The sequence below is a fragment of the Pseudophryne corroboree genome, chromosome 10 (genome assembly GCF_028390025.1).
Source record: "Pseudophryne corroboree isolate aPseCor3 chromosome 10, aPseCor3.hap2, whole genome shotgun sequence".
NCBI lineage: Eukaryota > Metazoa > Chordata > Amphibia > Anura > Myobatrachidae > Pseudophryne > Pseudophryne corroboree.
In genome coordinates, this window is record NC_086453.1 from 237966509 (window position 1) to 238038597 (window position 72089).

General features: G+C 44.2%; 1 long non-coding RNA gene across 1 annotated transcript; it reads left to right on the forward strand.

Moving 5' to 3' along the window:
* The first annotated feature begins 34297 nt into the window (after window positions 1–34297).
* Window positions 34298–35905, forward strand: LOC134965459 (uncharacterized). The gene is made up of 3 exons (XR_010188375.1): window positions 34298–34328; window positions 35591–35677; window positions 35871–35905. It is a non-coding gene; the product is annotated as an uncharacterized LOC134965459 (long non-coding RNA).
* The last annotated feature ends 36184 nt before the right edge of the window (window positions 35906–72089 follow it).

Sequence of the window (72089 nt, forward strand, 5' to 3'; positions counted from 1 at the left end):
CGTCTCCCCCCTACCCCCATCGCCCTTCCCCCCTGGGGGCCTGCACAGGGAGGAAATTCAGGTCCTGTGCAATGCACAAACGCTGAAGATCTACAGTACTGTTTTGCTCAGTTGGTAGCGTCAGAATACACTCATTTCATTCCCGCTGTTTAGGTGCATTTAGCGTAAAGAATCGCTCCTGCAGATGTACTTTGATTTATGTGAAACCTGTGTGCATCCTTCCATTGACTGTCTTACAATGTAAATAAAATAATACAGTGCATTATTACAGAAAAAAAAAAAAAAAAGAAAGAAAGCACATCAGGTCTCGAACCCTGGACTCCCAGCGAGGGAGGTGGGAGCCTTCACCCCTAGCCCACGACGCCTCATGAGAGATTTCCAATTTCATGTGTGAAAGTACTGCAAACAGCGCCCGGCCCCCGCCCCATTGCTGTTGGTTTATGCCTTAGAGGACTCGGACGCTCGCATTTGTAAAGCACGGTGTTTTCCTCCGCCTCCTGCTAGTCCTCCATTCCCATTATGCATTAGCGAACTCAGACGCTCATATATTTTAAAAGCACGGTGTTTATGCATTGTACTGTACATTCTTCCTTTTACACAATTACTGTAGTTGCGTCTCCATACACATACTGTACTGTACAATACTCCATACTTTTTCCACCGCCTACCGTTACGCCTACAGTATTGCCAGAGCTGTAGATCAATCCGCCGCTATACTGTACGATCGAAAGTACTGGATTAGTGGAGCATTAGCGACACAGTGGTGGAGATGTGTAATGCATGATGAGTATCTAGATCGTCTCAACGCGCCTGCCTGTGATGAAACTCAGCTATCGCATTAGCGTGGCTAGACGCCCGTCTCGGCGGAGAAACAGTCAAGATAAAGGTGGCTACATCTGTATATATGTTTTTATATGCCAAATTAGTGCCCCCCCCTCTCTTTTTTATCCTGTTTCTGTAGTGCAGGACTGCAGGGGAGAGTCAGGGAGACGTCCTTCCAGCGGAGCTGTGAGGGAAAATGGCGCTTGTGTGCTGAGGAGATAGGCTCCGCCCCCTTCACGGCGGCCTTTCTCCCGCTTTTTATGAGGTAAAATGGCAGGGGTTAAATACATCCATATAGCCCAGGAGCTATATGTGATGTATTTTTTACCATAAATAGTGTTTTCATTGCGTCTCAGGGCGCCCCCCCCCTGCGCCCTGCACCCTCAGTGACCGGAGTGTGAAGTGTGCTGAGAGCAATGGCGCACAGCTGCAGTGCTGTGCGCTACCTTTCTTGAAGACAAGATGCCTTCTGCCGCCGATTTCTGGACCTCTTCACTCTTCTGGCTCTGTAAGGGGGCCGGCGGCGCGGCTCCGGGACCCATCCATGGCTGGGCCTGTGATCGTCCCTCTGGAGCTAATGTCCAGTAGCCAAGAAGCCCAATCCACTCTGCACGCAGGTGAGTTCGCTTCTTCTCCCCTTAGTCCCTCGATGCAGTGAGCCTGTTGCCAGCAGGACTCACTGAAAATAAAAAAACCAAAGTCTATACTTTTATTCTAAGCAGCTCAGGAGAGCTACCTAGATTGCACCCTTCTCGGCCGGGCACAAAAACCTAACTGAGGCTTGGAGGAGGGTCATAGGGGGAGGAGCCAGTGCACACCACCTAGTCCTAAAGCTTTTACTTTTGTGCCCTGTCTCCTGCGGAGCCGCTAATCCCCATGGTCCTGACGGAGTCCCCAGCATCCACTTAGGACGTCAGAGAAAATACATTAAAAAAAAAGATAGAATTAGCTTTCTCTATGCATCCAGCTCTGCAACATTTGGAAATACAGTATGTACAGTGCAGAATAGTAAAAAAAAATATATAAAGGATTGTACTGCAAAATTTGTCACCACTTCGCAAATCAGCCTCAAATTTGATTTCCCAAAAATTCCTCTACAGCAGCATTCATTTCAACAAATGAACAAAGATTTAAATGACACAAAATCTTACCTTTTTATTACTTTTCACTCAAACATATTAAATAGCGTTCTTTGTCAATGTCACACATCACAGTGGTTTTACATTTTCTGCCAAGATGTTGTAACAATTGTTTTCCACATCCCCACAGTGTTAATAATAGTCTATTTCTGGAAGTATTGGGAAATTGATCAGAAATTGCTGTGCGTTTCATGGTAATCTAAAAGAAGTCAATCTGTAAGAGTTTGTGTGCATCTCAGTACCATTTTCTAACATAGTATTTTTTTGAACTGCAGGCATGGTTGGTTGAAGGGCACCTTGCTGTGACATCACAGTGTCTGTTGCATTGATTGCAGCAATAAACCATGATTCCCATTATCCATTACAGGATAGACGATCATTAGCAAAACTTTACTGTATATACAGTATTTTTATTAAATCATCACCATGTCATCTATAACCTGACCAGAGCAGCTAATATTATACCAATCAAACAGTGGTACATACAGCAACACAAAATGAAGCCTGTGGGATGCGGCTACTTTGCATGCTGTCGGGATCCCAACACCCGTCACAATGCCAATGCCGGAATCCCAAAATGGTCAGGACACCGATGTCAGAATCCCGACTGTCGGCATCCCAATCAATGTAAGTATATCATCTGCATTAGGTTTACGACCAGGGCGGGTGTTCATTTACCCGACCCCCGGTGAGATTACAGTTAGGTTGCGGTGGGGAGGAGGTTAGTGTTAGGTTGCAGGGAGCGGGGTTAGGCACCCATGGGGAAGGCTAGGGTGCTGGGGATAGCTTGCGGGGGAGGGAGGTTCAGTTTGCCAGGAGGGGAGGGTTAAAAACTGCTGCAGGAGGTTAGGGTTAGGTACAATAAGGGGAGGTAAGGGTTAGGCTGCGGGAAAGGAGGATTAGGGTTAGGTTGTAGGGGAGAGGGAAGAACAACCCCAACTCACCCCTGTCGGTATTGCAAGCTTCGGGATCTCAGGGTCGGTCTTCTGATCACCGGGATCCTAAGTGCCGGCATTTCATACTGAATCCAAGCCTACATGGCAGCACCTGTCACTTAGATTATCATGCAGTAAGTTGAGTAACTACGGTATAATGCAAATATGTCTCTAAACTGGGTAAAGCTTTGCTCTCTGGGCCTGATACAGAGATGGACCTATTGTCAATGTCGTACACAGTGTAGCATATTTTTTTGGCACTGCTCATGGGCATAAGTCAAAATGCAGTTGGGCCATGATGGTCTTGCGCCAATGGTCACAGTGAGGATTTATTCGCAAAGTGATTGACAGTTACCACTTGTGAGAGATAATCAAGGAGTGGTGATGTAAACTCAAGCATGTTGTGACCATTTCAGGGGCGTGTCACAGGGGACTCACAATTCCCCATGCAATTAAAGTGGCCCTGGCATCTTATTTCTGACAACCATGCTATGCTACCATGGTGTTACTCAGAAGATCAGTTATCGACTGATATGCAAAGTGGCAGATCTCAGACGCTTTCAGTGGGTGTCTCAATACAAATCCCGGTGGCTGTGACATTTGCATATTTTTGCAGAGCCGCTGCATACTAACTCCCAGCTGTAATGGTATTTCCATCCATCTCTGATTCAGGCCTTCTATACACAGACCATCCTCATTATGCTTAATTTTTAAAGCAATACATTTTAATACTGTACTACGCCAATATTTTATTTTTTTGGCCTTTCTCATTTATTCACCTTTTTGGGTTTTTCTTTTATTTTCTTTTTAAAATTTGCATTTTCTTTTTCAAATTAGCACTTTCATCCATCCTCTGACATATCACAAGAACAAGAACTTCCAAATTCTCACACTGCACAGACTGCACTACCTGCCTTGCTCTTTCCCAGGCAAATGGTGGGAGAGGAGAACATGCAGATGAAGTATCTATAGTACCCCTTTTACGCCAAGCTTTTGACATGGGTTATTGTGAGGTTAACTCGGGTCGTGGCTCGGTGTGAAACCATGTCCAGTTACCCGTGAAAAAAACCTCAGTAATTTGCAGTTTTGATCCTGGGAAGGACCCGGGTTAGGTGACATTGTCAATGGGTAATCTGGGTAATCTAACACAGCATCGGGAGACCCACATTTCCAGTGCAAGGAAATGTCATCTCATGTGTGGTGTGAACCTGGGGATATCCCAGGCCAGTGCAGCAATGTGATACCCTGGACTTAGGGGTAAAAGGGGTAGAACTATCTAACTGATTCCATTTCCAAGATTCCCTCATTACAGGTCCTGTCTGTGTTTATTTAAAATGGCCTAACCAGCAAAGAAAACGTTTGCTATTCAGTAAGTGTACTTCCTTCTATACGTTCCCCCAATAGATTGCTGCATTGTTTATAAAGCTGACTGCCTTTTGAGATATTTGTAGCCTTTATCTTTGAAAATGAAACAAAACAAAAAGTGAAAGCTTTTATAAAATGCAATCATCCATGATTCAGTTTAAGACATTAAAGGGTGAGTAACACTTTGCACAGTCATCCAGCTGTGAAGGGTTTAAGAAGGCCTCTCAAAGACATCAATTACATATATGTTGTGGGGGGGGGTTTACTGATAAAAGTTAATAGTGTGGTAGATAAAAAAATTTTTTTTGAAGAACAAATTTAAATAGCGTTGTCGGAAAGAAACTAGAGCTGAGCGCCGGAAATTTTTCGGGTTTTGTGTTTTGGTTTTGGGTTCGGTTCCGCGGCCGTGTTTTGGGTTCGACCGCGTTTTGGCAAAACCTCACCGAATTTTTTTTGTCGGATTCGGGTGTGTTTTGGATTCGGGTGTTTTTTTCAAAAAACCCTAAAAAACAGCTTAAATCATAGAATTTGGGGGTAATTTTGATCCCAAAGTATTATTAACCTCAAAAAACATAATTTACACTCATTTTCAGCCTATTCTGAACACATCACACCTCACAATATTATTTTTAGTCCTAAAATTTGCACCGAGGTCGCTGTGTGAGTAAGATAAGCGACCCTAGTGGCCGACACAAACACCGGGCCCATCTAGGAGTGGCACTGCAGTGTCACGCAGGATGTCCCTTCCAAAAAACCCTCCCCAAACAGCACATGACGCAAAGAAAAAAAGAGGCGCAATGAGGTAGCTGTGTGAGTAAGATTAGCGACCCTAGTGGCCGACACAAACACCGGGCCCATCTAGGAGTGGCACTGCAGTGTCACGCAGGATGTCCCTTCCAAAAAACCCTCCCCAAACAGCACATGACGCAAAGAAAAAAAGAGGCTTTTTACTGATATTTGGTGTTTTGGATTTGACATGCTCTGTACTATGACATTGGGCATCGGCCTTGGCAGACGACGTTGCTGGCATTTCATCGTCTCGGCCATGACTAGTGGCAGCAGCTTCAGCACGAGGTGGAAGTGGATCTTGATCTTTCCCTAATTTTGGAACCTCAACTTTTTTGTTCTCCATATTTTATAGGCAGAACTAAAAGGCACCTCAGGTAAACAATGGAGATGGATGGATTGGATACTAGTATACAATTATGGACGGACTGCCACGGTTAGGTGGTATAAAAAAACCACGGTTAGGTGGTATATATTATAATAATAATACAATTATGGATGGACGGACTGCCTGCCGACTGCCGACACAGAGGTAGCCACAGCCGTGAACTACCGCACTGTACACTGGTTGATAAAGAGATAGTAGTATACTCGTAACAACTAGTATGACACTATGACGACGGTATAAAGAATGAAAAAAAAACCACGGTTAGGTGGTATATATTATAATAATAATACAATTATGGATGGACGGACTGCCTGCCGACTGCCGACACAGAGGTAGCCACAGCCGTGAACTACCGCACTGTACACTGGTTGATAAAGAGATAGTAGTATACTCGTAACAACTAGTATGACACTATGACGACGGTATAAAGAATGAAAAAAAAACCACGGTTAGGTGGTATATATTATAATAATAATACAATTATGGATGGACGGACTGCCTGCCGACTGCCGACACAGAGGTAGCCACAGCCGTGAACTACCGCACTGTACACTGGTTGATAAAGAGATAGTAGTATACTCGTAACAACTAGTATGACACTATGACGACGGTATAAAGAATGCAAAAAAAACCACAGTTAGGTGGTATATATTATAATAATAATACAATTATGGATGGACGGACTGCCTGCCGACTGCCGACACAGAGGTAGCCACAGCCGTGAACTACCGCACTGTACACTGGTTGATAAAGAGATAGTAGTATACTCGTAACAATTAGGATGACACTATGACGGTATAAAGAATGAAAAAAAAACCACGGTTAGGTGGTAGGTATATAATAATAAATAATACAATTCTAGTCGGACGGACTGCCTGCCGTGTGCCGACACAGAGGTAGCCACAGCCGTGAACTACCGCACTGTACACTGGTTGATAAAGAGATAGTAGTATACTCGTAACAACTAGTATGACACTATGACGACGGTATAAAGAATGAAAAAAAAACCACGGTTAGGTGGTATATATTATAATAATAATACAATTATGGATGGACGGACTGCCTGCCGACTGCCGACACAGAGGTAGCCACAGCCGTGAACTACCGCACTGTACACTGGTTGATAAAGAGATAGTAGTATACTCGTAACAACTAGTATGACACTATGACGACGGTATAAAGAATGCAAAAAAAACCACAGTTAGGTGGTATATATTATAATAATAATACAATTATGGATGGACGGACTGCCTGCCGACTGCCGACACAGAGGTAGCCACAGCCGTGAACTACCGCACTGTACACTGGTTGATAAAGAGATAGTAGTATACTCGTAACAATTAGGATGACACTATGACGGTATAAAGAATGAAAAAAAAACCACGGTTAGGTGGTAGGTATATAATAATAAATAATACAATTCTGGTCGGACGGACTGCCTGCCGTGTGCCGACACAGAGGTAGCCACAGCCGTGAACTACCGCACTGTACACTGGTTGATAAAGAGATAGTAGTATACTCGTAACAATTAGGATGACACTATGACGGTATAAAGAATGAAAAAAAAACCACGGTTAGGTGGTAGGTATATAATAATAAATAATACAATTCTGGTCGGACGGACTGCCTGCCGTGTGCCGACACAGAGGTAGCCACAGCCGTGAACTACCGCACTGTACACTGGTTGATAAAGAGATAGTAGTATACTCGTAACAATTAGGATGACACTATGACGGTATAAAGAATGAAAAAAAAACCACGGTTAGGTGGTAGGTATATAATAATAAATAATACAATTCTGGTCGGACGGACTGCCTGCCGTGTGCCGATACAGAGGTAGCCACAGCCGTGAACTACCGCACTGTACACTGGTTGATAAAGAGATAGTAGTATACTCGTAACAATTAGGATGACACTATGACGGTATAAAGAATGAAAAAAAAACCACGGTTAGGTGGTAGGTATATAATAATAAATAATACAATTCTGGTCGGACGGACTGCCTGCCGTGTGCCGACACAGAGGTAGCCACAGCCGTGAACTACCGCACTGTACACTGGTTGATAAAGAGATAGTAGTATACTCGTAACAATTAGGATGACACTATGACGGTATAAAGAATGAAAAAAAAACCACGGTTAGGTGGTAGGTATATAATAATAAATAATACAATTCTGGTCGGACGGACTGCCTGCCGTGTGCCGACACAGAGGTAGCCACAGCCGTGAACTACCGCACTGTACTGTGTCTGCTGCTAATATAGACTGGTTGATATTTAAAGAGATATTAGTAGTATACAACAATACTATACTGGTGGTCAGGCACTGGTCACCACTCCTGCAGCAAAAGTGTGCACTGTTAATTAATATAATTGTACTCCTGGCTCCTGCTAACAACCTGCAGTGCTCCCCAGTCTCCCCCACAATTAATTATAAGCTTTTAATTTATACATTGATGACTGTGCAGCACACTGGGCTGAGCTGAGTGCACACAGACTGAGTCACACTGTGTGACTGACTGTGCTGTGTATCGTTTTTTTTTTCAGGCAGAGAACGGATATAGCAGAGAGAAGTGAACGGATATATTATATTAAATAAAAGTTAACTAGCAACTGCACTGGTCACTGACTGTGGTAAACTAACTCTGTCTGCGACTCTGCACAATCTCTCTCTATCTAATCTATCTATCTCTATTCTAATGGAGAGGACGCCAGACACGTCCTCTCCCTATCAATCTCAATGCACGAGTGAAAATGGCGGCGACGCGCGGCTCCTTATATAGAATCCGAGTCTCGCGATAGAATCCGAGCCTCGCGAGAATCCGACAGCGTCATGATGACGTTCGGGCGCGCTCGGGTTAACCGAGCAAGGCGGGAAGATCCGAGTCGCTCGGACCCGTGAAAAAAAACATGAAGTTCTGGCGGGTTCGGATTCAAAGAAACCGAACCCGCTCATCTCTAAAAGAAACTTGAACCATAATGATCACTTTTCTGCAGCAGTATTTGCATTCAATTATTGTAGGGTACACTAATTAACATCTAACCGAGAAAGCTTATTAACATATGCTAACTATAGATATGTCACTTCCTTAACTATTAATAAATGTATCTAGGAATTTTATTCCGAAGTTACCATTTTTCCATTTATGTTTTGATAGGCTATTAAATGAATGCATATCTTTTTGCAGCAGAATTGTTAATTTGATCATTTGAAGCACAGACAATAGCAGCATGCTGTTTTTTTAATGATACTGTACTTCCCATCCAAATTCAGAGCTGCATTCTATATGTAGATTTGAGTGCAAAAATTGAAAAATAAGTAGTTTACAAACAGTAGTTTATATCATTTGGATTTAATGTTATTTTCTAATTTGAAACTAAATTAATATACTGTAATGTTGTATTTTCTTGCTGCACAAATACATCTGTGTATCTAGACAAGTTCAAAGAATTTACCTCTGCCATCTCCACATTCCTAAAAAGACATGATTTCTATAGAGGCTCATAATACGCAGAGTATCAACAGATTTGCAATTGTTTTAGCAGTCTATGTACCTGCTACTGTATACTAGAGCCAAAGGAAATAATGAATCCCTTTGCTGTTGAGCCTACTCTTTCAGCTAGTCGCATTCTAATATAATTATCAGTAATTATTTTTGCAGTATCCACATATAACAGATGTACTGTACATTTAGCCTCAATAGACCATGCAGCATGAGGTGTCTGGTGTGAGCGGGCCACCAAACCCCATGCAACTCTGCTAAAGTCAGGCCAAAAATGTGTCTGAAGGGGCCCTTACACTTGGGATAAATTGGGGCAATCTGATGTTTTGCAAATTATTGTGTCAATAAATCTGCAATGTATGGGTTTCACAGGTCGTAGATTTTGGCCATATCGATTGGGAATATTATATCAGGTTTTTCAACTTGTTTAATTTTAAAGATAAACTGGGACTGTAGATTGCTAGTATATGGGTAACAATCAGCATATCTGCAGAGCGTTTCCAGTAAACTGATGAGTCTTTCAAGATTGGCAGCTCTGTTTAACTGAAAATGATCTGCAAATCACTGAAATAGATCTGTAATGTATGGAAAAGTCAGATAGATTGGGGAAACAATATAATCACTGGATCTGCAAAACAATAAATTGTGTTTGCTGATGTACAATATGAGGCCCTTTAGTCTCAACCAGGGCCTGCTCCGCCATTAGGCAGCTTTAGGCAGCTGCCTATGGGCACCGGCCACTTGAGGACAGTGCCGCACGCTGCCAGTGAATGCTTCCTGTAATATTTCCTTAGCTGTGCGGGTGCAGCAGGCATGCGAACGCCTAAAAGTTATCAGCCAGCACTGACAGTGTGAGTGTAACCCATCAGCTCTATGCACAAAAGCGTGCGTGCTGGTGATAAGCCAGCTCTTGTTATGTATAGCAGCACTGTCACTCCCTCTGCAATCCTCACCAAGTTCTCCCCCTCCACTTTCCGTGATAGCACCCGCTATATACCCGCCCCACACCACAAATGCACCATTGTATATTCAGCCTCCCCGCAATCTCACCTAAACACGCAATTCATCTGCCGACCCCTGCCCCTTCCTCCGCAATTGCACCCCTAACTGCTATCGCATTCCCCTGAATTCCCCCCCACGCTACACTTCATGATCACCCCTCCCCCCACCGAGTGACCCCCATCAGACTGCACCATCCGCAACAGATCGGATCTGTCATCTCCTTTTCTGATCTTTGGTAAATAACTCCCGGCTTCCCACTGAGCAACTGACAGCTGCCGTCTGCACAGAGCAGTGATGGGCTGTGGCTGCCGAGCAATGGACCAGCTATCCAATAGTGAGTTAAGCAGCCTGTGGCTCCATGACTGGCTGGGAGCGCAGGGAAGAAGGAGACGGGATCCCTATCAGCCTCATGAGTTTGTGGGTTCGGAGGACAGTCAGGGTGGAATGTGCAGGCTCTCTCTCTCTCCTGTTATGTGCCTGTGTCATCAGAGCCTGTCTTTGCCATCAGCAAACAAAAGTAAGATAGGCTGTATTTATTTATATGGTTTTTTTGTTACCAATAAATTTTAATCTTACGCTGTAAATTATTATGTATATATATTTATATATAATTTCCAAATGGTCGGCACTCACTTCTGTCCCAAGATGTACCTTGCCAAGGTGCTGCGTCGGCAGAAAGCATGCAGATATACCAAAAGACGGCACTCACTGGTCTCATACAGAATCAATAGACAGCGTCCTCTTGTCAACGTTTCGAGTTTATTTCAACCCGTCATCAGGATACACATAACGTTATGTGTATCCTGATGACGGGTTGAAATAAACTCGAAACGTTGACAAGAGGACGCTGTCTATTGATTCTGTATGAGACCAGTGAGTGCCGTCTTTTGGTATATCTATATTTATATATATATATATATATATATATATATATATATATATATATACACTGCTCAAAAAATAAAGGGAACACTTAAACAACACAATGTAACTCCAAGTCAATCACACTTCTGTGAAATCAAACTGTCCACTTAGAAAGCAACACTGATTGACAATCAATTTCACATGCTGTTGTGCAAATGGAATAGACAACAGGTGGAAGTTATAGGCAATTAGCAAGACACCCCCAATAAAGGAGTGGTTCTGCTGGTGGTGACCACAGACCACTTCTCAGCTCCTATGCTTTCTGGCTGATGTTTTGGTCACTTTTGAAAGCTGGCGGTGCTTTCACTCTAGTGGTAGCATGAGACGGAGTCTACAACCCACACAAGAGGCTCAGGTAGTGCAGCTCATCCAGGATGGCACATCAATGAGAGCTGTGGCAAGAAGGTTTGCTGTGTCTGTCAGCGTAGTGTCCAGAGCAGGAGACAGGCCAGTACATCGGGAGACATGGAGGAAGCCGTAGGAGGGCAACAACCCAGCAGCAGGACCGCTACCTCCGCCTTTATGCAAGGAGGAACAGGAGGAGCACTGCCAGAGCCCTGCAAAATGATCTCCAGCAAGCCACAAATGTGCATGTGTCTACTCAAACGATCAGAAACAGACTCCATGAGGGTGGTATGAGGGCCCGACGTCCACAGGTGGGGGTTGTGCTTACAGCCCAACACCGTGCAGGACGTTTGGCATTTGCCAGAGAACACCAAGATTGGCAAATGCGCCACTGGCGCCCTGTGCTCTTCACAGATAAAAGCAGGTTCTCACTGAGCACATGTGACAGACGTCACAGAGTCTGGAGATGCCAAGGAGAACATTCTTCTACCTGCAACATCCTCCAGCATGACCGGTTTGGCAGTGGTTCAGTAATGGTGTGGGGTGACATTTCTTTGGGGGGCCGCACAGCCCTCCATGTGCTCGCCAGAGGTAGCCTGATGCCATTAGGTACCGAGATGAGATCCTCAGACCCCTTGTGAGACCATATGCTGGTGCGGTTGGCTTTGGTTCCTCCTAATGCAAGACAATGCTAGACCTCATGTGGCTGGAGTGTGTCAGCAGTTCCTGCAAGACAAAGGCATTGATTCTATGGACTGGCCCGCCCGTTCCCCAGACCTGAATCCAATTGAGCACATCTGGGACATCATGTCTCGCTCCATCCACCAACGCACCACAGACTGTCCAGGAGTTGGCGGATGCTTTAGTCCAGGTCTGGGAGGATATCCCTCAGGAGACCATCCGCCACCTCATTGGGAGCATGCCCAGGCAGTGTAGGGAGGTCATACAGGCACGTGGAGGCCACACACACTACTGAGCCTCATTTTGACTTGTTTTAAGGACATTACATCAAAGTTGGATCAGCCTGTAGTGTGTTTTTCCACTTTAAGTTTTAGTGTGACTCCAAATCCAGACCTCCACGGGTTAATACATTTGATTTCCATTGATAATTTTTGTGTGATTTTGTTGTCAGCACATTCAACTATGTAAAGAACAAAGTATTTAATAAGAATATTTCATTCATTCAGATCTAGGATGTGTTATTTTAGTGTTCCATTTTCGTGTTTCGTGTTTTGTGTTTCGGTTTTGGATCTTGATCCTCGCTCATGTTTTGGATCTGGATTGGTTTTGCCAAAAACTCCCTTTCGTGTTTTGGTTTTGGTTCTGGATGATTTTTGAAAAAAACATGAAAATAGCTAAAATCACAGAATTTTGGGGTAATTTTGCTCCTATGGTATTATTAACCTCAATAATATTAATTTCCACTCATTTCCAGTCTATTATGAACACCTCACACCTTACAATATGGATTTTAGCCCTAAAAGTTGCACTGAGGTAGCTGTATGACTAAGCTAAGCGACACAAGTGTGCAGCACAAACAACTGGCCCATCTAGGAGTGGCACTGCAGTAGCAGACAGGATGGCAGATTTAAAAAATAGGCCCCAAACAGCACATCATGCAAAGAAGAAAAAGAGGTGCAATGAGGTAGCTGTATAACTAAGCTAAGTGACACAAGTGTGCGGCACAAACACCTGGCCCATCTAGGAGTGGCACTGCAGTGGCAGATAGGATGGCACTTATAAAAAAAACTAGTCCCCTAACAGCACATCATGCAAAGAAGTAAAAGAGGTGCAATGAGGTAGCTGTATGACTAAGCTAAGCGACACAAGTGTGCGGCACAAACACCTGGCCCATCTAGGAGTGGCACTGCAGTGGCAGACAGGATGGCAATTAAAAAAAAAATAGTCCCCAAACAGCACATCATGCAAAGAACTAAAAGAGGTTCAATGAGGTAGCTGTATGACTAAGCTAAACGATACAAGTGTGCGGCACAAACACCTGGCCCATCTAGAAGTGACACTGCAGTGGCAGACAGAATGGCACTTAAAAAAAACTAGTCCCCGAACAGCACATCATGCAAAGAAGAAAAAGAGATGCACTGAGGTAGCTGTATGACTAAGCTAATTGACACAAGTGTGCGGCACAAACACCTATCCCATCTAGGAGTGGCACTGCAGTTGCAGACAGAATGTCATTTAAAAAAACTAGTCCCCAAAAAACACATCATGCAAAGAACTAAAAGAGGTGCAATGAGGTAGCTGTATGACTAAGCTAAGCGACACAAGTGTGCGGCACAAACACCTGGCCCATCTAGGAGTGGTACTGTAGTCCCACTGCACTAATGGTGGATACCGGATGCACGTCTAAAACCAACATAGCTGTCAAGGCCTCAGTTATCCGCTTTGCAACAGGATGAATGCTGTCATATTACATCTTCCTCACAAAGGACTGTTGGACAGTCATTTACTTAGTTGAAGTAGTACAAGTGTATTCCGACTACCCCTCTGGGATGACGATCAACTCCCAGCAGCAACAAAAGCAGCAGCAGCAACGGCAGTAGAAGGAACTGGTTTTTGATCTTTCCCTATTTTATCCTCCAAATTTTTGTTCTCCATTATTTTTCTGGAGTTACATAACAAACACAGGAGAGCTTACCTCTACACCACACATGGCAAACCCTGTAAAAATTAGGTGGATTAAATACTAATAACCCCTTTTTTTTAGTAAATAATATACAGCACAGGACAGCACCACTGAACTTATATGGCAGCACCACTGGACTGGACTTAAACGGCAGTACCACTGGACTGGACTTATACAGCAGTAGCACTGGACTGGATTTATATGGCAGTATCACTGGATTTATACGTCAGTATCACTGGATTTATATGGCAGTATTACTGGACTTATACGGCAGTATCACTGGACATATACGGCAGTATCAATAGACTTATACGGCTTTACCACTGGACTGGATTTATATGGCAGTACCACTGGACTTATGGCAGTACCACTGGACTTATGGCAGTACCACTGGACATATACAGCAGTATCACTGGAATTATATGGCAGTACCACAGGACTTATACGACAGTACCTCTGGACTGGATTTATACAACATTATCACTGGACTTATACGGCAGTATCACTGGATTTATATGGCAGTATCACTAGACTTATATGGCAGTACCACTGGACAGGATTTATACGGCAGTGCCATGGACTTATACGGCAGTACCACGGGACATATATGGAATTATCAATGGAATTATATGGCAGCACCACTGGACTTAAATGGCAGTACCACTGGACTTATACGGCAGTATCACTGGACTTATATGGCAGTACCACTAGACTGGATTTATACGGCACTATTACTTGACATATATGGCCGTACCACTGAACATATATGGCAGCATCACTGGAATTATATGGCAGCACCACTGGACTTATACAGCAGTACCACTGGAATGGACTTATACGACAGTACCACTGGACTGGATTAATACTGAAGTACCACTGGACTTATACAGCAGTTCCACTGGTCATATATGGCAGTATCACTGGACTTATACTGCAGTACCACTGGACATTTATGGCAGTACCACTGGATTTATACAGCAGTACCACTGGACTTATACAGCAGTACCACTGGACTTATATGGCAGTACCACTGGACTTATATGGCAGTACCACTGGACTTATATGGCAGTACCACTGGACATATACGGCAGTACCACTGGATTTATATGGCAGTACCACTGGACATATATGGCATTATCACCGTACTTATACGGCAGTACCACTGGACATATACAGCAGTACCACTGGACATATATGGCAGTATCACTGGACTTATATGGCAGGATCACTGGACTGGATTTATTCAACAGTACCACTGGACATATATGGCAGTACCACTGGACTTATTCTGCAGTACCACTGGACTTATACGACATTATCACTGGACTTATACGGCAGTACCACTGGACTTTACCACTGGACATATACGGTAGTATCACTGGACTTATATAGCAGTATCACTGGAATTATATAGCAGTACCACTGGAATTATATGGCAGTACCACTGGACTGGATTTATACGGCAGTACCACTGGAATTATACTGCAGTACCACTGGACTTATACGGCAGTACCACTGGACTAGATTTATACGGCAGTACTACTGGACATATACGGCAGTATCACTGGACTTATACGGCAGTCCCACTGGAAATATACAGCAGTATCACTGGAATTGTACGGCAGTATCGCTGGAATTATATGGCAGTATTCCTAGACTTATACGGCAGTATCTCTGAACTTATACAGGTGCACCACTCTACTGGACTTATACGGCAGTAACACTGGACATATACGGCAGTATCACTGGAATTTTATGGCAGTACCCCTAGATTGGTACGGCAGTACCCCTGAACTTATACAGTTGCACCACTGTATTGGACTTATATGGCAGTACCCCAAGACTTATACGGCAATATCCCTGAACTTATACAGCTGCACCACTGTACTGGACTTTTTCGGCAGTACCCCAAGACTTATACAGCAATACCCCCGGGATTATACAGCAGCACAGGGACACCACCACTGGACTGATGCAGGACAACACAGCACCACTGCACTGGACTGGACATATACAGTAGCACTGGACATATGGCAGCAGAGGACACCACCACTGTGACTGGACTGATGCAGCACAGGGACACCACCACTGGACTGAGGCAGGACAACACAGCACCACTGCAATGGACTGGACTTATACAGCAGCACTGGACATATGGCATCAGAGGACACCACCACTGTGACTAGACTGATGCAGCACAAGACAATATGACTGGACTAATGCAGCACAAGACAATACGACTGGACTGATGCAGCACAACATAGCACCACTGCACTGGACTTATACAGCTACACCGGACATATTGCAGCAGAGGACACCACCACTGTGACTGGACTGATGCAGCATAAGACACTGCACTGGACTGAGCATGACAAGACAGCACTGGAATCGCCATCCCACTTTCCCGCACAGATCCTGAGGACAGAGACACGTCTTCTCGCTACACTCTCTGGGACTGGAGTGAAAATGGCGGTGACACTCGGCTCCTTATATGGAATCCAAAACCCGTGAGAATCCAACAGCGGTATGATGACATTTTGCCTCGTTCTGGTTTCCGAGCTGGCTTGAAAACCTGAGCCAGGCTCAGATCCGAGGCCACTGATAGCAGGTACCAACTTCTGATGCACAGACACTCCAGCTACTGCCCTCAATTAGAAACCCAGAGTCACCCAGCTCCACATACACAGCTGAATAGGGGTCAGATGAGAGAAAGAGAGAGAGCCAGAGAGAGAGAGAGAGAGAGAGAGAGAGAGAGAGAAGCACTTTTCCTTTTACTTGGCAGACACAGCTATTAAGAGTTCTGGACAGTATCAAATATTGTACCTTTCAACAAGGAAGCCCACTTAATGACCAGCACAACCCCTTTTGGATATAATTTACCTCAGGAAAGGCAGGAGCCAGATAGCAAAAGAAACTCTAAACTGCCTCAGTGAACAGTGTGACAGGAGAGAGAGCGGACCCTTGTGCATTTCAGACACTTCCCAGCTTGTATTAGCCAGCTTTATTATACCTTGCTTGCAATCTATCTGCACCTTTCATGTGATGCTGAAAGGTATTGTGAACACACTCTAGCTATTCAGAGCCTCGGGTACTAATATAACCTGCAACTGCCAGCTGTGTTTATAACCTTATTGCTTTGACCGGAAACTGCTTTAAATTCATTTGCACCCTCATTGTATGCTTTTCTTGTCTGCATGCTATTAGTCCTGGAACCTAAACCTCTGCAAAGCTTACCTGGGCCACTAGAGAGACACTGACTAGTAAAGGTTCTGGCTTAGGAATGAGTATCTATTGCATGCTGATGCTATCATCAAAACTGTTACTACCCCATCTTTTGCTTTTCATTACTGTGACTTTATTTATTGTTCCATCTAATAACTATTAGAGACTGTAATATATCACCCTCTGACAGATTGCAGATTGTCACCTAGTGGAGAAGCAAGGTGATTTCATAAGAGATTGTACTGACTTTCCAGTGAGGAACTCTGATTGAATTTCTACTCTAAACCTGCTTTCTAACTCCACAATTATTCTAGTGTCTGCATGTCTTAATCTGCTTAGTAACTATGGGGGTAATTCCAAGTTGATATCAGCAGGATTTTTGATAGCAATTGGGCAAAACCATGTGCACTGCAGGGGAGGCAGATATAACATGTGCAGAAAGAGTTAGATTTGGGTGGGTTATTTTATTTCTGTGCAGGGTAAATATTGGCTGCTTTATTTTTACACTGCAAATTAGATTGCATATTGAACACACCCCACCCAAATCTAACTCTCTCTGCACATGTTAGATCTGCCTCCCCTGCAGTGCACATGGTTTTGCCCAATTGCTATCAAAAATCCTGCTGCGATCAACTTGGAATTACCCCCTAAGTTGTGATTTGTGCTTTACTGTGCCTCTGTGACCGAATGCTTGAAACCAGTTTCTTCACCCTACTAAAGGGACCGCTAAGGATAGTCCTACTCTGCTACAGAATAGCAGTGTGAGAATCTTGTTTAGGAGGTTACACTTACAGTAAACTGGAAATATCACTTAGCTAGAACTGAGTTTGAATGCCTGTGGTGATATACTGCCGCCTACTGTAACATTTGGTTAATACTTTTAGATATTGCTTATTGCCTCAGACAACTGTATGCTGAAATTCTTCCATTGTATTATAAAAGCAAATATTATATTATTATCTAACTGGAAGTTAAAGTTACAGTGGTGATCACTTCTCTTTGTTCTCGAATAATAAATCTTTATGTCACCGTCCTAATGTGTGGTGACTTATATGTTGGGTCCTCCGGGGTTGGGGTTCCTCTTCCCTCGGCCTAGGGTTCCAGCAGTAAGACCCAATCCAAGAAGTGATTCCGGGTAAAGAATCCAGGTACGTCCACCGACACCTGCACCTACACCCACATTCCCACCGTACTTACCTGTTACATTTATACCCCTGACTTCTAGCTGATTGGAGGAAGGAATCACCTCACAGAAATCCAGCTGCCAATTGGATTCTGACAGAGATTGTCATTGCGACGTCCATAGCTGGCTTTTGGAGGGAACTCCAGCATGGTGTGTGCAGGCAGGCAGTAATGGCTGCAGGCTATGAGAGTGCAGGGAGTTGTATTTGGTGACCACTGGAGTCAAAGAGGCAAGTAGTACAATGACAGCATGGACAATCCTCAATGATGGCTGTGCAAGCACAGCATGAAGAGACTTGCTTAATTCAGCATTCACGCAGGAGGCTAATCAGCACAGAGTGCAGCTTGTTAGCAGCTCATACCTTCCATATAGTGAACTCAGTACACAGGGAACTCATGATATCACTACCCCTGACGAAGCCGCCCAGGTGAAATGTGCACGTCGGTTTAACGGCGTACGTGGATGTCACCCTACTGCCTCTGCTGTTTCCTTACACCGACCCGGCAACAATGACGAGCCGCACGCCGCCCGCAGCGGTCCCAGACACTTAACATCTGACCGGGACTAGGTATCTTGAGATGAGCCGCATAAACACCAATACAAAGTTGCGGGAAACATCTGACCGGGACTAGGTGTCTTGAGATGAGCCGCATAAACACCAATACAGAGTTGCGGTGAGCCGTGCGCCAGGATCAGTGTTTTCTATGCACTATCACTCGACCAAGACGTCCTTAGTCTAAGTTATCCTAAGGTGAGCCGCACGCTACCAACAACAGTCTCTATACTGCCCGGCAATACGGACTCTGTGATATGTGACTCATGATGAACCGCACATTGTCAGCAGCAGGGAGCGATTGAGAAGAGTTTACAGCAGATAAGTAATATTTCTTACTTCAATTAAATACCTACTAGCAATATTTGGCACATCAATTAAGGTATTTTATTTCCTAACTACATAATGCAAATTAAATTAGACAAGTAAGGTGGTTATAATCTCCCACTATAGATGTGCTGTTTGGGTGATATCCATATACATGATGCCGTTTTTGCAAACATGATGCAATTTTGTTATAAGTGCAAATATAATGCAAATTCGTTTATATTGGACGTAACTCTGATATTATCACTATGCTTGTACGAAATATATCACATAAATTGTGTTTCTAACTGATTAACCCATATCTTATTGGGAACATTTACCCTTTGCCTAATTATTTTGAAATGTAAATTACATGTGAAGGAGAAATTGGCTAGATATTGAGCGAATCTTTATACATCGGGATTTGCAGTGAATACACTCATGAGAATATACTTTATTAATAGTATCATTCAAAATGAAATTTTCCTCTTATCTTCCTTTCATTATTTCGGTGCTCTCTCATCGGCTTAACTCATTTATTGAGATAACGACAGCAGAAGCACACTATTTTCATATTGCACTGACACCTAATAGGACTCTCTCATCCTCAATTCGATGTCAATAGACAAGATTGGGGACAGTAGACATCCTGGTTGTCACTGCATATGAAAGCTGTATTTCATAGAAATTATTTCATTCAACAGTTATGTTACATACAGATACAAAAGCAATTTTGTTTCTTTCACTTTTGAGTGTTTCTTCACAAATGCCACACAATTTACTGTGAATATACACAACAAGGTGATACTTCAAGTAAACGTTGTATTTGATACTAATAAAGGGCTTGTAAGTAGTCAGCATTACAGGTATTATATACTGGCTAGGGACCTCTCCCCTGCACTCTCATTAACTTTGCCCTAGATTGGGCAGGTAAAGTTAACAGCAGATACAGGTCTTGGGAGTGGTGCATATGCTCCAGTTGGTTCTCTCATTGGAGATTCGATGCTTTTTAAGCAGTTCTCCAAAAGCAGAAACCAGGCATTTAGTCACCTATTCCTCCCCATCTTCCTTCTGACCTATTTCTTCTCTCCTACTCTCCCTCTCCCATATGTAAAAAAATCATTTACATAAATTGCTTATAAAGTTCATATATTGGACACATACCATCAATTGACCTTGAACTTTGACCACAGTATGTACTCTGAATAGGTGGTGGTTGTTTTCAAGGCTATTAGACATACTAAGGGAGTATTTAATTATCAACTGGGGACAGTTAAATTTATATAAAGAGAAATACGACATATGGAGATAAGCTTAGAGGCCCAGCCAGCTATACCACAAAATATTTTTATAGAATAAATGTTTTACAGATGTAGCCACCTTTATCTTGACTGTTTCTCCGCCGAGACGGGCGTCTAGCCACGCTAATGCGATAGCTGAGTTTCATCACAGGCAGGCGCGTTGAGACGATCTAGATACTCATCATGCATTACACATCTCCACCACTGTGTCGCTAATGCTCCACTAATCCAGTACTTTCGATCGTACAGTATAGCGGCGGATTGATCTACAGCTCTGGCAATACTGTAGGCGTAACGGGAGGCGGTGGAAAAAGTATGGAGTATTGTACAGTACAGTATGTGTATGGAGACGCAACTACAGTAATTGTGTAAAAGGAAGAATGTACAGTACAATGCATAAACACCGTGCTTTTAAAATATATGAGCGTCTGAGTTCGCTAATGCATAATGGGAATGGAGGACTAGCAGGAGGCGGAGGAAAACACCGTGCTTTACAAATGCGAGCGTCCGAGTCCTCTAAGGCATAAACCAACAGCAATGGGGCGGGGGCCGGGCGCTGTTTGCAGTACTTTCACACATGAAATTGGAAATCTCTCATGAGGCGTCGTGGGCTAGGGGTGAAGGCTCCCACCTCCCTCGCTGGGAGTCCAGGGTTCGAGACCTGATGTGCTTTCTTTCTTTTTTTTTTTTTTTTCTGTAATAATGCACTGTATTATTTTATTTACATTGTAAGACAGTCAATGGAAGGATGCACACAGGTTTCACATAAATCAAAGTACATCTGCAGGAGCGATTCTTTACGCTAAATGCACCTAAACAGCGGGAATGAAATGAGTGTATTCTGACGCTACCAACTGAGCAAAACAGTACTGTAGATCTTCAGCGTTTGTGCATTGCACAGGACCTGAATTTCCTCCCTGTGCAGGCCCCCAGGGGGGAAGGGCGATGGGGGTAGGGGGGAGATGATGGAAAATACTGTGCCTTTGAAATGCAATTACATGAGCGTCCGAGTACACTACGGCATACTGTAAACCAACACCAATGGGAAGGAAGTGCCAACCTTATTTTTAATGTGTTCCCGTGACATTCACTTTAATAAAAAAAAATTTCTCTCCAATACAGTACATCCAATGGAAGGATGCACACAGGTTTCACATAAATCAAAGTACATCTGCAGGAGCGATTCTTTACGCTAAATGCAACCTACAGTACGGTACTGTAAGTGAGCAAAATAGTACTACAGTGGGCGTTTGTGTATTGCACATGACCTGCATTCCCTCCCTGTCTACTGCATGATCTGTGCAGGCTCCCATGGGGGAAGGGCAACAGGCTAGCAGGAGGCGGAGGAAAACACCGTGCTTTACAAATGCGAGCGTCCGAGTCCTCTAAGGCATAAACCAACAGCAATGGGGCGGGGGCCGGGCGCTGTTTGCAGTACTTTCACACATGAAATTGGAAATCTCTCATGAGGCGTCGTGGGCTAGGGGTGAAGGCTCCCACCTCCCTCGCTGGGAGTCCAGGGTTCGAGACCTGATGTGCTTTCTTTCTTTTTTTTTTTTTTTTCTGTAATAATGCACTGTATTATTTTATTTACATTGTAAGACAGTCAATGGAAGGATGCACACAGGTTTCACATAAATCAAAGTACATCTGCAGGAGCGATTCTTTACGCTAAATGCACCTAAACAGCGGGAATGAAATGAGTGTATTCTGACGCTACCAACTGAGCAAAACAGTACTGTAGATCTTCAGCGTTTGTGCATTGCACAGGACCTGAATTTCCTCCCTGTGCAGGCCCCCAGGGGGGAAGGGCGATGGGGGTAGGGGGGAGACGATGGAAAATACTGTGCCTTTGAAATGCAATTACATGAGCGTCCGAGTACACTACGGCATACTGTAAACCAACACCAATGGGAAGGAAGTGCCAACCTTATTTTTAATGTGTTCCCGTGACATTCACTTTAATAAAAAAAAATTTCTCTCCAATACAGTACATCCAATGGAAGGATGCACACAGGTTTCACATAAATCAAAGTACATCTGCAGGAGCGATTCTTTACGCTAAATGCAACCTACAGTACGGTACTGTAAGTGAGCAAAATAGTACTACAGTGGGCGTTTGTGTATTGCACATGACCTGCATTCCCTCCCTGTCTACTGCATGATCTGTGCAGGCTCCCATGGGGGAAGGGCAACAGGCTAGCAGGAGGCGGAGGAAAACACCGTGCTTTACAAATGCGAGCGTCCGAGTCCTCTAAGGCATAAACCAACAGCAATGGGGCGGGGGCCGGGCGCTGTTTGCAGTACTTTCACACATGAAATTGGAAATCTCTCATGAGGCGTCGTGGGCTAGGGGTGAAGGCTCCCACCTCCCTCGCTGGGAGTCCAGGGTTCGAGACCTGATGTGCTTTCTTTCTTTTTTTTTTTTTTTTCTGTAATAATGCACTGTATTATTTTATTTACATTGTAAGACAGTCAATGGAAGGATGCACACAGGTTTCACATAAATCAAAGTACATCTGCAGGAGCGATTCTTTACGCTAAATGCACCTAAACAGCGGGAATGAAATGAGTGTATTCTGACGCTACCAACTGAGCAAAACAGTACTGTAGATCTTCAGCGTTTGTGCATTGCACAGGACCTGAATTTCCTCCCTGTGCAGGCCCCCAGGGGGGAAGGGCGATGGGGGTAGGGGGGAGACGATGGAAAATACTGTGCCTTTGAAATGCAATTACATGAGCGTCCGAGTACACTACGGCATACTGTAAACCAACACCAATGGGAAGGAAGTGCCAACCTTATTTTTAATGTGTTCCCGTGACATTCACTTTAATAAAAAAAAATTTCTCTCCAATACAGTACATCCAATGGAAGGATGCACACAGGTTTCACATAAATCAAAGTACATCTGCAGGAGCGATTCTTTACGCTAAATGCAACCTACAGTACGGTACTGTAAGTGAGCAAAATAGTACTACAGTGGGCGTTTGTGTATTGCACATGACCTGCATTCCCTCCCTGTCTACTGCATGATCTGTGCAGGCTCCCATGGGGGAAGGGCAACAGGCTAGCAGGAGGCGGAGGAAAACACCGTGCTTTACAAATGCGAGCGTCCGAGTCCTCTAAGGCATAAACCAACAGCAATGGGGCGGGGGCCGGGCGCTGTTTGCAGTACTTTCACACATGAAATTGGAAATCTCTCATGAGGCGTCGTGGGCTAGGGGTGAAGGCTCCCACCTCCCTCGCTGGGAGTCCAGGGTTCGAGACCTGATGTGCTTTCTTTCTTTTTTTTTTTTTTTTCTGTAATAATGCACTGTATTATTTTATTTACATTGTAAGACAGTCAATGGAAGGATGCACACAGGTTTCACATAAATCAAAGTACATCTGCAGGAGCGATTCTTTACGCTAAATGCACCTAAACAGCGGGAATGAAATGAGTGTATTCTGACGCTACCAACTGAGCAAAACAGTACTGTAGATCTTCAGCGTTTGTGCATTGCACAGGACCTGAATTTCCTCCCTGTGCAGGCCCCCAGGGGGGAAGGGCGATGGGGGTAGGGGGGAGACGATGGAAAATACTGTGCCTTTGAAATGCAATTACATGAGCGTCCGAGTACACTACGGCATACTGTAAACCAACACCAATGGGAAGGAAGTGCCAACCTTATTTTTAATGTGTTCCCGTGACATTCACTTTAATAAAAAAAAATTTCTCTCCAATACAGTACATCCAATGGAAGGATGCACACAGGTTTCACATAAATCAAAGTACATCTGCAGGAGCGATTCTTTACGCTAAATGCAACCTACAGTACGGTACTGTAAGTGAGCAAAATAGTACTACAGTGGGCGTTTGTGTATTGCACATGACCTGCATTCCCTCCCTGTCTACTGCATGATCTGTGCAGGCTCCCATGGGGGAAGGGCAACAGGCTAGCAGGAGGCGGAGGAAAACACCGTGCTTTACAAATGCGAGCGTCCGAGTCCTCTAAGGCATAAACCAACAGCAATGGGGCGGGGGCCGGGCGCTGTTTGCAGTACTTTCACACATGAAATTGGAAATCTCTCATGAGGCGTCGTGGGCTAGGGGTGAAGGCTCCCACCTCCCTCGCTGGGAGTCCAGGGTTCGAGACCTGATGTGCTTTCTTTCTTTTTTTTTTTTTTTTCTGTAATAATGCACTGTATTATTTTATTTACATTGTAAGACAGTCAATGGAAGGATGCACACAGGTTTCACATAAATCAAAGTACATCTGCAGGAGCGATTCTTTACGCTAAATGCACCTAAACAGCGGGAATGAAATGAGTGTATTCTGACGCTACCAACTGAGCAAAACAGTACTGTAGATCTTCAGCGTTTGTGCATTGCACAGGACCTGAATTTCCTCCCTGTGCAGGCCCCCAGGGGGGAAGGGCGATGGGGGTAGGGGGGAGACGATGGAAAATACTGTGCCTTTGAAATGCAATTACATGAGCGTCCGAGTACACTACGGCATACTGTAAACCAACACCAATGGGAAGGAAGTGCCAACCTTATTTTTAATGTGTTCCCGTGACATTCACTTTAATAAAAAAAAATTTCTCTCCAATACAGTACATCCAATGGAAGGATGCACACAGGTTTCACATAAATCAAAGTACATCTGCAGGAGCGATTCTTTACGCTAAATGCAACCTACAGTACGGTACTGTAAGTGAGCAAAATAGTACTACAGTGGGCGTTTGTGTATTGCACATGACCTGCATTCCCTCCCTGTCTACTGCATGATCTGTGCAGGCTCCCATGGGGGAAGGGCAACAGGCTAGCAGGAGGCGGAGGAAAACACCGTGCTTTACAAATGCGAGCGTCCGAGTCCTCTAAGGCATAAACCAACAGCAATGGGGCGGGGGCCGGGCGCTGTTTGCAGTACTTTCACACATGAAATTGGAAATCTCTCATGAGGCGTCGTGGGCTAGGGGTGAAGGCTCCCACCTCCCTCGCTGGGAGTCCAGGGTTCGAGACCTGATGTGCTTTCTTTCTTTTTTTTTTTTTTTCTGTAATAATGCACTGTATTATTTTATTTACATTGTAAGACAGTCAATGGAAGGATGCACACAGGTTTCACATAAATCAAAGTACATCTGCAGGAGCGATTCTTTACGCTAAATGCACCTAAACAGCGGGAATGAAATGAGTGTATTCTGACGCTACCAACTGAGCAAAACAGTACTGTAGATCTTCAGCGTTTGTGCATTGCACAGGACCTGAATTTCCTCCCTGTGCAGGCCCCCAGGGGGGAAGGGCGATGGGGGTAGGGGGGAGACGATGGAAAATACTGTGCCTTTGAAATGCAATTACATGAGCGTCCGAGTACACTACGGCATACTGTAAACCAACACCAATGGGAAGGAAGTGCCAACCTTATTTTTAATGTGTTCCCGTGACATTCACTTTAATAAAAAAAAATTTCTCTCCAATACAGTACATCCAATGGAAGGATGCACACAGGTTTCACATAAATCAAAGTACATCTGCAGGAGCGATTCTTTACGCTAAATGCAACCTACAGTACGGTACTGTAAGTGAGCAAAATAGTACTACAGTGGGCGTTTGTGTATTGCACATGACCTGCATTCCCTCCCTGTCTACTGCATGATCTGTGCAGGCTCCCATGGGGGAAGGGCAACAGGCTAGCAGGAGGCGGAGGAAAACACCGTGCTTTACAAATGCGAGCGTCCGAGTCCTCTAAGGCATAAACCAACAGCAATGGGGCGGGGGCCGGGCGCTGTTTGCAGTACTTTCACACATGAAATTGGAAATCTCTCATGAGGCGTCGTGGGCTAGGGGTGAAGGCTCCCACCTCCCTCGCTGGGAGTCCAGGGTTCGAGACCTGATGTGCTTTCTTTCTTTTTTTTTTTTTTTTCTGTAATAATGCACTGTATTATTTTATTTACATTGTAAGACAGTCAATGGAAGGATGCACACAGGTTTCACATAAATCAAAGTACATCTGCAGGAGCGATTCTTTACGCTAAATGCACCTAAACAGCGGGAATGAAATGAGTGTATTCTGACGCTACCAACTGAGCAAAACAGTACTGTAGATCTTCAGCGTTTGTGCATTGCACAGGACCTGAATTTCCTCCCTGTGCAGGCCCCCAGGGGGGAAGGGCGATGGGGGTAGGGGGGAGACGATGGAAAATACTGTGCCTTTGAAATGCAATTACATGAGCGTCCGAGTACACTACGGCATACTGTAAACCAACACCAATGGGAAGGAAGTGCCAACCTTATTTTTAATGTGTTCCCGTGACATTCACTTTAATAAAAAAAAATTTCTCTCCAATACAGTACATCCAATGGAAGGATGCACACAGGTTTCACATAAATCAAAGTACATCTGCAGGAGCGATTCTTTACGCTAAATGCAACCTACAGTACGGTACTGTAAGTGAGCAAAATAGTACTACAGTGGGCGTTTGTGTATTGCACATGACCTGCATTCCCTCCCTGTCTACTGCATGATCTGTGCAGGCTCCCATGGGGGAAGGGCAACAGGCTAGCAGGAGGCGGAGGAAAACACCGTGCTTTACAAATGCGAGCGTCCGAGTCCTCTAAGGCATAAACCAACAGCAATGGGGCGGGGGCCGGGCGCTGTTTGCAGTACTTTCACACATGAAATTGGAAATCTCTCATGAGGCGTCGTGGGCTAGGGGTGAAGGCTCCCACCTCCCTCGCTGGGAGTCCAGGGTTCGAGACCTGATGTGCTTTCTTTCTTTTTTTTTTTTTTTTCTGTAATAATGCACTGTATTATTTTATTTACATTGTAAGACAGTCAATGGAAGGATGCACACAGGTTTCACATAAATCAAAGTACATCTGCAGGAGCGATTCTTTACGCTAAATGCACCCAAACAGCGTGAATGAAATGAGTGTATTCTGACGGACTGTGCATCTTCGGTATTTGTGTATAGCATAAGACCTGTGAAGGCTCCCAGGAGGGAAGGGCGTAGGGCAAGACAGTGGAAAATACTGTGGTCAAAGAAAGGGCATATGTAAAACTAAGGGAAACTGTCACAAAGTACAGTAACTACAGTACTGTACGTTGAATGCCTGAGACGCACGACGTCTGAGACGCACGACGTCTGGATCGCTCATTGAGCATAAGGACGGTTATGGCTGCTGCACGGGACCGTCCCTATGCTCTAGGTGAGCTGCGTCTCCTCGTTCGCTGGCGGGACAGAACTCTCGCCAGCAACGAGGAGAAAGTCACAGCGTACCGGAGGGCAAGTAGGGCTATCCTCCGGACTTACAACCGGAGGAGGACAGTGAGGTCTCTCCAGAGGAGGTGGAGTGACCTCGTGAGGCGGACCCCACGACGCCTGCAGGCCATAAGGGATTGTAAGTACAGTACATTACTGTAGATTACTGTACTTTAAGTTACTGTAGTTACAGGTACAGTACATTATAGCAGGGGCTGCTGTAGCAGCAGGTATCCGGTCTATACAGCACTGTACAGTATTTGTGGTAAACAAATGGTTAAACAAGGACCAAACATTAACCCGGGTCAAAAGGTCAATTTGTTTTTTTGCGTCGACCTAGATGGTGCGGCTTTTGAAATTGGTTGACACCAGTTACTGTAGGTTGACATGGTCGTTAAGTTGACATGGAAAAAGATCGACATGCGTTTTACAAAAACAATTGTTATTTTTTTAAACTTGTGTATATACTGTACAGTAGTTCTTTACAATCCAGGTGGTCTACGATTGTGCAGTGTACAGTATCATGCAGTGTACAGTATATGCAATGTATCACAGTGTATCGTGCTGCGTAATTGCAGCGTGTCATGCAGTGTACATTCAGAATATGGTATTGTGCAGTGAGTGTAATACATAGTGAATCACATCGTGCAGCAGAGCCGGCCTTAGGCATAGGCAAACTACAGTAGGCAAATGCCTAGGGCATTTGCTATGCTTAGGGGCACCAGCAGCTTCTGCTGATTAAAATGATATGCGGCATGCCTATATTTTGCGTGACTGCGGCTGTATCTGTACCTGGCTAGGGCCAGCACTGTCGTGCAGTGTACTGTATACACATGTGGTAATTGCAGTTTTTTGTGTAGTGTACATTGTATCATATTTTGCAGGGAAATGTGCAGTTTGTCATATCACGCAGTCGTGCAGTGCATTGTGTGGTTTAATTGCAGTGTGCCGAAATTTGTGTTTCAGATAGTACAGTGTTCTAAGGGATGTTACTTTGGCAGAAATTATTCTAAGGGATGTTACAGTGGCCTAATGTGTTCTGACGTGCATTACTCTTGCATAAGGTTCATGACTGGCAGATCTCTACTTTGTGACGTAATGTGGATATACTACTGCACTACTGTGACGTACAGTAACGTGAATAAGGTGCTCTACTGTGTGACACAACGTGAATCAAGGACAGTACTGTGACGTGAATATGGTGCTCTACTGTGTGACACAACGTGAATCAAGGACAGTACTGTGACGTGAATAAGGTGCTCTACTGTGTGACACAACGTGAATCAAGGACAGTACTGTGACGTGAATACGGTGCTCTACTGTGTGACACAACGTGAATCAAGGACAGTACTGTGACGTGAATACGGTGCTCTACTGTGTGACACAACGTGAATCAAGGACAGTACTGTGACGTGAATACGGTGCTCTACTGTGTGACACAACGTGAATCAAGGACAGTACTGTGACGTGAATACGGTGCTCTACTGTGTGACACAACGTGAATCAAGGACAGTAATGTGACGTGAATAAACTGCACTACTGTGACATGACGTGAATAAGATGAATTCAGGTGAGTACTGCATCATCTGTCATGAAATCAATTTGTAATGTAATGAACAGTACTGAGATGGTTAAGGGTGGGAGGGCTGCATGCTGATGTGTGTCATAATGTTTATAAGGGCAATGCTTATGTGTGTTACAATGTCTATAAAGGTAGTGTTCTGTCTAATACCCTGGACCTACTGTACTGTAGCGATACTGTAAGTGTACTGTATGTCACATTTAGAAATGTGCCCCTTAAGTTTTGAAGACAGTACAGTACACTATGCCCTCCTGAGTGATTAGGTGCAGGGTACTAGAATGAACAATTCCATTTATTGTGATGTCATAAAGATGCTGTCAATGTTGAATTTCATTGGCTGTACAGTATGCTGCCATTATACTGTATATATATTTTTACAGGGCTGGTAGCACGACGTCACAGGAGGCGGGACAGGCGCCGCCAAGCTGGTAAGTATTGTCAAATACAGTAGTGTACAGTACATAGTGATTTCTATAGTCCCAACCCCCTGTCCTGACCATCACAGATAACTCGCTGCAATCCGTTAATGTTAAGAATGTCTGTTTACAAAACTAAATGTAAATATTAAACACAAAGTATAAATAACATTGTAGATAGCTGAATACCCGTGCTTCGCTACGGGATGAGGATGGTAAATTCCAGTGATAGTTGTTTGTTAATTTACGTTTGTTGGCGATCTAGTATATAGTACTGTATACTTTAAGCATACTGTATCTTGCTTCTCTGATGCAGATTGTTTATTGGCCGGACCCCTTTTTGGTCCTGGATACTGTGCAGTACATGTTTCAAATTGACAGCTTCACTTACAGTACTGTTATTTTTTTTCCCACAGTACCACCACCACCACCACCTGCTGCGCTGCCAGGTATTGTGTAACGAGAATTCTGGTGCTACTGTCATCGTTGTTACACTACTGTACATGTGTCCTGGATACTGTGCAGTACATGTTTCAAATTGACAGCTTCACTTACAGTACTGTTATTTTTTTTCCCACAGTACCACCACCACCACCACCACCACCACCACCACCTGCTGCGCTGCCAGGTATTGTGTAACGAGAATTCTGGTGTGACTGTCATCGTTACACTACTGTACATGTGTCCTGGATACTGTACAGTACATGTTTCAAATTGACAGCTTCACTTACAGTACTGTTATTTTTTTTCCCACAGTACCACCACCACCACCACCACCACCTGCTGCGCTGCCAGGTATTGTGTAACGAGAATTCTGGTGTGACTGTCATCGTTACACTACTGTACATGTGTCCTGGATACTGTACAGTACATGTTTCAAATTGACAGCTTCACTTACAGTACTGTTATTTTTTTTCCCACAGTACCACCACCACCACCACCACCACCTGCTGCGCTGCCAGGTATTGTGTAACGAGAATTCTGGTGCTACTGTCATCGTTGTTACACTACTGTACATGTGTCCTGGATACTGTACAGTACATGTTTCAAATTGACAGCTTCACTTACAGTACTGTTATTTTTTTTCCCACAGTACCAACACCACCACCACACCACCTGCTGCGCTGCCAGGTATTGTGTAACGAGAATTCTGGTGCTACTGTCATCGTTGTTACACTACTGTACATGTGTCCTGGATACTGTACAGTACATGTTTCAAATTGACAGCTTCACTTACAGTACTGTTATTTTTTTTCCCACAGTACCACCACCACCACCACCACCACCACCACCACCTGCTGCGCTGCCAGGTATTGTGTAACGAGAATTCTGGTGTGACTGTCATCGTTACACTACTGTACATGTGTCCTGGATACTGTACAGTACATGTTTCAAATTGACAGCTTCACTTACAGTACTGTTATTTTTTTTCCCACAGTACCAACACCACCACCACCACCACCACCACCACCTGCTGCGCTGCCAGGTATTGTGTAACGAGAATTCTGGTGTGACTGTCATCGTTACACTACTGTACATGTGTCCTGGATACTGTACAGTACATGTTTCAAATTGACAGCTTCACTTACAGTACTGTTATTTTTTTTCCCACAGTACCACCACCACCACCACCACCACCTGCTGCGCTGCCAGGTATTGTGTAACGAGAATTCTGGTGCTACTGTCATCGTTGTTACACTACTGTACATGTGTCCTGGATACTGTACAGTACATGTTTCAAATTGACAGCTTCACTTACAGTACTGTTATTTTTTTTCCCACAGTACCAACACCACCACCACCACCACCTGCTGCTGCATCCGAGAGCTCCGGAAGTGGTAATAATTACTTTTTGTTACAGACACACTAGTTTCCTACAGTATTACTGTAATTTTTGTATTTTACAATACTTGTCATCTTTTACACACAGACCGCCTCGTAATTGATACAGAGGAGGAGCTCATTCCCATTGATTCGGGGGAAGAGGAGCCAGATTATAGTAAGTACAGTAGGATTTTCTCAAGCCCATTCTTAAAAGTATTGACCAAGTCCACTTTTATTACTTTTCAGGCAGGGAATTCCAAACATGTACTGTACAGTATTTCCCTCACTGTGAAGACCCCTTTTCGCCTCTGTGCGAAATCGCCTCTACTTCAACAAGAGTTACTGTGCACGTGTCCTCTGTGTCCATCTTATCAAAAACCGTTCCTGTGTATTGTCCCCTTACTGTATACAGTATATTTGTAAAGGTTAATCATGTCCCCTCTTAATCTCCTCTTTTCCAATGTAAACATGCCTAGCCTGCCTTTCCTTGTATTCCATCTTCTCAATCCACTTCATCACTTTGGTCGCCCGCCTCTAAACCTTTTGTAGTTCCACGATATCCATTTTGTATTATGGTGCCCAAAATTGTGCATCCGACCCACCCTCCACTAGCCTAACCCTCCAATCATACTCTGAATCCACACTCTGCATTCTGAATGTCGGGATCCAGACAGCAGGTCTTTTAAATACAGTACTGTATGTCCCCTACCGCTGGACAGTCATTCTGCTCCTACTGTATTATGAATATATCTCTGCCTCCTGTAGCACTGTACTACTGTGCAATTTTGTAGTAACTGTACTCTACTGTATTTTGTTTATAATATTTTTTTATTTTCAACTCAGTAATTATTGACAGTGAGGATGAAAAACCCTCTCCCCAACTTGGTAAGTAAACTGCAGTATTGTACTGTACTGTACATTGTGTTAAACCAATGGGTTGGGTTTGCGTGACCAGCAGTCAGGATTCTAGCGGTCAGGTGACCGACAGTGGCATCCTGATTGCAGCAATCCCAACAGGGTGAGGTACGGTATCCTAACCCTCCTCCACTACCCCCTGATTCTGGCCTCGACATTCTCGTCTCTGTGTGCGAAATTTACTCTCCTCCTCCAATTCCTGACTGAATTTTTGCTTTACTGTATTCAACACAGAATACAAAAGTATATTTCATGGATTTTTTGCTTTCACAGGCCCTACACTGTCACAGGCGGTGGCGGAGGAGGAGGACCAGGACTCTATGTCCATCACCTCACTGCACCCATTAAGTAAGTCCAGTCCGGTACATCGTGCCTCTGTAGAGCCAGTTTGAGCAAGGAGAGATTGATTGCTTCTTTTTTTGGTGGGGGCCCAAACCAACCAGTCATTTCAGCCACAGTCGTGTGGCAGACCCTGTTTATATAACATAAGGGTGGTTGGGAGGGCCCAATCACAATTCCATCTTGCACCTCTTTTTTTATTTATTTTTTTATTTATTTATCTTTGCATCATGTGATGTTTGGGGAAAATTGTTATAAGGTTTGATGTAAAAAAAAGGTTAAAAAAAAGAGGCAGATTAGATGGGCAAAGTGGTTCTTACAGTATTTGTCATCAAATTCTATGTTTCTGTATGCAGACCCTCCAACATGACCCGCCGCACTGCTCTGTTTCTAGACTTCCCTCTTAATTTATGATTTCCATCACCTGTGTTGAACTAGTTATATGATAAGAAAGCTGTTTCTTCACAGGTGATGGCAATAATAAATTAAGAGGGAAGTCCAGAACCAGAGCATTTTGTACCATGTTGGAGGGTACAGTATGTGTATTTCCTGGAATGAACCTTTTTTTTTTTTTCACATTAATGTTTTTTTTCACAGGCCCTACACTGGAACAGGCCACGGAGGAGGAGGAGGATGATGATGATGCTGCTGCATTTAGTGGTAAGAATTATTACTGACATTGATCTGATGCCATCAGAGTAGCACTTTTCATCAGATTTTTCTGGCAAATGCGTAGAAATCGGATGAAAATTGTTTTTGTTTGAACTGGTGATATTGCCCATACAGTAGCAACCGATCACATCCCACATTAACATTTACAGTATCTAGTTACACTTACAGACGATAATACAGTACAGTAGGTAATATTTGATTGGTTGCTACTGTATGGACAACATCCTGTTCTAAAAAAAACACCCATCTTACTCAATTTCTCTCTCTCTCTCTCTCTCTCTCTCTCACCCCTTGTCACTGTCTCTCCATTCATCTCTCTAGATACTGTCAGTGATGAATTTCCCATTAGGCACGAGAGGCACGTACTGTACCTAGTGGCGGCATCTGTTTGGGGGCCTCAGTTGGATGCTTACAGTATGCTAATACTGTCATCCCAAAAATTACCACTACAGTAACTGCTAAATATTTTAAGTGTACTGTACAATATGCACATACAGTACAGTACTGTACAGTATACATAATTCAAAAGAAAAAAGAGTTGCTACTGTACCTTATTCTAGTCATAATCACCGGCATACGGGTCACTCACAAATTTTCTGATGGTCTCGGTGGGGTCCCTTGGAATCACCATGCCTGTCACAAGCATACCTTTTTTTACCCACCTGACACTGGGCCTGGACACTAGTGTACTATTACTATACTTTTTACTGTATACTGTATCTTATAATATTCTTCTCTTTTACCCACAGACGACGAGCCAGAATACATTTTTGGTAAATATACTGTACAGTAGCAATAGTTGGTACTGTAATTACAGTATTTTTTTTTCTCCAACATTATTTTAAGTCAAACTGATATGACTAACTGTACTGTATTATCTTTTTACAGTCCGTCGCCAACCAGTGGAGGAGACACCTGGTAATAAAATAGAAATACATAATGCACTGTACTGTATTCTAACTTACTGTAACATGTATAACACTGAGCTGATCATCTTCACACCCTCTGACATAACCTTACAGTACAAACTGTACTTTCTCTCCTTTTTCACCCTCTTCACTCCACAAATGCATGCTGCGTTTCCTGACTACTGATATAATAGTGTGTAGAGCGTAGCGAGGCACCGTGCCCACCGCGTGGCGAGCGAAGCAAGCATGCAAGGGGCTGCTTTCCGCTCGCCGCCCCTGTCGGGATTGTGTGGTCGGGATTCCGGCGTCTGTATTTTGACTGCCGGGATCCCGTCCAGCGGGATTACGTACTGATCTCCAGTCTGAGCCTGCCCTAGGCATAGGCATACTTGCCAAATGCCCAGGGGCACAAGCAGCTTCTGCTGATTAATATGATATGCAGCATGCCTACAGTATATTCTGTGCATACAAAATGCATTACTAATGTGCAGCATTATGTGTATACAGTACTTTGTTGTGTAACATATACTGTAGCAAGGGCACTACTGTGTGGTCTAATGTGAACAAAGAGCAATATGATGTGATGCAATGTGAATAAGTGGGAATACTTTGAGGAGTAATGTGGTACTATCATATGATGTAACGAGAAAAAGAGACACTATTGCATGATATGTTGTGAATAAAGTTGCAGTACTGTGTGGCGTCATTTCAGATTGGGGAATTACTGTGTGGCCTTGCCCCTTCCCAGCAAGAACATGCACCGTTTTGGGATGCACACCGAATGTGCACACTGTTGCTATTTTAAACATACAGTACAGTAAGTTGGAGGAGCACCAAAATGACGACTGCTATGGTTGAGGGGTGATGGTGCTGGGAAAGGGGTACAGGCTCAGAGGCGGAAATAGCATCTGTGCAAGGGGGCAGCATCCAAAAACTTGACTAGGGAATCATATTATTTATGGCTGGCTCTGAGTACAGTCCACTATTATGGATAGTACTCCCTACAACACCACCTACAGTACTGTAACCCTCTTTTTTCTGAAGCGGTCATGAAATGTCATGACTGCTAATACATACAGTAAATGTCTACAGTATTTGTACTGTGGTGTTTAATTCCTTTGACAATTTGTTTATGACCTATTGAAGCTAAACTCTTGTACAGTACTTTATATTTTGAATACCAGCAATACAGTATAATACTGTACCTACAGTATACAGTAATAATTGTTTACTATTTGAATGTGACTAAATGTTTTTTTTTCTCCAATATAGTGCCAATTATTTATGGGGGCCCCAGACAGGGGCAAGATAGGTGGGCTGGCCCAGAAGCGGGCAGGCAGCAGCCCACTTATACAAGAGGTAAACTAAAGCAATGTTTAAATTACCTCGACAGCATACAGTAGTGTTTGATTTACTGTACTGACAATACAGTACTGTACATTGTAAATAACAATATTGTCTAATATAGAGTAAAGTACAGTACTGTATTGCCATTACTACACTGTAAAGTATTCAGTATTTGTTTTGTAATACTGTCCTTTTTTTCCCACAGAACAGTTGCGGCGTGCCATCCAGCTCCAGCGGGTGGTGGTCCACCTCCTAGTGGACCACTATTTTAATATTTTATTAAGTTTTATTTAATTTTATTTAATAAAAAATTTTGTTCTTGTACTCCATTGTATAGTATCTTTTTCTACTGTATAAGATAGGCATACTGTACACCATACAATTATCTGGCAGATAATCTGCAAGATCTGGCTGTTTGTAATGAAATTCTCTCCTAATTTAGCTGTGGTGTACAGTACCTCCTGAGTGTGCTGGGGTGCTTTCTGGCCAGTTTGGGGTGATTTGGAGCAAGTTTGGTCGGCCATCTTGCCGACATGTGCTGTCGACTGTTTGGCAAACATGTGTTTTCACTCCAGCATGTGTGTGTCAGGCATTTTGTGTGTGTCAGGCATTTTGTGTGTGTCAGGCATTTTGTGTGTGTCAGGCATTTTGTGTGTGTCAGCCATTGCTGTGTGGTTCCACAAATGTTAGCGTGTCAAAGTGCTGACCACTGACACCACTATTTCACTTTGTACCGCATGCCTTTTGTGGAACCACACAGCCCAGCATGACTTATTGCTGGGCTGTGTGGTTCCACAAATTTTCTTGGAAAACAAATGAACATGAGTGTCTTTACTTTAATACTTTTTTTTTTTTTTCCCCACAGATATCTATATACACAAGAAAAGAATGTAACGAAGAACAAACTACTTTTTTGTTTTAATTAACTTTCAAACTTTATTTAAAAAAAAAAACACCTTTTTTTTCTTCAATAAACTTTTAAAAATAGAAGTTTCCTGTGGTTTTTATTAAAATATGAAATGCAAGATGCCTAACCAAGTTGTTTTACATACAGTATACCACTCTTAATTGAATTCCCATCATACAGTAGTACTAATTTATACAGTACAGGAAGTTGGGAATACAAACATTGGAAACCACGTCATGTTTATTTTAAGAAACACTTTATTTACGGACAAAGTCATTTGGAACATGTAACATCACACATACTGTACTGTATTGTAATAAAGCCAACATCACACATACTGTACGGTACTTTAATCAAAAGGTAACAGCACAAATACAGTAACAATATCAACTTTAACATTTTTATAATTTATTTTTTTGTGGTGGTGGTGCGGGGTAATGGTTTTTGTACTTTATTTTTAGGTTTTGCTTTTTTGAATTATTTTTCGTTTTTGTCTTTTGCTTTTTAACACTGTCGCATACGGACACCAGAATAGAGGACTGACAACAGCAGCCCCTGGATGGAAACGCAGCCCAAGGCCCCAGATGGACACAGCACAATGGACTCGGCTGCTACTGGATAGATACAGCAGCGCCGAAAAAATCAACAGGAATAAAAGGGGCAACTTGTAACAGGCCCTTACATTACCAGGAATGTGGTGAGCCAAGTTCATGCACTCCCCTTTGAGTAACCGAGCTGCTCCAAGTGGATTCAGCACAGTGCATGCAGCCCCAGAAAATGTACAGGTAATACAGGTACATTGACACAATTTTTTAACTTCAGCTGTGTGAAGCTGATGTGCAGAAGCTAGGAGTTAGGTAATGATCTGGTTTCATCATAGTCGAGCTTCCAAGTCATTTTCCTCTTCGTTCTCAGCACAGAGTTTATGGTATCCCTTATCTTCCTCTTTTCTGGATCACCAATCCTCACGCGGCGTTCACACCTAGCCATGATGTCATGTACCAGATTTTTGGGCAGCGGAAGTTTGCCCTTGGAACCATCAAAGTTCACACGATTGGCCCACGTCAAGTATTTGTCGTACCGTACATGGTGCTGGAACAGAGAATATGCATATTTCTGAATATGTCCATTTGAAGCTCTGTACAGATGGTCGTCCAGGGAAGTTGAGATGACAGCCAGGGCAATATTGTTCAGAGAGCCTCCGAATGTATTGCGAAGTGGCCTGTGAGCAGGTGTGCTGGTCATCATTGGTGTTCCTGGCAACAGCACACTTGAATCCAGGCCTCTGCGGTCGTCCAGCCCTCTGCGGTCCTCCAGGCCTCCTCTGCGGTCCTCCAGGCCTCCTCTGCGGTCCTCCAGGCCTCCTCTGCGGTCCTCCAGGTCTCTTCTGCGGTCCTCCAGGTCTCTTCTGCGGTCCTCCAGGCCTCCTCTGCGGTCGTCCAAGTCGCTGACTTCGTCCAGTCCGCTGCTGTGGTCCAGGCCTCTGCGGTCCTCCAGGCCTCCTCTGCGGTCCTCCAGGCCTCCTCTGCGGTCCTCCAGGCCTCCTCTGCGGTCCTCCAGGTCTCTTCTGCGGTCCTCCAGGTCTCTTCTGCGGTCCTCCAGGTCTCTTCTGCGGTCCTCCAGGCCTCCTCTGCGGTCGTCCAAGTCGCTGACTTCGTCCAGTCCGCTGCTGTGGTCCAGGCCTCTGCGGTCCTCCAGGCCTCCTCTGCGGTCCTCCAGGCCTCCTCTGCGGTCCTCCAGGCCTCCTCTGCGGTCCTCCAGGCCTCCTCTGCGGTCCTCCAGGTCTCTTCTGCGGTCCTCCAGGCCTCCTCTGCGGTCCTCCAGGCCTCCTCTGCGGTCCTCCAGGCCTCCTCTGCGGTCCTCCAGGCCTCCTCTGCGGTCCTCCAGGTCTCTTCTGCGGTCCTCCAGGCCTCCTCTGCGGTCCTCCATGCCGCTGACTTCGTCCAGTCCGCTGCGGTCGTCCAGGCCTCCTCTGCGGTCCTCCATGCCGCTGACTTCGTCCAGTCCGCTGCGGTCGTCCAGGTCTCTTCTGCGGTCCTCCAGGCCTCCTCTGCGGTCGTCCAGCCCTCTGCGGTCCTCCAGGCCTCCTCTGCGGTCCTCCAGGCCTCCTCTGCGGTCCTCCAGGTCTCTTCTGCGGTCCTCCTGGTCTCTTCTGCGGTCCTCCAGGTCTCTTCTGCGGTCCTCCAGGCCTCCTCTGCGGTCGTCCAAGTCGCTGACTTCGTCCAGTCCGCTGCTGTGGTCCAGGCCTCTGCGGTCCTCCAGGCCTCCTCTGCGGTCCTCCAGGCCTCCTCTGCGGTCCTCCAGGCCTCCTCTGCGGTCCTCCAGGCCTCCTCTGCGGTCCTCCAGGCCTCCTCTGCGGTCCTCCATGCCGCTGACTTCGTCCAGTCCGCTGCGGTCGTCCAGGCCTCCTCTGCGGTCCTCCAGGCCTCCTCTGCGGTCCTCCAGGCCTCCTCTGCGGTCCTCCAGGCCTCCTCTGCGGTCCTCCAGGCCTCCTCTGCGGTCCTCCAGGCCTCCTCTGCGGTCGTCCATGCCGCTGACTTCGTCCAGTCCGCTGCGGTCCTCCAGGCCTCCTCTGCGGTCCTCCAGGCCTCCTCTGCGGTCCTCCAGGCCTCCTCTGCGGTCCTCCAGGCCTCCTCTGCGGTCATCCAGGCCTCGGTCGTCCAGGCCGCTGACTTGAACCGCTTGGTGGTGTGTTGCAATGATGGTGCGGCAAACTCCAACTTGCCATTCTTCCCTCGTTTGTTCAATGACTTTCTTCATGGCTTCTACCATCTGTTCCTTTATGCCTTCTTTAAGGCCAGCCACATCGGTCTGCAGCTGATTGATCTGTCCACCAACTTCTGACTCCATATTGGTCACCTTACTGAGTAGCTCCTTTAGTAAAACAGGACAGGTACACTGGCAGTCCTGCACTTTGGTGTTCACATCTGTGAAATGCAACCTTCTTCGTGGTGAATGTGTCATGTCTTCTTGTCCAGGGGTGGCTACATGGTCCAAAAAAGAAGCTTCCTGATGCAGCGTGTTTGTCACGTCCTCTAGCACCGGTATTTCCAGATTCATTGGCTGAACACTGTGATCTGCAGGAGATGGAACAATTACATCATTTGCCACACCACATATCATCTCCAACGTATTATTCTTTGCCTTGGCATTTTTTCGTGGTTTCACCACATTTTCTTTCTGAGCCGCCTTGGCAGTTTTCTTCTTCTTTTGTGGGACTACTGCAGCAAGTTTCTGTGCCACTGATGGGTGGGTTTTGGCACTCCCGTAAAATCTGGTAGTCTGCATTCTTTGTCTTTTGTCTAAAAATATAAAAACCACAATAAGAAAACATGTAAAGCACAGCATGCTAAAAATAGCAAACAACTGTACATTTTCAAATAAAGTGCACAACAGTAAAGTGCAAATACAGTACTGTACAGTATTTGCCTTTTTTCCCTGTGCCTCCCAACAAGAACCTCTGCAGGAGGGACAGAATGCTCTGTTACGGACTTCAGTTTAAATATACAGTATGATTACCATCACCTGTGCGAACAACTATACTGTACAGTAGTTACTGTATTTGATAAGATAGGTGTTTCACCACAAGTGATAGCAATCATTCAGTACTACTGCACATAGTACACCGGGATAAGCGAGGTCTATGCACATTACGTTATACCGAGCTGGATCGCTTAGCAACCTGACAAAATGGCCACCGACCGTGAACTCCCAGCACATGGCAGCGCTTGGATATGGAGTGAGATACAGTATGGTACAGTCCAGGGGCAATGCTGAAGGAGCGTCACAATCCCCTAGCTCAATTACTAGAGCCATCTTAACAGCAGTGTGGGCCCCTGGACACAGCAATGCACTGGGGCCCCTACCCACTTACCAGCGGAAGGGGTGGGGGGAGCTATCAGCGGCAGCTTTGATGCTCCGCGGGGGATAGGGGGGGTTCTATCTTTCGCTCAGTATGTACAGTAGGACCTGGAGAAATAATTTCTGCTAATTATTCCTTTACTGCACAGATGGGGCAGGAAGGAGAACACTAAACTGTAGAAGGGGGCATTGTGCTGAATGAAGGGGCCCTGGTACATGACTTCCAGGGTGGTAGGGGGTGTTTAATACACAGGGGAGGAGTGGATAATGGAGTGGGCTTAATATTAGTGTTATGGACTGCAATTAGTTTCCTGTATGAAACAGATACAGTACAGTAAATAACCCTCCTTGGAAGTGCATGGGCCCTGTGAGACTTACAGTAGTGTACAGCATAAGGGTCGACTGACATGATGTACAAGCATTACATACAGTACATGTCAGTACTGTATGTAAATTCTTCAATTATTGCCTAACAACAATGCTGCTTACTGTATATTAAATACTGTAGGCCTAGAAATGTGCATCTCAATATAGTAGTTAAAAACACAGGGGCCTATGTGGATAAGCGAGTTCTATGCACACTAAAAATGGCCACCGACCGTGAACTCCCAGCACGTGGCAGCGCTCGGATATGTAGTGAGAGATGGTATACATTTTAAAATACAGTACACCGGGATAAGTTGTACAGGCCATGGAGCAATGCACAGGGACATTCATCATTTACGTACAGTATATAAATAATTGTAAACCGTAAATGAAAGAATTACCGGTCAAATACTGTATGACGAAACTGTGTCAATGAGCTGGAACAGTATGGCCTGTGAAGAAGTTTTCGAAGGCAGAAACGGAGAGCAAATTATCAGGAGATTTCTGAAAGGTCGGAGAAGATCCACACAGCAAGTCTGCCTACGAGGAAACAGATTTGCAAAGTGGGTAGCGTAAAGCCTAACAACAATGCTGCTTACTGTATACAGTTCAGGGGGCAATGCTGAAGGAGCGTCACAATCCCCTAGCCAAAATACACAGGGGAGGGATAAGCTACTGTAGGATTGCATACAGTATTACGGTACATTACGGTATACCGAGCTGGATCGCTTAGCAACCTGACAAAATGGCCGCCGACCGTGAACTCCCAGCACGTGGCAGCGCTCAAATATGGAGTGAGAGATGGTATACATTTTAAAATACACCGGGATAAGTTGTACAGGCCATGGAGCAATGTACAGGGACATTCATCATTTACGTATATAAATAATTGTAAACCGTAAATGAAAGAATTACCGGTCAAATACTGTATGACGAAACTGTGTCAATGAGCTGGAACAGTATGGCCTGTGAAGAAGTTTTCGAAGGCAGAAACGGAGAGCAACTTATCAGGAGATTTCTGAAAGGTCGGAGAAGATCCACACAGCAAGTCTGCCTACGAGGAAACAGATTTGCAAAGTGGGTAGCGGGCGGTGACTGAGACGCTCTTTTATTTAGTACGCTCATCATCCTCACGAGTTAGTTCCTCCACAATTTGTTGCACTCTCCTACAGTACAATACAGTATGAAAAATATGAATTCATGAACAGCACAATCACAGTTACAATTGATGAAGTTTTTATTTTATTTCAAAAAAATTGTTTATGGTATAAAGCAAGTCATTTAAACATTACAGTAGTGTACAGTACGTACCATGTGCATTTTGTAGGAAATACAAATCTGGGCGTTGTTCTCTCGAATGCATGATAGCGCACCGTTTCTAAAGTGACTATAATGCCACTTTCCTTGAGCCATGCATGGATCTCTTTGATGGTTTTATTTTCTTTTTTCATGTTGGCGATTATCTTGCTCATCGTTTTGTTGATAGTTACTGGCATGTTGTCCAACTATAATTCCTGTATGGAGAGAAAACATTTGTGAATACTGTAGTCTAAAATTTACACATCTGAAAATGCATAAGAGTTTTATGATAGAAGTTAATACTGTACATGTTTACTATCCAGTACCTGATGTTCAAATTTAAGTATTGTATACTGTACAGTACTGAAAATACAACTTCAGTGTTATGGACTGCAATTAGTTTCCTGTATGAAACAGATACAGTACAGTAAATAACCCTCCTTGGAAGTGCATGGGCCCTGTGAGACTTACAGTAGTGTACAGCATAAGGGTCGACTGACATGATGTACAAGCATTACATACTGTACAGTACAGTACATGTCAGTACTGTATGTAAATTCTTCAATTATTGCCTAACAACAATGCTGCTTACTGTATATTAAATACTGTAGGCCTAGAAATGTGCATCTCAATATAGTAGTTAAAAACACAGGGGCCTATGTGGATAAGCGAGTTCTATGCACACTAAAAATGGCCACCGACCGTGAACCCCCAGCACGTGGCAGCGCTCGGATATGTAGTGAGATACAATATGGCATACATTTCACAGTTCAGGGGGCAATGCTGAAGGAGCGTCACAATCCCCTAGCCAAAATACACAGGGGAGGGATAAGCTACTGTAGGATTGCATACAGTATTACGGTACACCGGACTCAATCGCATAGCACACTGTCAAAACGACCACTACCCATGAACCCCCACCTCCTGAACCCCCACCTCGTGGCAGGCAGCAGTTGGGTATGGAATGAGAAATGGCATAAGCTGTGCAGGCTACGGGGCGATGCTGAAGGAGCGTCACAATCCCCTAGCTCAATTACATTGGGATAAGCGAGGTCTATGCACATTACGGTATACCGAGCTGGATCGCTTAGCAACCTGACAACATGGCCGCCGACCGTGAACTCCCAGCACGTGGCAGCGCTCGGATATGTAGTGAGATACAATATGGCATACATTTCACAGTTCAGGGGGCAATGCTGAAGGAGCGTCACAATCCCCTAGCCAAAATACACAGGGGAGGGATAAGCTACTGTAGGATTGCATACAGTATTACGGTACATTACGGTATACCGAGCTGGATCGCTTAGCAACCTGACAACATGGCCGCCGACCGTGAACTCCCAGCACGTGGCAGCGCTCGGATATGTAGTGAGATACAGTATGGCATACATTTCACAGTTCAGGGGGCAATGCTGAAGGAGCGTCACAATCCCCTAGCTCAATTACATTGGGATAAGCGAGGTCTATGCACATTACGGTATACCGAGCTGGATCGCTTAGCAACCTGACAACATGGCCGCCGACCGTGAACTCCCAGCACGTGGCAGCGCTCGGATATGTAGTGAGATACAATATGGCATACATTTCACAGTTCAGGGGGCAATGCTGAAGGAGCGTCACAATCCCCTAGCTCAATTACATTGGGATAAGCGAGGTCTATGCACATTACGGTATACCGAGCTGGATCGCTTAGCAACCTGACAACATGGCCGCCGACCGTGAACTCCCAGCACGTGGCAGCGCTCGGATATGTAGTGAGATACAATATGGCATACATTTCACAGTTCAGGGGGCAATGCTGAAGGAGCGTCACAATCCCCTAGCCAAAATACACAGGGGAGGGATAAGCTACTGTAGGATTGCATACAGTATTACGGTACATTACGGTATACCGAGCTGGATCGCTTAGCAACCTGACAAAATGGCCGCCGACCGTGAACTCCCAGCACGTGGCAGCGCTCGGATATGGAGTGAGATACAATATGGCATACATTTCACAGTTCAGGGGGCAATGCTGAAGGAGCGTCACAATCCCCTAGCTCAATACAGTATCTCACGCTTACAGTATCTTACAGTATACGCTTACAGTATCTGTGTATTTTGGCTAGGGGATTGTGACGCTCCTTCAGCATCGCCCCGTAGCCTGCACAGCTTATGCCATTTCTCATTCCATACCCAACTGCTGCCTGCCACGAGGTGGGGGTGAATAAAAAAAATAATAAAGTGTGAAAAAAACTACAGTAACATGCATTAGTACTTAAGGAATCGAACCCTGGACTCTGAGTATAGGAAGCGAAACACTTCACCACTTCGCCGCAGACAAATGTATAAATCCGTTGGTTTTGATTATGCTGTAATGGCTACGGGATTAAGACGATAACATACTGTAGAAAATTCCTAATCTTGAGAGGCAATAGTGAACTTGTAACACACATCCATTTGCGACAGTGTACACTACTGGTTTTACAGTACTGTGTTTTGTCTGCGGGACTCGGACGCTCACATACAGTATTCATAAAGTATTGTAGATGGATCATATACTGTATGCTGTACTACTGTATTTGCGTCGGTGTCGTACTGTATATACTGTACAGTACTGTATTAAATAATGCAGCGTAATGAGTACAGTATTTGCTGTATGCAGCGTAATGAGACGCCTTAGTAAAGTAGTCCTTATTATGTATGTCAGTATTGTATTTTACGGGAGACCACACGCATGCGCAGTGGTGATTGTAAAAAGCGACATCTGGTGGCTGATCGCAGGTATTACACGTAAAGGTAACGCCAAACGTCAAATGTCTGTCTCCGTGCGATTAGATAGCCTCTCTGTGGCTATGCGCGCCTCGCTACGCCACAGTACGCTGCGTATGGTCGAACGGGCCAACCGCCGCGGCCACTCAAGATAAAGGTGGCTACATCTGTAGCAGCTATAAGGGAGAAACACTTATTTATAAGGTTGTCCCTATACATATATAGCGCTCTGGTGTGTGCTGGCAAACTCTCCCTCTGTCTCCCCAAAGGGCTAGTGGGGTCCTGTCCTCTATCAGAGCATTCCCTGTGTGTGTGCTGTGTGTCGGTACGCGCGTGTCGACATGTATGAGGAGGAAAATGGTGTGGAGGCGGAGCAATTGCCTGTATTAGTGATGTCACCCCCTAGGGAGTCGACACCTGACTGGATGGCCTTATTTAAGGAATTACGTGATAGTGTCAGCACTTTACAAAAAACTGTTGACGACATGAGACAGCCGGCAAGTCAGTTAGTGCCTGTCCAGGCGTCTCAAACACCGTCAGGGGCTCTAAAGCGCCCATTACCTCAGTCGGTCGACACAGACAGAGCCGGCCATAGCTATAGGCAAACTAGGCAATTGCCTAGGGCATTTGATATGCCTAGGGGCATCTGCAGCTTCTGCTGATTAAAATGATATGCGGCATGCCTATATTCTGTATAGCATTTCATATGCAGATACAGCCACAGTCTCACACAGTATATAGGCATGCTGCGTATCATTTTAATCAGCAGAATCTGCTTGTGCATCCTAGCCACATAGCAATGCAAATAAGATGCATTTTCATAAAAAAAGGTGCCCGACGTTAGCATTGAGGCAAGATTTATGGGGACACATCTGTATCCAAGCAGAGGCAGAGGTCACAGTGTTAGTGGAAGTGTGAGTGCTGTGTGCATGTGAGTGGGTTGGTTGTGCAGTAGTGTTCGGAATATGTGTAAGGAGCATTAGGTGTTTCATGTAAAAATGCATTAATAATGTGCAACACATGTGTAAGGGGCACTATGTGTATCATTATGTGTATAAGGGCATTAATAATGTGTGGCATATGAGTAACAGGGTACTACTGTATGTATGTCATTATGTGTATAGGGGCACTAATAATGTGCAGCAAATGTGTAGGGGGCACTATGTGTCATTATGTGTTTAAGGGCATTAATAATGTGCGGCATATATGTAAGGGACATTATGTGTAAAAGGGCATTAATAAAGGTTGTCATAATGTGTAAGGCACATTATGTTTATAAGGACATTAATAATGTATAAGGGGCATTACTGTGTGGAATTATGTGTATAAATGCATTACTAATGTGTGGCATTATGTGTATAGGGTGCTCTACTATGTGGCGTTGCGTATAGAAAGGGCACTACTGTGTCATCTAATATGAATAAAGAGCAATAGGGTGTGGTGTGGTGTAATGTGAATAAGGAGCAATTCAATGTGATGTTATGTGAATAAGGGGCTCTACTGTGAGGAGTAATGTTTATAAGGTAAAGTAATACTACTGTGGGATGTAATATGAATTATGGACACTATCGCATGATCAAATGTGAATTAAGTTGCAGTACTGTGTGGCGTAATTGGAATTGGGGTTACTATTGTGTGGCCATGCCCCTTGCCAGCAAAAACACACCCTTTTTGGGCTGTGCGCCAAATGTGCGAACTGTTCCTATTTAAAATATAGGGGGTACAAACACCAAAATAAGGACTGCTATGGGTGAGGGGTGATGGTGCTGGGAAAGAGGTGCAACCAGTGGTGGTGCTAGGGGGCACCAGCCAAAATCTTGCCTAGGGCATCATATTGGTTAGGGCCGGCCCTGGACACAGACACAGACACGGACACTAACTCCAGTGTCGACGGTGAAGAAACAAACGTATTTTCCAGTAGGGCCACACGTTACATGATCACGGCAATGAAGGAGGCTTTGCATATTTCTGATACTACAAGTACCACAAAAAAGGGTATTATGTGGGGTGTGAAAAAACTACCCGTAGTTTTTCCTGAATCAGAAGAATTAAATAAAGTGTGTGATGATGCGTGGGTCTCCCCCGATAAAAAAATTGCTGATATCTAAGAAATTATTGGCATTATACCCTTTCCCGCCAGAAGTTAGGGCGCGTTGGGAAACACCCCCTAGGGTGGATAAGGCACTCACACGCTTATCAAAACAAGTGGCATTACCGTCTCCTGATACGGCCGCCCTCAAGGAGCCAGTTGATAGGAAGCTGGAAAATGTCCTAAAAAGTATATACACACATACTGGTGTTATACTGCGACCAGCGATTGCCTCAGCCTGGATGTGCAGCGCTGGGGTGGCGTGGTCGGAGTCCCTGACTGAAAATATTGATACCCTTGACAGGGACAGTATTTTATTGACTATAGAGCGTTTAAAAGATGCGTTTCTATATATGCGTGATGCACAGAGGGATATTTGCACCCTGGCATCAAGAGTAAGTGCGATGTCCATTTCTGCCAGAAGATGTTTATGGACACGACAGTGGTCAGGTGATGCGGATTCCAAACGGCACATGGAAGTATTGCCGTATAAAGGGGAGGAGTTATTTGGGGTCGGTCTTTCGGATTTACCCCAACTCACCTCTCAGCAGAAAAAGACACCGTCTTTTCAGCCTCAGTCCTTTCGTCCCCATAAGGGCAAGCGGGCAAAAGGCCAGTCATATCTGCCCCGGGGTAGAGGAAAGGGAAAAAGACTGCAGCAGACAGCCTCTTCCCAGGAACAGAAGCCCTCCACCGTTTCTGCCAAGTCCTCAGCATGACGCTGGGGCCTTACAAGCGGACTCAGGTGCGGTGGGGGGTCGTCTCAAGAGTTTCAGCGCGCAGTGGGCTCACTCGCAAGTGGACCCCTGGATCCTACAGGTAGTATCCCAGGGGTACAGATTGGAATTCGAGACGTCTCCCCCTCGCAGGTTCCTGAAGTTTGCTTTACCAACGTCTCCCACCGACAGGGAGGCAGTATTGGAAGCAATTCACAAGCTGTATTCCCAGCAGGTGATAATCAAAGTACCCCTCCTACAACAGGGAAAGGGGTATTATTCCACACTATTTGTGGTACCGAAGCCAGACGGCTCGGTGAGACCTATTCTAAATCTGAAATCTTTGAACACTTACATACAAAGGTTCAAATTCAAGATGGAGTCACTCAGAGCAGTGATAGCGAACCTGGAAGAAGGGGACTATATGGTGTCCCTGGACATCAAGGATGCTTACCTTCATGTCCCAATTTGCCCTTCTCACCAAGGGTACCTCAGGTTCGTAGTACAGAACTGTCATTATCAGTTTCAGACGCTGCCATTTGGATTATCCACGGCACCCCGGGTCTTTACCAAGGTAATGGCCGAAATGATGATTCTTCTTCGAAGAAAAGGCGTCTTAATTATCCCTTACTTGGACGATCTCCTGATAAGGGCAAAGTCCAGGGAACAGTTGGAGGTCGGAGTAGCACTATCTCGGGTACTGCTACAACAGCACGGGTGGATTCTAAATATTCCAAAATCGCAGCTGATCCCGACGACACGTCTGCTGTTCCTAGGGATGATTCTGGACACAGTCCAGAAAAAGGTGTTTCTCCCGGAGGAGAAAGCCAGGGAGTTATCCGAGCTAGTCAGGAACCTCCTAAAACCAGGAAAAGTGTCAGTGCATCATTGCACAAGGGTCCTGGGAAAAATGGTGGCTTCTTACGAAGCGATTCCATTCGGCAGATTTCACGCAAGAACTTTTCAGTGGGATCTGCTGGACAAATGGTCCGGATCGCATCTTCAGATGCATCAGCGGATAACCCTGTCTCCGAGGACAAGGGTGTCTCTTCTGTGGTGGCTGCAGAGTGCTCATCTACTAGAGGGCCGCAGATTCGGCATTCAGGATTGGATCCTGGTGACCACGGATGCCAGCCTGAGAGGCTGGGGAGCAGTCACACAGGGAAGAAATTTCCAGGGAACGTGGTCAAGTCTAGAGACTTCTCTCCACATAAATATACTGGAGCTAAGGGCAATTTACAATGCTCTATGCCTAGCAAGACCTCTTCTTCAAGGTCAGCCGGTGCTGATCCAGTCGGACAACATCACGGCAGTCGCCCATGTAAACAGACAGGGCGGCACAAGAAGCAGGAGGGCAATGGCAGAAGCTGCAAGGATTCTTCGCTGGGCGGAAAATCATGTGATAGCACTGTCAGCAGTGTTCATTCCGGGAGTGGACAACTGGGAAGCAGACTTCCTCAGCAGGCACGACCTCCACCCGGGAGAGTGGGGACTTCACACGGAAGTCTTCCACATGATTGTGAACCATTGGGAAAAACCAAAGGTGGACATGATGCGTCCCGCCTCAACAAAAAACTGGACAGGTATTGCGCCAGGTCAAGGGACCCTCAGGCCATAGCTGTGGACGCTCTGATAACACCGTGGGTGTACCAGTCAGTGTATGTGTTCCCTCCTCTTCCTCTCATACCCAAGGTACTGAGAATTATAAGACGGAGAGGAGTAAGAACTATACTCGTGGCTCCGGATTGGCCAAGGAGGACTTGGTACCTGGAACTTCAAGAGATGCTCACAGAGGATCCATGGCCTCTGCCGCTAAGAAGGGACTTGCTTCAGCAAGGACCCTGTCTGTTCCAAGACTTACCGTGGCTGCGTTTGACGGCATGGCGGTTGAACGCCGGATCCTAAGGGAAAAAGGCATTCCGGAAGAGGTCATACCTACCCTGGTCAAAGCCAGGAAGGAGGTGACCGCACAACATTATCACCGCATTTGGCGAAAATATGTTGCGTGGTGTGAGGCCAGGAAGGCCCCCACGGAGGAATTTCAACTCGGTCGATTCCTGCATTTCCTGCAAACAGGAGTGTCTATGGGCCTCAAATTGGGGTCCATTAAGGTTCAAATTTCGGCCCTGTCGATTTTCTTCCAGAAAGAATTGGCTTCAGTTCCTGAAGTCCAGACATTCGTCAAGGGAGTACTGCATATACAACCCCCTTTTGTGCCTCCAGTGGCACCGTGGGATCTCAACGTAGTTCTGGGATTCCTCAAATCACATTGGTTTGAACCGCTCAAATCTGTGGATTTGAAATATCTCACATGGAAAGTGACCATGCTGTTGGCCCTGGCCTCGGCCAGGCGAGTGTCAGAATTGGCGGCTTTGTCTCACAAAAGCCCATATCTGATTTTCCATTCGGACAGGGCAGAACTGCGGACTCGTCCCCAGTTTCTCCCTAAGGTGGTGTCAGCGTTTCACCTGAACCAACCTATTGTGGTGCCTGCGGCTACTAGGGACTTGGAGGACTCCAAGTTGCTAGACGTTGTCAGGGCCCTGAAAATATATATTTCCAGGACGGCTGGAGTCAGGAAAACTGACTCGCTGTTTATCCTGTATGCACCCAACAAGCTGGGTGCTCCTGCTTCTAAGCAGACAATTGCTCGTTGGATTTGTAGTACAATTCAGCTTGCACATTCTGTGGCAGGCCTGCCACAGCCAAAATCTGTAAATGCCCATTCCACAAGGAAGGTGGGCTCATCTTGGGCGGCTGCCCAAGGGGTCTCGGCTTTACAACTTTGCCGAGCTGCTACTTGGTCAGGGGCAAACACGTTTGCAAAATTCTACAAATTTGATACCCTGGCTGAGGAGGACCTGGAGTTCTCTCATTCGGTGCTGCAGAGTCATCCGCACTCTCCCGCCCGTTTGGGAGCTTTGGTATAATCCCCATGGTCCTGACGGAGTCCCCAGCATCCACTTAGGACGTCAGAGAAAATAAGAATTTACTTACCGATAATTCTATTTCTCGTAGTCCGTAGTGGATGCTGGGCGCCCATCCCAAGTGCGGATTGTCTGCAATACTTGTACATAGTTATTGTTACAAATATCGGGTTATTATTGTTGTGAGCCATCTTTTCAGAGGCTCCTCTGTTATCATGCTGTTAACTGGGTTCAGATCACAAGTTGTACAGTGTGATTGGTGTGGCTGGTATGAGTCTTACCCGGGATTCAAAATCTTTCCTTATTGTGTACGCTCGTCCGGGCACAGTATCCTAACTGAGGCTTGGAGGAGGGTCATAGGGGGAGGAGCCAGTGCACACCACCTAGTCCTAAAGCTTTTACTTTTGTGCCCTGTCTCCTGCAGAGCCGCTAATCCCCATGGTCCTGACGGAGTCCCCAGCATCCACTACGGACTACGAGAAATAGAATTATCGGTAAGTAAATTCTTATTTTGAAGCTGTGTTATTTCTATAAAATGCATATAAAAGTGTCTGATTCTAGAGATACTGAAAAAATCATGAGAAGTATCATGATTATAAGATAGACTGATGTTGAATACTCCTGATGATAATGGAATTATCAATAGGTAGATGGTACGGAGATGAGGGTGTCCTGAATAGTGGTATGCAATGATACCGCTTTCATGCCAATGCCATGGAACTATTTCTGACCCAGGATACTGAACATGGGTTGGAGCCGGGACTTCACATAACGTACCCAGGGCCTTATCCAGGTCGCTTTGCAAATGCATAAAGCACACGCGCGAACTTAACTGCAACATAAATCAGCATCTTTTTTGATCAATATGCAAACACAGGTTAATTGACAGGAAGTGGATGTTTGGGGGGTAACTGGCCATGTTCTGGGAGCGTCAGGAAAAATTCAGGCATTCCCAAGCATTTTCAGGTAGGTTGTGTGATGTCAGCTCCTGCCTGATCAGCCTGTTTCTTTCGCACTGTAGAAGTAAATCCTGGGCTACGCACAAACTACACAGAATGGAAAAAACATTCGATGGTGAGTGAGTTGCGAACAGATGTGCAGCTGACCGGCATTTGCAAAGCTTTTTGCACGGCATACGCAGACTTGCACGGTGCGGAATTTCACTCTATCTGGGTGGCGACTATCTGAACGCAAATCTCTACAAATTTGCAGAGGAGTGATCAGGTCTGAATTTGGCCCTATGTACCTTCAATATCTTAAATGCCAAAATGTCCCCAGAGATTTGCTTCAAGAAATGCAATTTATGAAAAAAGAAATCCCAGCCCAAATAATAAAGCTTTTCCACAAGCCTTCTATGTCACAACTAAAGATATAGCGATTCTCTAAAGTATCTTCTCCCCATTTTCAGTGAAATCCACTCATGCAGATCCTGATTTGACCATAAAAGACCACCAACTTACATAACTCACTACACAGATTCAGGTCCTTAGGGGTCAACTGAATCAACTATTTTCTTTGGAGTGAGGAGACAAGGCACACAACCTCTTGCCTCATATCCTTAGGACTAAGCCTACTAGGAACATGTTTCTGTTATTGATTACACCGGAGTTCAGCTCTTTGACCGTCATGCAACATCTAAAAAAATCTGATAGTTTTACGTCTCTCTATAGTATGGATGGTCAGTCTCCATTCCTATTGTATCAACTGAGATTATCTTTCCTACTGTGGGCTACCGTGCTTATTTTCAGGACAACATTTGACCTTGAATAAAGCTATCATTGCTAAATATCAGAGACTGCAATTAAATGAATCAGCGGCTCTAGGACAAGATGGCTGCATAGTAAATTTTTATATTTTTTTGCCTGCACTGTCAGGGTGGAGATTGTTGTTATTCCCAAACTTGGCCATAATCCTTCATTTTTATTTCATTTATTTTGCTAAATAAATTGCCTCCAAATTATCTTTAGCTCAGGAATGGCATTTGATAGTCCTGACTGCAGTTTTGTGTTTTTAACTCTTCATACCTTTGGTTTTCATGGGGATGTCCAACATGGAATTTCCCTCTTATATTTTCTATCTTCAGCTTCAGCTACCACAAACAAAATTGCTTCTACAGTATTCCTTTAAGCACTCATAAAGCTACATGACATTGGTGCCCTTTGTTACTTCTATTATTTACTCTATTGACGGAATCTCTTGTCACCAAATTCCACAATCTCTGGAATATTGGTTGGCACCTTGGACCACAATCTTGCTTTATATATGGATGTCCTTCTCACTATTACAAATTCTCTCACCTCACCCCTTTCTCTATTTTCTGAACTACATGATTATGGCCAATTTTCCAACTTCAAAATAAATTCAGGAAAAACGGAGGCCCTTACTTTTTAACTTTAACCTCCTAAAGTTTAATTACAACTGGGAATCCATTGTATGCCCAGATAAATAACATTTGATTAGTATAACTGTAACTATGTGTGGAAAAAGAAGTATCCTGGATATTGTGTGGCAGATATGCAGATACCACATCAGTGATTTCAGTACCATTATTGTAACCTATCACAGTATGTTAGATAGATAGATAGATAGATAGATAGATAGATAGATAGATAGATAGATAGATAGATAGATAGATAGATAGAGACAAAACACAGCTGGGGGGCTGCAGTCAAAGTCAAGCAGGTCAAGGAGGCAGGGAGATCCCTAAACTGTGACACCGTAACTGTGGAGCTGTGGCAGCAATCCAAGCCAGGCCAGAGCCTGTGTTACTCTGCAAGGAAACAGGATGTGAGGCAGTGAGTAGCTGTGATTGTCATAGCCAAGCAAGGCTGAGAAATGAGAAGCCAGAAGCCAAGCTAGGCCAGGCTAGCTACACTAGCGAGAGAAAGAACTAGGAAGATATTGAGAGACTTTGGCCGGTATACTATTAGCAGCAGTACGTTACTGCTGCTAATAGAATCACCAGGGGCAATTCTATTAGCCCTGATGCCAGCATAATTTTCTCCCAATGCCAGCACTTTATAGGGGATTATGCTTCGGGTGCCTCATAATACGCAATAAGGGGCCATCCGAGCAACAAAAACACATGGGATTAGGGATTTATCCCCAATCCCATGTGTTTTGGTGTGATTGTGAGGCCAATTTTGGCTGATGAAAACAGCCTCTAATTAGATACCACGATAATGACAATCCATCACGATAGCCGGCTGTTTTGATTGGCCAAAGTAGCATCGGGGTTAAAGGGATACCACCATTTGTGTTTGCAGACTAGCTACCCAAGGTTAGTCAAGGGTAAAGAAGTGAGTTAGTGCCCTGAATGGGGACAAGTTGTTTGTTATTTTATGTTAATTTGTGTTGAATGCAGCCAGTAAAGCTTCAAGATTTAATTCAGTCACCGGAAAGCTGTCGGTTGATCCTGATTTAGACACATAAACCAACATCATTATAGTATGTATATATATATATATATATATATATATACACACACATACACAAAAAAAAAAAAAAATATATATATATATATATGCAAATATATATATATATGCAAATGTGGCTTAATTAGTGAGGTAATAAGGCCTCTCAAGTGTGTAATGTTCTTTATTTCATTCTAATTTTGCAAGAAAAAGGGATGGTGTTTAGGCTGCGCTTGTCTCTATAAATATACAGTATGTACAAGGTAGCTGCCATTGGGAGATGGGATTTAGGGATACTCCTTTCCCCAGTGTTGGATAAAAGTAGAAATTGGTATTCCCAGCGCTTCCCTTCCAAAAATATTTAAAGTTATTCAAGTAATAACATTCAGTAGTTGTTTTAAAATAATTATTTTTATTTCTTGTTTAAAATATCATGTTTACATTTTTTTATAAAAATAATAATACTAAAAGAATAATTATCTTCAGTGTTAGCAGTGTAATTTAGACCTAATACCGGTATACAAAGGAAAATTAATCAGACACTTTTGACACACAAACATATAACATGTAACATGTATCCTTTGCTGATGTTGATAAATTGTATCAGTCCACTTGCAGTCAGTTTAATTTGCAACAGACCTCTGTTGTAAGGGTCTGGGGTCGTAATTTCATATAAAGTTTATGGTTTATGATAAAAGTTTATGCAAAAGAGTTTATGCAAAGAGTTTGCGCAAACAAGTTTGTGCAGAAAAAGGGTTTGATATGCCATTCAGCGTTTTATTCTTTCCCCTGTGAAATCCTCATAGCATACATTTTACAGTGTTCTGTAGTCTTTGTTCACAGGAATGGATGAAACGGAGGTTTTTTACCTCTTCCGTGACTCCTCAGGGGTTCTGGCATCCAGAGATCCACCAGTGGATGTGTGTCATGGTGAATGGTGATCGATGTTCTCGGCAATCGACTCATTTCACCTTACGGCTTTGTCAGGATGCTTGAGATGATCGATGGTTTCACCTGGCTGCTATATATCCTCTTCTGGGTGCATGTTTGTTAACGCCTCTCGTTTTACCTCTCAGAGAAGGTCATCGTCTTTTAATCTTCAGTATTAAGAATCTGTTTTGTGTTTCCACATTGGTGATTAATATGAGACTTACACACATAAAATATAAAACATAAGATATAAGATTTAAATTATAGGAACATGAAATTAAATTATAGGAAATGTCAAAGTGAATTACTGGTAATTTATGGCTATTTTTTCATGAGTTATATTTGTTTTCCATAGATATTTATTTTGCTAGGGTTTATAGTTCTAAGATATATATATATATATATATATAAATAAATATATATATATATATATATATATATATATGGACTGCTGACTAGGAGAAGCCACTCTTCCTGCTAAGCATTATCTGCATAAACGACATTGTGGCTTGTAGTGAATTCAGCACTATAGTGTTATTGTTTGCCTCACTGAGTTGGCACATTCATTTTAGCTGTGAATTCAGCGCACTTTTTATTACATCCATTACTGCAAGCATTTTTATTGATTTTTTTTGAGGGATAAATTCGATCATATATCGGTCATCCATTCTTTTATGTTCTTCTGACCTTGTTGATAATGAGCCCCTGATGAAGTCCATTTGGACGAAACACGTTGGGTTTTGGTTCGGATATGAGGGCATCGGATATGTATTAATTAAGAGAGCATCTTCAGATTAACAAACTGTCCGCATTATATTGTTTTATATCTGATGTCTGTATTTTAAATATGTCAGCCATTTGTTATTCAATGTGATTCACTGTCTAACACTTTTATACAAATAAATTGGAGTTTTTTAAGTGAACTGTGGTCAAATCCTAAAAGATAATACCTTGACTAAGCTCCCTTAAGACACCCCCTTTTCTTTTATATATATATATATATATATATATATATATATACACTGCTCAAAAAAATAAAGGGAACACTTAAACAACACAATGTAACTCCAAGTCAATCACACTTCTGTGAAATCAAACTGTCCACTTAGGAAGCAACACTGATTGACAATCAATTTCACATGCTGTTGTGCAACTGGAATAGACAACAGGTGGAAATTAAAGGCAATTAGCAAGACACCCCCAATAAAGGAGTTTTTCTGCAGGTGGTGACCACAGACCACTTCTCAGCTCCTATGCTATCTGACTGATGTTTTGGTCACTTTTGAAATCTGGCGGTGCTTTCACTCTAGTGGTAGCATGAGACAGAGTCTACAACCCACACAAGTGACTCAGGTAGTGCAGCTCTTCCAGGATGGCACATCAATGCGAGCTGTGGCAAGAAGGTTTGCTGTGTCTGTCAGCGTAGTGTCCAGAGCATGGAGGCGCTACCAGGAGACAGGCCAGTACATCAGGAGATGTGGAGGAGGCCGAAGGAGGGCAACAACCCAGCAGCAGGACCGCCACCTCCGCCTTTGTGCAAGGAGGAACAGGAGAAGCATTGTCAAAGCCCTGCAAAATGACCTCCAGCAAGCCACAAATGTGCATGTGTCTACTCAAACGATCAGAAACAAACTCCATGAGGGTGGTGTGAGGGCCCGATGTCCACAGGTGGGGGTTGTGCTTACAGCCCAACACCGTGCAGGACGTTTGGCATTTGCCAGAGAACACCAAGATTGGCAAATTTGCCACTGGCACCCTGTGCTCTTAACTTATGAAAGCAGGTTCTCACTGAGCACATGTGACAGACTGACTGCCATTAGGTACCGAGATGAGATCCTCAGACCCCTTGTGAGACCATATGCTGGTGTGGTTGGCCCTGGGTTCCTCCTAATGCAAGACAATGCTAGACCTCATGTGGCTGGAATGTGTCAGCAGTTCCTGCAAGACGAAGGCATTAATGCTATGGACTGGCCCGCCTGTTCCCCAGACCTGAATCCAATTGAGCACATCTGGGACATCATGTGTCACTCCATCCACCAATGCCACATTGCACCACAGACTGTCCAGGAGTTGGTGGATGCTTTAGTCCAGGTCTGGGAGGAGATCCCTCAGGAGACCATCCGCCACCTCATCAGGAGCATGCCCAGGCATTGTAGGGAGGTCATACAGGCACGTGGAGGCCACATACACTACTGAGCCTCATTTTGACTTGTTTTAAGGACATTACATCAAAGTTGGATCAGCCTGTAGTGTGATTTTCCACTTTAATTTTGAGTGTGACTCCAAATCCAGACCTCCATGGGTTAATAAATTTGATTTCCATTATAATTTTTGTGTAATTTTGTTGTCAGCACATTCAACTATGTAAAGAACAAAGTATTTAATAAGAATATTTCATTCATTCAGATCTAGGATGTGTTATTTTAGTGTTTCCTTTATTTTTTTCAGCAGTGTATATATATATATATATATATAAGGGTTTAAGTCCATTTGTTTCAACAGTCGGCTATTGAGCCAAGTGCATCCGGATAGCATCTTGAAAACTTGCAAAAACTTTGTGCACTGTGGTATTCTGAATGTACTGTCCAGTCAATTTTTATGCACCAATTTTATTCAATTTTATGTATTTACTATATGTAAAGTATTGACCTGCAAAAGGTCAACCTAGTTTAATTAAAACAAAAGATTATTTTATTTGAGGTCAATGGTTATATTGAATCGTTGTAGTTCTATAGGTGGTAAAATGTTATACTGATTCTTCACTTAGCGCACTCTGATTCTGTCGATCTATCTTTTGTTGGAATTCTTGCTAACAGGGTACCTTCAGTGGTACAGCTTAGACATGCTTCTAGCGTAGAATTAGACATTTCTTTTGTATATGTATGTATATATATATATTTATCATGATAAAATTGTATAGATCAGTGCGCTTATCTTTAACTCGGTAGTCCCGTACCACAACATATAGTCCAGCAGGTATCACAACAGTCTAAAGTGAGTTATATGTCTCACTTCCTGTGCCCTGATGTATAATCCACAGGGAGATGCTAAAACTCCAGACTATTTAGTCCTATGTAAACACCCTCCACTTCTTTGGGTGGCAGCTCAGTTCTTCATAGTGCCACCAGGTAAAAGTGGCCAATGGTATGTGAAGTAGAAGAGAAGAACAAGCGCCTATGGTGTAGTATGTCTTTCCAAAGTGTGCTATACACACGCAGATATCAAGGTTGAGTACCAGATAGTAGCTTGTATTAAAGCATATCAGTCCCCTATTTCATAGGTTAAATACGATCTCACCGCCTGTAAATCAGGAACACAGAGACAATCACCATATAGTGTAATAGTAAGGTCTGCCAGGTTAGGGCCACCCACACCTAAATGGCATGCATACCAGATCTATAGTAATAGTGTGCACATCAATTAAACCGTTATCCATGCATTCAAGAAGAAGCTGTGGTGGTTAGATAAGTTAGGTCAGTCTGAACGCATTTTGCCTGTCCGAGCTTCTTCAGGAGAATAAGTTCAATTGTACTGGGGTGTCTCCTATACCCCTAACAATTTATCAATGAATTATGCAAATTACTGCAAATCTGCATGTGCGGTGGATCCGGAAGTAGGATATGTTCGCACAATGCATTCCTCCTAATATGTAATATGTCTTGTCTCTGCATTTGCGCCATGTATCTCCCCTTCCTTTGGTGCGGTCTCCGCGCCCTGTAATGGGTGGAAGGTTGGGAGTTATAGTGTGGTCTAAAAAAGACCTGTGTGGTGGGTGACTATCTGAAACTTCTGTTTCAGAGGATGAGGCTGAAGAACCAGACTCATTAGAATAGAATTGTCTACAGCCCTGTCTACGTGGCCTGTAGGGTCTCTGTGTTCTATTGGGTCTAGAATCACCCATCAGCCATTGATAGACCATGTGATTCTGATAGTCAGATGCCACTGTAGAGTTTACTGCATTTGAATGCAGTAATTTCTTTCTTGTGTCAATTTGTGTCTGTAGTTTGTCGATCAGATTACAAGTTTTGTCATTTCTAATGGTCACCAAATGCGTGACATTAAAGGTAACTACTGTATAAGTGATTTGACTTTGGCTGCCGACCTCCTCAACAACCAAAAGCATAAAATCCAAATAGCACTTATTCAGGACCCCACACCAGCGACTGCAAAAGGCAGGATTGTTTCTGCCTAGTGTGGGGACATTATTATGGTTTTCATTTGGATATCGCATTGGAACTGTAAGATTCATCCTGTTTTTTCTTATTAAATGTGTTTTTTGATTATTGTTACTAAGTCTGGAGTAGTGCTATCATTCCCACTATTGTGGGAAATACTATATATATATATATATATATATATATATATTCAGTATGTTTTACTGGCAGGTGGGATGTCAGCTGTCAATATCCCGAGAAAGCAGCATCCCGCCTGTCAGAATGCTGGCAATGGGTTGAGCGCTAAGAGTCCCCTTGCAGGCTTGCTGCGCTTACCAAGCTGTGGGCTCGGTGGCTCGTTGCACTCACCACAGAATCTATTCCCACTCGATGGGTGTTGTGGACACCAATGAGTGGGAATAGCCCTGGTGCTCTTGGATTCCGGCTGTTGGTAGGATTTCGGCATTGGTATCCTGACCTCTGAGATCCCGACAGCTGGCAAATTACATGTATCCCATTACATAGATATACAAGGAGTTTGCACATTATGTGATCCTATGGATTGTAGGTGAGTACACTGTGACAATGCACATTTGAGGGCCCTATAATTGCAGCAAACAACCCGCGAGTATTAGCAGTCCCAGGTAAGGTGAGGAAGGACTCATCTGTATCAACACCCAATATAACCAGGCCGGTGGCCTCACATGTAATACAAACATATAACAAATGTGATAAAAAAAATTACAAATTCAAACAATATCTGTTACAAGCCACTGTGCAGCTTGTTCTACTTGCAATTACTGGTTGTTGCTTAGCAACCGAGACATCGCCCCACTCCACTCATCACTTGGCAACTGGGACACTGGCTAGCTACTGCATCCCTAGTTGCCTAGCAATATTGTGATGTACTGTTGCAGAGCTCCGTGCTACATAACTCAGTTATGTAATTAGGAGTCCCTTTCTCCCTAACTGAGTTGATTACCGGCAACCAGCTCAGCTCTTCTAGACTGGTTATAGTTTATTTAGTGACGTAAGCTACTGATCATTGTCACAGGTTTCTGCTCCTTGCATCTGTCCTGTGGATACCCTGATCATCTGTCTAGCCCTTGCCTCGCCTAACCCTTGTCCTGATCCAGACATTGTTAACCTCTTGTTTGTCAACTCTGTGTTTTCTTAGTGCTCAGCCTGCAAGATACATGTACCAACTGCAAAGTGCTCATATTCCACCTCACTGTTGGGTTTATTTACTAAGCCTTGGATGGAGATAAAGTGGATGGAGATAAAGTACCAGCCAATCAGCTCCTAACTGCCATATTTCAAACAGCCTGTAACATGGCAGTTAGGAGCTAATTGGCTGGGACTGTATCTCCACCCACGTTTTCTCCATCCAAGGCTTAGTAAATAGACTCCTTGTGTCTCCTCTTCTTTCACTGAGATCTTGACTCAGTCCTGACCTTAACCCCTGTGTTCCACTCCTGTCTGATTCTAGTTAGTCCAGCCTCCAATCCTTTGGTCTCCAGCCAATTGTGTAAGCAACTACTGCCAGATGTATACGACCTGATGGCATCCTACAGTAAGTATCTGTGTGTGTATTGTACACTAAGGGAACAACGGCCGTCTGTTATGGGTGGAAGACCCACACTAGGGCTCTAGAGGTCTTACGCATTTATGCTGGATGTCCGTAACAATATCAGAGTTATTCAAATGTGCAAATTTCTAATAAATAGCTGTAATGTTATCCAGTTCTGAGTTCAAGTTTTTTGTGCCTCTATTATAAGCATTTCAGTATTCAATTGCAAATTCACATAATAGATATTACAGTGTCTTTACCCTATGCGTTTTGTCTCCTCACAAGTTTTCATCCAGGGGGATCTCAAGGTAAATAAATGCAACTAAATTTAGAAGTTCCACAGCAAAACTTGAAGAAAGACATATCTAACAAATACCAAACTTTTGGGAATGTTCTCATAGAAGATATACTACTTCTCCTAACAGAAACACATACACACACACACACACACACACACACACACACACACACACACACACACACACACAAAAGAAAGATTAGGCGAGATGTAATGGTGTCAGAGAAAGACGGAGGTGCAGGATGCCAGAAATTTTGGACGCTATTACATCTCACCTGTCGTGTGTGTTAAAGACAGGATAGACAAATATTAATTGAATATATTAAATCATTATATAATAAATAAGTCTTATTTGGAAGATTTGAATTTCATGTCCAGTCCAGCAACCTCTACAAGCATAGCAACTCCCACCTTTCCATATCATACATCATGTGTGCTCAACTTTGACATGGCACATCCTGGATTTGATGTCTTTTGGTTTCCATACATACGCATCATGTGATTAGAACAAAGAACTATATAAATGTAACTTCCCCCTACATGGGACCAGTTTATGTAAACAAGAATCCTTACAAATTATTAACTATTGTTTACCCTTTAATCATATCATGTAAGTATTTATTCATTATTTAAGGTTATAAAAGTTCTTTAAGATTAATCATATTGTTTATCACAGTGTCCTTGACTGGCATTTTCTAAATATTGCAATTCATTTTGTATGTTTTCAAAAACCTGACAGTTAACATACTTTTCTATAGCAACCCTTAGGCATCATTATCTGATGCTGGATTAGTGTTTCTTTTTCTTTAAAAACCAATGGGAATCAAAACACAAAATATAATGCAGAGAAATCCTTTTTTTCCTCTTACTTTAGCCTTTGTTCTCACAGAAACCATTATAACTGTGAGAGATTCATGTTGGAAAAGATTTAATGACAACATTTATCAAAAGAATCTTGAGAGACAAAAGGGAAAAACATAAGAGAAATGTACAGCATAAGGATGAATTCTTTACTAGATTAAGGTATCAAGTCTCTAGAGACTATATTTAATGCTGTAAAATGCAGGTGCATCAAGAATGACAGCTCTAAGACTAGATAATAACATATACTAGTTACAATCATCCAGTACTTATAAATTAAAGAAAACGTAAAAGTTCATGCTGAAGAATTTGCAGAAAATTTATTTTATTTGAATTAGTTTAAGTAAACTTTTATTATCAAAGGCAAATGGGTGAACTTTTACTTTTGTTTTCATAACTATTCTTCTCAGAAAATTACTTTTACTTTTTCAAAATTTGGGCCGATGTACTGCAGTTGCAGACCATTGAAAAATAGGCTTAGGAGACAGTAAGGGATGCGGTTATGTGACCAGTGGTCGGGAAACCACCGGTCACAATACCGACGCCATGATGCCGAATGATGAATAGCCTGCCAGTTGGCATGCCAACCAACAGGGACTATTCCCACTCGTGGATATACACGACACCGATAGAGTGGGAATAGAACCTTTGGCGAGTGCAGAGAGCCACCGAGTCAACTGCATGGTGAGCGTAGCAAGCCTGCAAGGGCTTTGTTGTGTTTGCCCCCCCACCAGCCATCAAAAAGCCAGGATCCCAGCTTTGGTATGGTGACCAGCGGTCTCCCAACTGCTGGTAACCCAAAACCAGCCCGGTAGTAATGCATTTTCAGTACTTTGCTTTTTTGAATTTATATTATTTATTTTATACAATACTTTGTTAATGTAACTTTCCAATGGGGGAGCATGTGAGAGTATTTATAGTTACTTCAAAGTCCATGAGGAAGCTAAAGATCAGTAATTTACAACGTGTGTGATACTTCCCTCTGGTCTCTGCCATAGTGTTGTACTCTTTGACCTGGGCACTGAATCAGTTTTAAATAATCCGCAGGAGTTGAAATATACTGTATGAGTGCTCTTCTATTTATTGAAATTCATTGCAGCTCAATTCTAGTGATGAGCAGGCTCGGTTCCCGAGTAACATACCCCCCCACCCGAACTTCCCGATCCGAGCGGGAACTAGGTCTGGCTTGGGACTTCCCACCTTCCTCGGATCCCAAAACAACACAAAAGGGTATCATCCTGCTGTCGGATTTTCGCTGGTTTTGGATTTTATATAATTCCTGGTGATTGGCGCCATCTTCACTCTGGCTTTGGATGTTCTACTGCCTTAAAATGTCCGTGCTGTCTGCTGCTGTGGGCTCACATTTAGGGGCTGCAGTGACATCTAAGGGGCTGGTGTGACAACTAAGGGGCTGCTGTAGGCTCCCCTTTAGGGGCTGTTGTGTCATCTATATAAGGGGCTGCTGTAATATCTAAGGGACTGTTGTGGGCTCACAGTTAGGGGTTGCTGTGTCATCTATGGGGCTGTTGTTTCCTCATACAAGGGCTGCTGTGCTCTCTAGGGGCTGCTCTGTCTGTCAAGGAGGTGCTCTTTTGTCAGTCCATCCAGGGGCTCTGCCTCAGTGTTAAAAAAAAGTACATTTATATTTTGTGCTGTACCCCAGTATACATCCAGAGGCTGCTGCTGTTGGTCCATCAAGGGGCTGCTCCATCCATTGTGATGTGCTCTGTCCAGTCATCCAGGGGTCTGCCCCAGTACTAAATATATATATATATATATATATATATAATTCTATTTTATGCTGTACCCCAGTATACAGATGGTGCCACACTCATCCAGTGCAGCTCCATCGCATACGTGAACTCCCTGTGTAACTAGGTGATCTATCCACCTAGCCTACTACTAGTACTGAAGCTGCTGACACTAGTCAAGACATTGTCAATGCAAGTCCGTCAACATAATCTGCTGAGGCCGATGCCCAATGGCATACAGGGCATGTAAAATCAAAGCAGCCATATTTTACTATGATAAATAATAAAAAAAGTAAAGTTAGCTGACGAGAAATGTAAAATTGACAATATGCCAGTCATTACACAAATTGGCAAGGAAAGGCTAAGGCCTTGCCCTGTGTCTATGACTGGTGGGTCTTCGTCTCATAGTGATCATGTAAGCCCTCCTCCCTGTAGTAGCGTTGAAAAAAAAACTTGTTAAGGTACAGGAATCAACTGTGCATTCAGAAATATCACCAATCCCCAAGGAGAGTCCAAGTGTGTCCACGGTTGCGATGTATAGCTTGACCTTTCCAATACTGTATGGGAAGAGGAGGCTTCCACCTTCTGCAGGTGTTGGAAGGAGCAGCATAAATCAATGTGCTGACATTGAGATTGATGATGTGGTTTGTTTAAATAAGACTCCAGTGGAGACAGTTGTTGCCCATGTTATGAAATACAAGCCCATTGTCAGGCCTGGGTAAAAGGCAAAAAAATCCACCTCTTCTGTGTGGAATTATTTCTCCCCACACCCGGACAATTACTATGTAGACATCTGTAGCCTTTGTAAAGCCATTGTAAGTAGAGATAGGGACCGTAACCACCTAGGAACCTCCTCCCTGTTATGCCACTTGTAGCGCATAAATCACAAGATGTTGAAACATTCAGAAACTTCGGATAAGAAACTAACCAGTCCAGTGACACCTAGCTCCCTTTTCTCTGTTGGATCCAACACTACAATCCCCACCACCAACATTCTTATTTTCAATTTCCTTCTCAATCAGGATCAAAAGTATTCCTGTGTCTAATTCCTCTGGAGGATCCTTGAGTGGTTCTCCTACTACTACTACTGCTGCTGCTGTTGCTGCAGGGAGTTGATCTTCATCCCAGAAGAGGACCAGGAAGACTACTTGTAGTTAAACAAAACAATTGACTGTTCAACAATCATTTGCAAGGAAAATGAAGTATGACATCAGTCACACAGTTGCAAAGTGAATTACTGAGGCTATATCAACTATGGTGGTGTTAGATGTGCGTGCATAATCTGCTATCAATGCAGTGGGATTTAGACAATTGATTGACATATTGTGTTCCTGGTAACAAATCCCATCTAGATTCCACTTCACTAGACAAGCAATTTCCAGCCTGTACAAGGACATTAAAAAAAGTTTTATTAGTGTCCTCAGAAATGCCATTTTACCCACTGTCCACTTAACCACGGATATGTGGACAAGTGGCACAGGGCAAACAAAAGTTTATATGACTGTAATAGCCCACTGGGTAGATGTATAACCTTCTGCAGCACTAACAGCAGTAGCACAGCAGCATCTCTCAAATGTCAACTGATTCTTAGGCATGCTACACTATTTATTACCTTTTCCAGTAAGAGGAACACCACTGAGAACCTCTTAGAAAAATTCAGGGAAATCATTGTACAATGGTTTGGGGATCGTGACAACGCGAGCCTCCAGCATCTCCCTTGGGAGAGTGCCCTGAGAAGTGATTTCATTATAAACCGTTACCAGAGAGGGAGCCAGGAGGTCCTGGAGTGAAACATAAAAATCATTAATAAAGCTGTCTGGGTCTGGCGCCTTATCTTTAGGGAGGGATTTAATCACCCTTAGAGTGTCCGTGGTGGACCAGGGGGCATTCAGCATTTCTAATTGGTCGTCGGCAATGGAAGGAAGTCTCAAATCATCGAGAAAGGAGATAATAGAGGAAAGAGTAGGCTGCGGGATAGAAGGGTCAGTCGAGAGATTATAAAGTTGGGAATAGAAGTCAGCAAACTGATTTGATATCTCCACAGGGTTAGATATTTTGGCACCCAATGGGGACATAATAAGCTTAATTCTATTCCTAGCTTGTTGCGCTCTTAGCTTACGAGAAAGAAATTTTCCCGGTCTATTCCCCGCCAGGTAAAATTTCTGACGCATCCTGTTTAATGAAGCCTGGGTGCGTGCCATAAGCAATGTCTGAAGCTAGGACCTAATGTCAGCTAACTCTTTCTGGAGGGATCTCGAGGGTCGAGCTTGATTTTTCTCCTCCAATTCCTTTAATTTACGCTCCAAATCATTCAAATGTTGTTGATGGAGTTTCTTAAGCTGGGCTCCTGCATGTATTGCCGCTCCCCCTAGCAACAGCTTTCAGCGCGCACCAGAAATTTAGAGTGGACGTGTCCGAAGGGGAATTAAATTCCAAGTAGGACGTGATGCTGTCTACTATAATTTTTTTAGATACGGGGTTGACCAGTAAGTGAGGAGAGAGTCTCCAAGGTCTGGGTGGAGCATGTTGACTAGTAAGATCCCATTTAAGAATTAGCGGGGTGTGATATGACCAGGTTATTTGAAGGATATCTGCGGATCTAGCAAATTGGAGGGTCCATTTATCAGAAAACAAAAAATCAATACGAGAATAGGAGTTGTGAACAGGAGAATAGTATGTGTACTCACGGCCAGTAGGTTTTGCACTCGCCAAATATCGTAGAGGTCAAATTCAGCCAAGAGATTGCGGAAGGCTAAGCATGAGGCGTTAGAGGAGGCTAAAGGGGAGGAAGAAGGCCTGGGAGACCTGTCCAACCTAGGGTCCAGGACCAAATTAAAGTCCCCCATGAGGAGGAGCGAGCCTGTACGGTTCCTCTGGATAACTAAACATAGTTTACGTAAAAAAGCTACTTGATTTGAGTTAGGGGCATAAGCTGAAACCAGGGTAACCGGTTTGTCATTTAGAAGGCCACTCAAGATAAGATAGCGGCCATTTTTATCGGCAACCTGGGAGTGTAAAGTGAAGGAGACAGAGTTTTTAAATGATATAGCTACACCATTCCTCTTAAAAGGGCCGTTTACAAAATAACCGACAGATAACCTGCGATCTTTAAACAAAGGGGGCGCTAAGGACAAAAAGTGTGTCTCCTGCAGCGCAACAATATCCGCCTTGTGCCTAGCAAAATAGCCCAATGCTAACCTTCGCTTATTAGGGGAGTTTAACCCCTTAACGTTCATGGACAGAACCTGGAGCATTGAAGCGGTCTAAAGCGCGCCATGAGTGGTAAGATATTTTGGTATACATACAAGAAAATGTTTTGTCTCATACAGTTAGTTCCAGTGTTGCAAGAGGGGTGGAGGGGGGTAAGGGAGGGAATAACGGGGGGGAAAAGAATAAGAACAAACCAAAATGACCAAGTACATCGGGTCGATATAACTACTGCAAGGAAAGCAAAAAAATGCAGTAGTACATTAACAGGGGGGAACATGTGGCCTAACGCCACCTCCACCTATGAACCTAGAAGAGAAGTAAAAAAAAAAAAAAAAGAGAGAGAGACATGGACAGATACAAATATGCCTACCAACCATGTAAAGAAAACATAGAACATATACGCATGAACTGAACCATGAATACGGAGCCGAGACTCCAGCAATATAACTACTAACAGGGTAACTCACGTGACCGCATCAAAGCGAATAGCTGAGTCCCATCCGTTAGAACGGTACGTAGTAACGTCCATATTCAAGGTCCAAATTTAATGTGACAACTTCAGGCGACGAACCACTCCGATTGGAGAGTTGACTGTTTCTTGGATCCAGGAGGCATCGTGACAGGGATATCCCACTCCGATAGCAGCTTGACTCCAGCTTCCAATGAGGCAACTGTGTAGGATTTATTTTCATATGAGATGATGAGCTTTACCGGAAAACCCCATCGATAAGTGATCTCTTGGTCATGAAGCGCTAGATTAACAGGGATAAACGATCGTCTTTTAGCCAACGTCAAAGCAGAGAAATCCGGAAAAAGCTGTAATCCACCAAGCACATCAGAATCTGAGTCTCTTGCCGCCTCCAGGCTGCGTTCTTTCGTCGTGAAGAAGTGCACTCTCATGAGCATGTCTCGTGGGAGCGAGGGAGGAACCGAGCGCGGTTTAGGTAGTCTATGGATCCTGTATATAAGCAGCTCCCTGGGGTCAGCCCTGGGCAAAAGCTTCCTGAATAACGCGGTGGCGTACTCCTCCAGCTCAGAATTTTGCACGGAGTCGGGAATGCCTCGAATCTTGATATTATTACGCCGAGATCTGTCCTCGATATCCGCAATCTTAAGTTTAAACGCCTCAAGGTCACTTTGCTGTTGATCATGGGCCGTTATGAGGTCATTGTGAGACGAGACCAATTCCTCGCCTTTCCGTTCCAGATGGTCTGTAGGTTCCCCTATAGCATGCAATTCCGTCTTAACCTCTTGGACAGCCGCTGTGAGATCTTGAGTCAACTCTGTTTTAAACGCTGATAGAGCCTGATACAGAGTTTTGACCATGAGAGGGGCGTCGGATTCCGGGTCAATCCCCAGCACAGAAGCAGGGCTGCAGGGAGGGTCTGTCGCAGAAGTGGCTACAGGGGACTTCCGTACAGTAGAGGAGGCAGGAGCCACTTTCTGAGACGGAAAAGATACTCTAGGAGGAAGCACCTCTTTAACCTTTTTCGGAGGCATTCTGAAGAGATGTAATTCCGTAGGATAGGCAAGAGCGCTGGAAAGACCACAGATCCCGAAGAATATATAGCGAAAGGTTAGGTAAGCATAAAGGCCAAAGGTGGTGGTGTGTAAACGGTCTGGACTACATCAGAAGAACGGCATCACCAGAGGCCCGGTATCCGGCCATCACTTGCCAGCAGTGCCCAAGGGGCAGATTTCCAGCGAGCAGGGGAGAGGGGAAGCCAGGCACCCAGACAGCAGCCAGCAGCACAGCATCACAGGGGTCGGACAGACCGTGCCTCCCTGGGCAATCACTCTCCCTTCCAGGAATATTCCCACGTTGCTGTGCAGGGGCCGAGGAGTATGAGGGGGAGCACAGAGAAGGAGCCAGTCCACCCACAGCTGCAAGGGAGGTAGGAGAGGCTATCAACAGGCCTCCTCACTGGCAGGGCTCTTCAGATGGGGGTGTGCAGCTAATTTAGGCCCCGGATCCTGGATCTAGTGTAGGCCTCAACTCCCAGGGACTTCAAAAGAGGCAGCAGACCCATCATTTCCCCTATGGAGGGGGAATTTATGTGGCAGGAGGGCTCAGGGGGGACAGGCTATGCTCGTGGGAGCGGGAGAATGCAGCCGACTGGCGGCTTGGGTGTAGCAAGATGGCCACCGCCGGGAGGAGTGCAGGAGCAAGGAGGCCGCAGCTGTGGCTCTGGAGGGCAGGGAGCAAGAGTCTGATCCCTGCCGCCGCTCCTGATGGTCTCGGGTAGGTGAGGGGCAGTGGATGGGCCGATTTGGAGGCAGGGGGAACCGCCAGGGGTCCTGGTGCGGCCGCGGTCCGGTCCCGGGGCCCGCGCCCGGGCAGGCCCCAAACTCGAGGTCCCAGCTTCGTGATGAGACGTAGGCCTCAGCTTTAAAAAAAGTGACAGGGGCTCCTCTCCAGCCCCCCTGTGTCTCGGACGTAGTGGACACCCGCCGGCAGAGAGAATCAGAGGGGAAAGCCGGGCATAAGTTCAATTTAAATGCAGGGCCAGCAGGAGCTCATGTAAAGCATGTACTCTCAGGCTGTAGGTCAGGCCACGCCCCCCTAAGTCCAACATTCTTAGCATAATTGCTTTATTTCATCCTCTCCTTTAGTTTCTTGAGCTGCTTTTCCATTACTCTAATTAAGGGAATCACTTGACTCAAGCAGGCGTGTATGAATTCACTTCATAGGTCACTACTTCAAATGGTTTCAGTACCTTTCATAAAACAGAAAGTATTATCCACTGTTATGGACTAAGGTACATTCCCCCTCTCTTACTATGTTATGACTTGTGAATGTTTGGATGGCTTGCTGTTATTCCTGCATTCACTAAAGCAGTTGGAGTACCACAAGGCTCGTTCTTAGGTCCTCTGTTTTTCTCAATCTATTGCTCATCTTTTGGTAAACTAATCAGCTCTTTTGGATTTCAGTATCCTCTGTACACAGAGGATACTCAAATCTATCTCTCCTCTCCAGATTTGTCACCATCTGTATTGGTCTGTGTCACTGAATGCTTTTCTGCTGTTTCATATTGGATGTTATCTCTCTACCTCAAACTTAATGTTTCCAAAACAGAGTTAATTATATTTCCAATGGCCAATAGTAGTTCCCAACCTGATATTGCTGTGCTATATATGAAACTGTTAATAAATAAATAAAAAATAAAGCATACAGTATAAATGGTAGAATTCCACCATGTTACCACCTCTTGCTTCAGTAGGTGGAATGGCAAATTGAACTGTCCTTGAAGCTACTGCAAACGTCTACATGCGGATGCTGAATGCCAAAAATGTCCAGCAATTTTTCATGCCACAGAGAGTTTCCTGAACACAAACAAACATTACAAAACTGTTAGATAGAGAGTGAATGCAAAGATTTAACAGATCAAACTATACAAAAAATTACACACATATATATATATATATATATATATATATATACACAATTAATGCAAAGATTTAACAGATCAAACTATACAAAAAATTACACACATATATATATATATATATATATATATATATACACAATTAAAAACTGGTAACTTCATACCAAAGTAGTGCATTGATTTGTGGTGTCCATGTGAACACAACCAAGATAACTTTCCAATAGTGGAGCTCAAACTTTAGGCTTTTGGCAGATAAATACTTGAATGCTCAATTCTTTGTACAAGCTTATAAATATAATTCTTGTATCTCCGTGGAGTTGTCCTTGACTGGTTTCTCTGCCATCGAGCATTTGGCTGTTTCCTCAGGAGACACAGGACAACATGTCAAGGGCAACTCCACTGAGATACAAATCCACACAAGCTTCTCCAAGCTTGACAAAATTCACTGCCTACAGAGAAGCAACAGCCATGCCCTCCACCCCTCCCTCCCCCCAGTGAGCTACGGATCAGCACAGTCTCCTTACACCAAGCCGATGCAGTGAAAGAGCATGTGAGTGCATAAGAACAAAGTTACACATATTGGTGAGACACAGTATATGACAGTAGGGGAGGTGTTTTTTTTAGGCCAATTTTTTTTTAACAACCTGGTACAGACAAAAAGAACTGTTTTTTTTTTTTTTTTTTGCGAAAAAGGAACCAAGATAGAATTTGTTAATGGGGACACAGGACCTTAACTGTCTAAATCCAGATGCAGTAATGGTGGATATTGGACACAGATCTAATGCTAGCAAATCCATCATGGCTTCAGTGATCAATTGCGCAACTGGATGGCAGCTTTCATACTGACTTCCCCTTGCAAATTATTTTTTCAAAGTCATTGGTTTGAAACTATTAGTAGTCTTCTTGGTCCCCATCTGGGATGAAGATACATCCCCAGCAGCAGCAGGCATAGTGCTCATGGATTCTTCTGTGGAATCATGGATATTTGCTGGGAGTCAATTAGCCTTAGAAATTTAGACGCAAGAGGAATACCTCCAATTATTAATGAGTTGATTAATGATGAAAGTGTTGGTGGCAGAGGTTGCATGTGCTAAAATCTAGCTGAGAGATGAGATCTACTGTAGCTGTGACTATAATGCTTGGTATTATTTTAGCAGTGTTATGGATGAGTACTTGAAACTCAGGGGAGTATGCGACAACTGGGAAGTTCCAGTACTCACAGGTAAAGCTGCAGCTAGAATTGATGTCTGCAGCAACTCGTGCTCTACCCCTGACTCCGTTACCCCTCTTAGTGGTCACATGGTGCCTGCAGTGCTAGTGTTCTTCTGCCCACGGCAGCCACGTTTGAAGGGGCGAATTAGGTCTACCCAAACTCCGATGCCCCTGGTCTTATTAAGTGACATGGCACCACCCGAGACTGCGAGTGACTAAGGGGGAACCTAACTAACCCTGCAACACCAATGCACGAGTGATAATGAGACCAACAACGGTCTTAGATTTTATAAGCAAATAAACAGTGAGAGCAATAATGCTCAGGGATGTTAAAGATATAAATTTAAACAAAGAACTGTTAGCGTGGATACCTCACAAAAACCTGAACACCGGCTGGCAAGATCTGGTCAAGAATCAATCAGTCAAAGTCTCCAGGTTACAGCACAACACAGGCAGGATCTCCAACGAGCTGACAGGTTCACACAGAAGTAAGAACTATCACCAGCATCTTTGGAGTGACCAGGAAGAGAATATAAATGGTGCTGCAGCAATCATAGAAGAAACTCCTTAATTGCAAATATCATGCAGCTGTCCTGCTGCACGTCCTTGTACACAGCTGGGTACTTAGTTACCCAGCAATGGGGAATGCCACATGCCTCTGGTGTTCCCATTGCTAGGGATCCGGCGGCTCACAGTGTCTGGCGTCTGCCTGTTGCTAGGCAC